At 46.4% G+C, this 71,076-nt stretch overlaps 1 protein-coding gene across 5 annotated transcripts; it reads left to right on the top strand.

Annotated features, from left to right (window-relative positions):
• The first annotated feature begins 7,142 nt into the window (after positions 1–7,142).
• On the top strand, positions 7,143–59,873 carry Arhgef37 (Rho guanine nucleotide exchange factor 37). 5 transcript variants are annotated; one of them, XM_070036378.1, is made up of 14 exons: positions 15,039–15,284; positions 23,920–24,111; positions 25,860–25,983; positions 29,978–30,125; positions 41,138–41,337; positions 42,574–42,704; positions 44,535–44,639; positions 47,053–47,163; positions 48,388–48,717; positions 51,896–52,024; positions 52,965–53,160; positions 55,102–55,259; positions 57,228–57,269; positions 58,059–59,873. In XM_070036378.1, exons 2-14 carry the CDS (start codon positions 23,929–23,931, stop codon positions 58,080–58,082), a joined length of 1,881 nt encoding a protein of 626 aa, XP_069892479.1. In that variant the 5' UTR covers positions 15,039–15,284; positions 23,920–23,928; the 3' UTR covers positions 58,083–59,873. The 5 variants fall into 5 exon arrangements, with proteins under 5 accessions (XP_069892476.1, XP_069892479.1, XP_069892475.1 ...); XM_070036375.1 differs by lacking the exon at positions 15,039–15,284 and adding an exon at positions 7,143–7,211 and having other exon boundaries at positions 57,228–59,873; XM_070036374.1 differs by having other exon boundaries at positions 57,228–59,873.
• Positions 59,874–71,076: the final 11,203 nt, after the last annotated feature.

Consider the following 71,076-nt stretch of genomic DNA (forward strand, 5'->3'; position numbering starts at 1 on the left):
GAATTTTAGTTGTGAATTCCCTGCCAGGCACTGGTGGCTTATGCCCGTAATCCTAGCTATTCAGAAGGCTGAGATCTGAGGACCTGGGTTCATAGCCGCATAGGAAAAGTCTGTGAGACTCTTAAGTCCAACTAAGCAGGAAAAAAAGCTTAACTGATAGAGCACCAGTCTTGAAAGAAAAGGCCAAGTGAAAGTACACGGCTCTGAGTTTAAGCTCCAGTACAAAGATACACAGACACACAGACACCCAGATACACACACACACACACACACACACACACACACACAACACACACACACACACACACACACACACACACACACACACACACACACACACACACACACACACACACACACACACACACACACCCCCTAGATTTCAGGAAATCAGATTGTAAGGTTCTATCTAACTTGAAAAAATATTGTTATTTACTAAAGATGACTGTTGTAAAAGGAAGAAACCAATGTAAATGTGCTCTTTTCATTTGACAGATTCTTAAAATGAAGACAAAACACTTTCTATTGGCAAATCCTCAGCTGTGCTCCTCAGACTAAACTGTCAGGAAAATAAGATCCTCTGACAATGAACATAGCCAAAGATAATTAGGAAGCAATTAGGAGAGACTCCTAAATTAGCAGAGATTGGGAAGTACATTCTTTTTTAAAAACACTACAGAAAGGCAGTAATTATGCCTTCGCTTCCAGTATAGCTTTCTCTGGAGGTGAGAGAAGGGCATGACTTAAATGACCTCTGTGGTTCCTTTTTGTTTAAAAAAAAAAAAAACTTGCATAGATTTTCATAGTAGGAAAGGAGGAAATGACTTTTACACTAAAAGAATGAGAGTCAACAGTGAAAATCCAGCCAAGTTTGTTTCCCAGCCTTTCTTCCTTCCCAGAATTAGTCTGAAATAATGCCAGAGGCTATAACTGATTTGTCTGAGCCAAACATTCTGTGGTGTGATATATAAAATGCTGGAGATCTGTCCTGACAGGAAGGAAATGCATTAGTGCTGGATATACTCACTGCAGACCTGACTATGGCTGGTACATAAGTGAGATGCACAATCAAAGGTGAAATGTTCTCTATAACTTGAGGATAGGTATGGGAGAGGGAAATGGAAGAAAACAATGGAAGGGGTGACATTGAGCAAGAAGCACTGTATGTACAACTTGGCTCATAGAATTGTAACTCCTATGCACAACAATTTAACTTAAAAGTGTTATTATTATAAAGGTGATGTACATAGAGGTTATATTTATACAAGTCAATTAAAGAGTACATTTCTTTTTGGACAGTGTTACCCCTTCCTTTGCTCTCTCCCAGTGTCTCCCTCACATCCTCACCCTCAAGTTGTATAGTTCATTTTCAACATAGTATCCAGTGAGTACCACTGCTGTATCTGTTCACCCTTTGTCTCTCCATCACTAGGTAACTTTTTTTTTAACAAAAAGAATAAACTAGGAAAAAAATGATTAAGTTTTGAAATTAATGTGTGTCCCTACCTCACTCCCATTATTCTGGTCAGGCTAACTTGATAATACTTAGATAAATTATACTTTACCATTCTATTTTAATCCTATGAATTATGAATTCCTGGAAATGCCATTGTGGAATATTTGTGGCAGTTATTTTTATTTGGAAGATTTTTATTAGTGATTTGGAGTTTCTGCGATTTCTATGTCCCTTTCTTAGTCCCTGTTCTCTTCCTCTGCTTTGTTCATCAGCTAGGCATGGAACTGCTCCCTCTGAGTGACTCATCACTGTTCACTGTAGTAATCTACTCTTCTTTGTCAAGCTAAATTTGGAAGATGCTGGAATTGCCATTCCAGAGGAGAGGGAGTCCTACAAACACATCCTGTTAACTCTTAACTCCCTGTGCTAATAACAGGGAAACACGGACACTACAGAACAAGGACTCCTCTCCATTTGATCTCAGCTAAGCCCACTACCACAGAAGAACAAAGCCAGGGACATGATTGGACAAAACAAAAAACCATTTGGGTGATATAGCCCTAATCCACCAAGCATATGAAGTCAAAGTATGTGGAAATGAGCCTTTCCAGTTTGATTATTTCGTGGTTCACTAATTCACGACTTTCCTAACCAGTATATAGAGAAGGCAGCTTTTGTGTGAAGAGCTGAAGCTCTTGAGATGTGTGGTGAGTTATCTAAGAACAGCTGTTGAGAATTCCCTGCGTTCCACACCACAGTTTTACAACATGTGCCTGTTGATCATCACATGGAGCATGGATGGCCAGTCCCTGCTGTCTATTCTGGACCTGGAGAATTGGCAGTTCCTACTGCATGGGGCCTACACTGGACTGAAAGCATTTCCCTCTCCTTATTGTTTCCATAGCCAGTTGGGAAATCAATCGACTATCAGTATCTCAATTCTGCAGCGTGATGTGTTTTATTAGGGTCTAGGTTCTCAACTTCCTTCCTTCCTTCCTTCGTTCCTTCGTTCCTTCGTTCCTTCGTTCCTCCTTTCCTCCCTCCCTCTCTCCCTCCTTCCCCTTCTCTATTTCTCTCTCCTGCTTGTTTACTTCTTGTTAGTGTGTGTGTGCTGTGTGTGTGTGTGTGTGTGTGTGTGCGCACACACACACACAACAGTACTTGGGTTTGATCTCAGAGCCTTATGTTATTGCTTAGCTTTTTTTTTTTTTTTGCCAGTCCTGGAGTTTGACCTCAGGGCCTGGGCTCTGTCCCTCAGCTTCTTTTGCTCAAGGCTAGCACTTTTCCACTTGAGCTACAGTGCCACTTCTGTTTTTTCTGTTTATGTGGTACTGATGAATCAAACCCAGGGCTTCATGCATGCTAGGCAAGCACTCTACTACCAAGCCCTTGATTTGATTAGCATTCTTAAAAAAAAAAAAAGGCAAAACAAACCTCAAGGCTGGTCCATACCACTTGGGTCATACCTCATTAACCAGCTTTTTGCTGGTCAATTGAAGATGAGTGTGTTGGATTTGTCTGCCCTTGATCCTTACATCTCAGCCTCCTAAATAGCTAAGATTACAGGCATGAGCCATCCAAGTCAGTTGTATATTTCTTAAGGTTGATGCCCTGCTCCTCCATGTCTAAGTCTCAAACCCAGCATGCTCCATCATTCACCTCCATCTGTCTGTCCCCCACCAGCCAACCTTCCTAAACAAGGAGGCTTAATCCTACTTTGTGAGGATTGATCTCTCCTGCTTCTCCTCTTGTCAATTCAGTTATATAAACATTCCTTTCTACCAGACTTTCCACACTTTCTTTCTTTCCTGTCAGATTCACAACTTGATATGAAATCCTAAAAATGCTTCTTATCTATATTCCCAGGCAGGTAAATGCTAGACTTAAGACCCTTTTCTACTTCGCTTTTAGCCCCTTTAGCCTATGTGGGACTTCTGTCTTAATATTTTCTTAAGTTGCTGAGAATTGTAAGGTTTGTCATTGTCGTCATCATCATCATCATCATCATCATCATCATCATCATCATCATGATCGTTTTTTGCCAGTCCTGGGACTTGAACCTGGGGCTTGGGCACTGTTCCTGAGCCTCTTTGTGCACAAGGCTCTACCACTTGACCACAGAGCCACTTCTGGCTTGTTATGTGTAGTTTATTGGAGATAAGAGTTTCACAGCCTTTCCTGCCCAGACTGGCTTCAAACTGCAATCCTCAGGTCTCAGCCCCTTGAGTAGCTAGGATTACAGGAGTGAGCTACTGGTGCCCAGCTCTGTCACCCTTCTTAGCCTATATTTTATTGTCCCCCATTAGATCATTGATTGCATAGCTTCCATCCTGGCTAAACAGGAAATGTGAGAAAACTCTATGTAAGCCAGAAACCTTGCTGCTGTTATTATGAGGCAAAGCAAGCCAAAGGTGACTTTCTCTAACTTTCCTCAAAAAAGGAGGCAGGATGTCAGTTAAAACAGAAAAAAATAGAAACTTCGTAAGTATTGTCCAGACCCCAAAGCAAGGAAATGTTACAGGTGTGACACTACCATGCTGATTTTTGTTATAGCTGTTGTTGGTTGAGAGGTTTGAACTCAGTGCCTGGGCACTGTTCTTAGTTCTTTTGCTCAAGTCTAGCTCTACCACTTTGAGCCACAGCTACACTTCTGTTTTTATTTATTTATTTATTTATTTGTTTGTTTATTTATGTTTTGGGTCCGGTCGTGGGGCCTGAACTCTGGGCCTGGGCGCTGTCCCTCAGCTCTTCAGCTCAAGGCTAGCGCTCTACCACTTGAGCCACAGCGCCACTTCTGGCTTTTTTTCATTTTGCTTATGTGGTGCTGGAGAATCGAACCCAGGGCCTCAGGCATGCAAGGCAAGCACTCTACCACTGAGCCACCTTCCCAGCCCACACTTCTGGTTTTTGAGTAGTTAATTGGAGATAAGAGTCTCACTGGGACTTTTCTGCACAGATTTGCTTTGAACCATGATCTTCAGATTTCAACCTCTTGAGTAGCTAGGATTACAGACATGAGCCAACAGAGCCCGGCTCCATACTGGTTTTTGTTTTGTTTTGTTTTGTTTTTTTTTTAATGTATACAGCTCCTTTTGATAAGGTCAACAGAGGCTTTTAAATGTATCACAAGAATCAAAAAAATAAAACTTTTAAGGCTATTTTAAGGCTTCAGAACCTTGCTTCTTACCACATGAAGACATTGAGTTTTCATATGCTGGATTGCTTTGTCTCATGCTAAGGCTTTAATTATTTCCAATATTTACTGAATACGGCACTAATATTATTACTTTAGTATGTCATAAAAGAACATCATAGAGAAAGTAATTTTGTTACTTTGAATTAGAAAATAAAGTTTGGGAGGGTGTGAACTCAAAACTTCATATGCTTGATAGGCAGGCACTCTAGCACTTGAACTACACTCTGGCTTTTAATGTTTAGATAAAAGAGCTGAGGCCCACACATTCTATTAGGGATACATTTTGTACTTGAACCCACATTTTTTTCACTCTAGAGTCTGCTTTCTTATTTCTCCAGCCCCTGCATCTCAGAATTACAGAATACTCTGGGAAGAAAACTTCTTCTTTATTTTATGATTGAGGGAGATACAAAAATAGACATTTACCTAATAGATTTTAGAATATGCCATAAAAGGGTTCCTTAAGAACCCTTAGCACATGATGGTTTTCAATGCTTATACAATGCTGCCATCTTGTGGAAATTTTTTCTAGACAGCCTTCCATGGCATCACGCATGGTCAGAATTAGTTTTGTCCAAATAGTCAAATATTAAATGGCATCAGATAGCACCATCACAGAGTGCTATAATGACTACAAACTGCTTTCTCTCTCCAAGTAGATCATATGACATGAGATCAGAGATCAAGTCCTATTTATAGTCATACTGCATTCCATCCCAAGCATTAGCACATTGGGTGATAATTATCCAGCAAACATTTTGTGACTTAATGGATGATGAGCACAGATTACAGAAGACAAAGTCAAAATTATAGCAGATCCTTTTTCCAGATTCCCAAATCAGTGCTTTACTATATGATATGTAAGTATATATTGTGTCTGCTTATGCATATTGATACTTGTCCTTTTAGGTGGCCACAAAGAAGGGTAGCTGTCAGGCATGTCTCTGAGATAAGAGCACTGAGCTTATTTACTTACATATTTGTTTATGTCAGCACTAGGCTTGAACTCAAGAGCATTGTGCGTTCCTTCCCCCCCCCCCCCCCCCGCCTCTTGCTTGTTTTTTTTGGTCTCAGCAAGGCAAAAGTTACCTCTTCAGAAGGGTGTGCCACCAGCCAAAAATCTGACTAGCAAGCACACAGAACAAACAGGGTGCCCTCCTCTTTATCCTAACACAGCAGTCCCTGCCCCTTTGCTCAGATTGGTTGAGCTCAGGTTCACAGTCTACTTGTGACTGGCTAGTTTGAATACGGTAAAATTTATTTACGTAAGGTGAATCTTGAAATATACCTGTATTCTCTGCTATTTCTTTTTCTTTTTTCTTTTTTTTGGTGGGGGGGGGTCTGGTTGTGGGGCCTGACCTCTGAGCCTGGGCACTGTCCCTCAGCTCTTCAGCTCAAAGCTAGCGCCTACCACTTGAGCCACAGCGCCACTTCCAGCTTTTTCTTTTTGCTTATGTGGTGCTGAGGAATTGAACCCAGGGCCTCAGGCATGCAAGGCAAGCGCTCTACCACTGAGCCACCTTCCCAGCCCATCTCTGCTATTTCTTGAACAAGAGATGGTGTCTTCCATCTCCTTTTTTTTTTTTTTTTTGGTCAGTCATGGGACTTAAATTCAGGGCCTGAGTGTTGTTCCTGAGCTCTTTTACTCAAGGCTAGTGCTCTACCACTTTGAGCCATAGCTGCACTTCCAATTTCCATTAGCACTGAGTCTTGTGGACTTTCCTGTCCTGGCTGGCTTTGAACAGTGATCCTCAGATCTCAGCCTCTTGAGTAGCTAAGATTACAGGCATGAGCTACCAGCACCTGGCCTTAAATTCCATCCTGCTTACTTTTTCAATCAAGGCTGCTGCTCTACTACTGGAGCCACACCTCCACTCCTGGCTTTTTGCTGGTTAATTAGAGATAAGCGATTTCTTCTCAGGCTGGATTCAAACCTGGCTACTCAGATCTCAGCCTTCTGAGTAGCTAGAATAGTAGGAATGAGCCACTGGTGCCTGGAATGGTTTATTTATTGACTGCCACACTGGATAACCACTGTTCTAAATACTAAGTTCACGAGCCCTGCATTGGGGGTCTACAGTCTAAATCTAGACTATTGCTTGTCAAATAAGGTACATCATAGTGGTCACTACTTGTTGAAGACATCTTATTCAGGATCTGTATTACAATGTAAGAAACTATTTTGTTTATGCTTTCAGAATCACTATAAACTCAGTCTTCACAAAATATCATTAATTTGAGTATTGCTCTTATTATCTCATTTTGTAGCATTCTAAAGTTTACATTTTTTCTCATAGGTTATTTCACTGTTTTTGGTCAATCAACCCTGTTGATTATTTTTTGGCAATACTAAGATTTGAACTCAGAACCACGTGAGACAACCCACTGCCTAAGATTTTTATACTCAGTTTATACAAAAAACGAAGTCTCAGATAGGCTTGTTACCTTGCCATATTTAGACAGTAAGTAGTGGGGCTGGTTTTATGAAAAGGCCAAGTTTATTCACTAGTAGATTCTTTTAGGTTTGTTAATCCAACAGGACCTGCAGCTCACTGAAAGGTATGTCTCATTGCACTTCTAACTTTACATTTATGCTTATAGATACATATCTTCTAATTAAAATGATGTATACCTATCTCTTCTATCCTCTATCTAAGGATATATCCTTAAATATATCAGATTTAAAAAACTTAAAATACACAGATTATAAATATAAAACTTTAAAATACACAGATTATATTCACATTTCTTCAGTTGTCTCAGTATTTTCCTTAGTTCTGATCTAATTTAGCATCAAACATTTATTTTCCTTCCTTCCCTCCCTCCCTCTTTGCCTCTCTCCCTTTCACTTTCTCCTCCTTCACTCCTTGGTGAGGAAGATGCTTTACCACTTGAATCATACTCCCAGCCCTTTTGACTTTTGTTATTTTTCTGATAGGATCTTGCCTTTTACCCAGGCCAGCCTGAACTATAATTTTACTATTTATGTTTTTCATGTAGATTATGGATGGACTGGGAATATGGCTTAGTGGTAGAGTGCTTGCTTAGCATGCATGAAGCCCTGGGTTTGATTCCTCAGTACTACAGAAACAGAAAAAGCTGGAAGTGGTGTGGTAGCTCAAGTGGTAGAGTGCTAGCCTTGAGCAAAAGAAGCTTAGGGACAGTGCCCAGGCCCTGAGTTCAAGCCCTGGCCTGGCAAATAAAAACAAAAAACAAAAGCAAAAACAAGTAACTCCATGTAGATGGGATGATAAGTACTTGTCATCTCACCCAACTTCTTATTAGTTAATATGGGGTCTTGATAGTGTTTGGCCATCTGGCCTTGAATCATACTTCTCCCCATTTTAGCCTCCCAAGTAGCTAGGATTACAGGCATAAGCCATGGTCCACAGTTTAAGCATTGTTTTGTTTCTTGTCATCTAAGTGTTGTTCAGTCTGAATCTTCAGCCTTTCTTTTTATTTCTTCCCCTAGACAATTTTGAAGATTACAGACTAGTTATTGTATAAAATGTTCTTTAATTTACATTTGCTTTATGTTTCCAAATGATTTGATTCAGGATAGGCCTTTTTTTTTTTTTTTTGGCAGAAACTGCTTTGAAGTAACATTGTGTCCTTTCTTTTCCATTGTATTGAGAACAAATGCTGCCAGGGTATTACACTATTAGTGCAATTAGCTAGAACTTTTGGTTAAGGTACCATCCATAAAGTTACTTTATTGCAAAGTTACTGTTTTGCTTTTATAATTAATAAATAAGATATGGGGGTATTTTGAGTGTAAATAAAGATCCTATTTCACATCAAAACTTGCACTGTAATATCAAGTTTTTTTGTTTTTTGTTTTGGTTGTTCATGGGGCTTGAACTCTGGGCCTGGGCACTGTCCCTCAGCTCTTTAGCTCAAAGCTAGTGTTCTACCACTTGAGCCACAGCGCCACTTCCAGTTTTTGTTTTTTTTTGGGTTGTGGCCCTGAACTCTGGGCCTGGGCGCTGTCCCTCAGCTCTTCAGTTCAAGGCTAGCACTCTACCACTTGAGCCACAGTGCCACTCTGGCTTTTTTTTTTTTCTGCTTATGTGGTGCTGAGGAATCGAACCCAGGGCCTCATGCATGCAAGGCAAGTGCTCTACCACTGAGCCACCTTCCCAGCCCCCATCTTTTTTTGGGGGGGGTCTGGTAGTGGGGCCTGAACACAGGGCCTGGGTGCTGTCCCTCAGCTCTTCAGTTCAAGGCTAGCACTCTACCACTTGAGCCACAGTGCCACTCTGGCTTTTTTTTTTTTCTGCTTATGTGGTGCTGAGGAATCGAACCCAGGGCCTCATGCATGCAAGGCAAGTGCTCTACCACTGAGCCACCTTCCCAGCCCCCATCTTTTTTTGGGGGGGGTCTGGTAGTGGGGCCTGAACACAGGGCCTGGGCGCTGTCCCTCAGCTCTTCAGCTCAAGGCTAGTGCTCTACCACTTGAGCCACAGCGCCATTTCTGGATTTTTTCTTTTTGCTTAAACTTTTTAATTTTATTTTTTATTTTTTTGGTCCGGTCATGGGGCCTGAACTCTGGGCCTGGGTGCTGTCCCTCAGCTCTTCAGCTCAAGGCTAGTGCTCTACCACTTGAGCCACAGTGCCACTTCAGGCTTTTTTCTTTTTGCTTATGTGGTGCTGAGGAATCGAACCCAGGGCCTCAGGCAAGTGCTCTACCACTGAGCCTTATTGGAGATAAGAGTCTCCCAGACTTTTCTGCCTGGGCTGGCTTTGAACCTCAATCCTCAAATCTCAGCCTCCTGAGTAGCTAGGATTATAGGTATGAGCCTGGCATCAAGATTTTTTCTAAACAGACCATTACTTTGATGTTTATTAGTTATCTTTAATTTTTGTGTGTGTGTGCCAGTCTTGAATTTAGGGTCTAGATGCTGTCCTTGAGCTCTTTTGCTCAAGGCTAGCGCTCTACCACTTGAGCTACAGGTCCATTTCTAGCTTTTTGGTAGTTAACTAGAAATAAGAATCTTACAGATTTTCCTGCCCAGCCTGGCTCACAGTCCTCAGACCTCAGCCTCTTGAGTAACTAGGACTACAAGTGTGAGCCACCAGCACCAAGTTACTAGTTACCTTCTTACTGTAAGTAACAATTTTCCATTTTTTTCCCTCCCCTCCTGTCCTCCCTCCCTCCCTCCTTCCTTCCTTTCTTGGTGGTACTAGTATTTGAACTCAATGCTTGCTAGACAATCTGGTACTACTTGAGCCACTCCTTCAGCAGTTCTCCCTCCCTCCCTCCCTCCCTCCCTCTCTCCCTCCCTCCTTCTCTCCCTCCTTCCCTCCCTCCCTCCCTCCTCCCCCCACCCCCCTCCCCGCCTCTTCCTGATTCTGGGTCTTGAACTCAAGGCTTCAAGCTCTTATTCAGCTTTCTTGCTCAAGTCTGGCACTCTACCACTAGTGCCTGGCTAATGTTATATTGATTTGGCCAGAAAGTCTCTTTGTTATTGTGGTTCTTACATTGTTTTAACATGTTTTCCTTGATTTCTTGACACTTTCTTTCTACCTGGCCCAATACATTGTTTCAGACTCATCATCAGCTGCTGCTGCTCCTCTGCCTCCTTCTTCCTCCTCCTCCTCCTCTTCTTCCTCCTCCTTCTTCTTCTTTTTACTCTATTGTTATTATATAGTTGATATACAGAGGGGTTTCATTTACATGCATCTGGTAATGAGTACATTTCCTTTTGTACATTGTCATCTGCATCAGCTACTTCTTTAAGGAGCAATTGATCCTTTTAGTGGAGAATAATGTCAAAAAAAAAAAAAATCTCGCTGAGAGCAAGGCTGAAGTCTGCCTAGCCTGTACAAAACTCTTAGTTCAAACCTCAGTGCTGATCAGGCCTACCAGCCTGGCCACTTTTCATTCTTTCTGTTTCTGCTCATTTATGAAGAGTTCCCAGATGTTTACCATTTCAAGGGATGAGGTGGATTTAGGTTGTCCCTCCTATGTCTCCTAATCTTGTAGTTAAAAGGGGGGGAGGGATGAGAGAGAGAGAGAGAGAGAGAGAGAGAGAGAGAGAGAGAGAGAGAGACAGAGAGAGAGAGAGACAGAGAGAGAGAGAGAGAGAGAGAGAGAGAGAGAGAGAGAGAGAGAGAGAGAGAGAGAGAGGGAGAGGAGTAGTTGCCTCTTGACTCTTAGTTCTGCTGTTCTTTCTTAACTACTTCTTTCTCTGCCTTCCAAAACTTTTTGTGTGTGTGCGCGCGAGTGTACGTGCACACATGGGCGCGCATGTGTGTGTGCTGATACTGGGGCTTGAACTCAGAGTGCATGACTTTAGTGCTCAAGACTGAGGCACACATCCACTTGCATTTTTGTGGGCTTTTTTAAATTTTTTTTTTTTTTTTTTTTTTTTTTTTTTTTTTTTTTGCTGGTTAGTTGGAGATATAGAGTCTAATTTGTCTGCCTGGTCTGGCTTCAAACCTTAATCCTCAGATCTCAGCCTCTCCCGTAGATAGGATGAGCCACCAGCATCTGGCATGTCACATTTTCTTTTCTTTCTTTCTTTCTTTCTTTCTTTCTTTCTTTCTTTCTTTCTTTCCTTTCTTTCTTTCTTCCTTCTTTCTTGTCAGTCATGGGGCTTGAACTCTGGGCCTGGGTGCTATCCCTGAGCTCTTCAGCTCAGTGTTCTACCACTTGAGCCACAGCGCCATTTCTGGTTTTCTGGTGGTTTATTGGAGATAAGAGTCTCACAGACTTTTCTGCCCGGGTTGACTTTGAACTGTGATCCTTGGATCTCAGCCCCTGAGTAGCTAGGATTACAGGCATGAGCCACTGGCACCCAGCCACATTTTCTTAATTTACACTTCCATCCATTCACTCAGCAACTACTCAACACCTACTGTGTAAAAGATGCTGGACAATGAAAGGAATCCACAGATTGAATAGACAACTCTGAAATCATGCTTTTGAATTTTGAGCCAGGAACATGTGTTTTCTTTAAAAAAAAAAGAGAGATAAAAATTTTAAATTCAGGGGCTGGGAAGGTGGCTCAGTGGTAGAGCGCTTGCCTTGCATGCCTGAGGCCCTGGGTTGGATTCCTCAGCACCACATAAGCAAAAAGAAAAAAGCTGGAAGTGGTGCTGTGGCTCAAGTGGTAGAGCGCTAGCCTTGAGCTGAAGAGCTGAGGGACAGCGCCCAGGCCCAGAGTTTATGCCCCACAACTGAACCCCCCCCCAAAAAAATTAAATTCATTACTGCCTAAGGACAAAGTAAAAAAGAAAAAAATTAAATCTTTGGCTTAGTGTCACTAGGGACAAGGCGATATTGTTACTTGTAAATGTTCTAAAAATTAATTCCAAATGGCAATCCTTTTAAGAGATTTCCAGTCAAAAAAAGTAAACTGGATAGGGTCGTGTTTACCAGTAGTATCAGCACCCAGGAGGCTAAAGCAGAAAGATTGTGAGTTGGAAGCCAGCCTGAAGCTACATAGTGAAACCCTTTCTCAAAACAACAGTAGCAACAAAACCAAGTAGCTCTCCAAGAGGGTACAAATGGCTCTTCTGAAGATGACATGTGGACTGCTGCTTATCAAAATATTTGTGACTAATTTGAGAGATGGGGAAATTAGTGCCAGAGCATTGGAAATTTCCCTCAAAACAACCCAGAGTCCTAAAATAGAAGGGGAAAAAACCATCAGTATCAAGTGAACATTTATGCAGCTTATTTTCTTCTTAAATTACCAAATACACACTTGGGAAAGCAATTTCCCAGAGGGTGTTGACACGTCTGAAAACACAGAATAACACAAGCAAGGAAGAGGGGACCCTGTAATAGTGTGCAGTAACACGTGTAAAGGAGGTGGTTTCACACACAGGAAAGACAGAACTGACACGTACTTTAGCAAAGCATGAACAGGGATATTGGGCTCTGAAGACTCTCACCCCCAGGTAACTAGGAGGCTGGATGTAAGAATCACACTAGGTTTGGGAGTCAGTTCTTGATTTTCCAGAGGCATTCTGGATAAACCACATAACCATGCTAAGATTCCATTTCTCTACCAGTAGTTTAGAATAGATAAAACACCAGAATGAAGGAACTTCAGAGATCATCTGAAGCAGGCTTTCCTCTGTGTGTGTGTGTGTGTGTGTGTGTGTCCTGGGACATGATCTCAAGGCCTAGGAGCTGTCTGAGCTTTTGTGCTCACTACTTTTGTGCTTTACCACTTGAACCACAGCTCTTCTTCTGTTGTGTTTTTTGCTGGTTAATTGGAGATAGAATATCACAGACTTTGAATATCAAGGCTTTGAACCTTGATCTTTAGATCTCAGCCCCCTGAATTGCAAGGATTACAGGTCTGATCCATCTGTGCGCCCAGCCCACCTTTCACTTTTATGAGGTATTGGGTTTGAACTTAGGGTCTCCTACCTGCTTGGCAGGTGCTCTACCACTGAGACATGTTGCCACTGTGTGTGTGTGTGTGTGTGTGTGTGTGTGCGCGCACGCGTGCACCACTACTAGGGCTTGACCCCAGGGCCCAGGAGCTGTCCCTCAGTCATTCAAGGTTGTTGCTGTACCACAGCTCTGTTTTTGGCTTCTTGTTGGTTATTTGGAGAGAGGAATCTCACAGACTTTCCTGCTTGGGCTAGCTTCAAACCACAAACCTCAGGGGTTTAAACCAAGGACCTGGGCACTGTCTCAGAGTTTTGTTTTTGATTTTTGCTCTGTTGTGCCTGTCTGGAGCTTAAACTCAGGGACTGGGCTCTGTCTATGAGCTTTGTTTTCCTCAAGGCTAGCCCTCTACCACTTGAGCCACAGCTCCACTTTCAGCCATTTTGGTGGTTAATTAGAGATAAGAGTTTCATGGACTTTCTTTCCTGGACTGGCTTTGAATGTGATCCTTAGATCTCAGTCTCCAGAGTAGCTAGGATTATAGGGCTCATTGGTGCTCAACTCCGACCTTTACTTGGAAGCATTCCCAATATGCCTCTGTGCTAAAGTGCTTCATCTTAGTGACAGAATACACTCTCTCTCCAGGAAATTGGTATCATTTTAAACATTATTAGAAAAGCTCTTAACCTACTGAATTATAGTGTTCCCTCTATAGCTTTTCCCATTGTGGTAACTACTCAGGCTATACAGACCATGATCCACAACATCCCTTCACTTTCTATATGTCTTTTTTCTGCTGAGTAAACCATCCTTCCTTCTCAGTTGCCCTTGCCTATTACATTCAAGATCTGACACATTCTGGTCTTGACATTCTGCTCTTCATATTTATGGGTGTGATGGCTAAGCACTATCCTGTCATATGGTAGTTAGGGGACTGTAAGCAAACCACTGTACTTGGTCTGCCTCCCTTTCTTTCTGTAAGTGAGAATGATAGGCACACTATCCTCCCAGAGAAATTGTGCATGAGATGAATGAGACAGCACAAAGAAAATGTTTAGTGGGCTGGGAAGGTGGCTCAGTGGTAGAGCGCTTGCCTTGCATGCTTGAGGCCCTGGGTTCGATTCCTCAGCACCACATAAGCAAAAAAGAAAAGAGCCGGAAGTGGCGCTGTGACTCAAGTGGTAGAGCGCTAGCCTTGAGCTGAAGAGCTGAGGGACAGCGACCAGGCCCAGAGTTCAGGCCCACGACTGGACCCCCCCCCCAAAAAAAGAAAATGTTTAGTATCTTACCTGTACTTAGCAATGCTACTCAGCCAGGAATTGGAATACATAAAAACTGCTAATGAGAATAAGAACGGGCAGCACTAGAAAAGTTAGACTAGTCTATTCCTGGCTCCACAAAGTTAGGTTGCCCTCCTATTAAACTTTCTATATGTTTCACAGCAATGATCATGTTCAATGGTATGTGCAAGCCAGCTGCTAGGGGCTCAAGTCTATAATCATAGCTACTCAGGAGGGTGAGATCTGAGGATCAAGGTTGGAGTCAAGCCTGGATAGAAAAAGTCCATGAGACGCTGTCTCCAGTTTACCAGTCAAAAGCCGCAAACGGAGGTGTTGCTCAAGTGGTAGAGTTCAAGTCCTAGTACTGTCACCCACAAACAACCCCAGTCATGCGCTCAACGTCTAGGACCGCAAGCCACAGAGATGAGGACTTTTCTGTCTGGTTAACCACAGGGTCTTTCGTGCCCAGAGCAGAATTTGACTCAGAGGAGAGTCACAGATGAGGCTGGAGGCAGATTTACCTAAGGTTGTGCAAAGAGCCTGGGGCCAAGCACCAGGTGTGTGGGCAGCCAACACTCCGAACTGAAGTCTGGTGATGTGGGCAGGCCCACAGAAACCCAGGGAGGCCGGCCTGGGCATTCCTTCCAGTGCCGACCCTCTGTCCTGGCGAGGGGAGGCGCGGTGATGAGAGCCCGGGCGGGCAGAGAGTCCACCGGCGGGCGCGGCGCCAAACCCCGCCCAGCGCCGCGGCCACCACGGGCCACGGCCAGGGCCACCCGGCCGCCCGAGCAGAAAACAACCTGGCTCCAGAAAGAACAATTAACAAAGGCGGAGGCGGCGCACGCACGACGCAGCGGTGTGGGCCGAGCCAAGGCCTCCCGCACCCTGCGCCCTCCGTGCGCCCCGCAGCTCGGAGCCCGGCGCGCCCCTCCCGCGCGGTCACCGCACCCGCCGGGCTCCAGGAGCGCGCGAGCACCCGCGGGCAAGGGGCGCTTGCGCGAGGTGAGTCCTCCTCTCCCTCTCCCTCCTCCTCCCATTTCCTCCTCCCCCTCCCCACTTCCTGCTGCCCCGAAGGGCTGGACCCGGCCTGGGAGGGGTGCGGGAAAGCAGCTGCTGGGAAGATTAGGAGGGGGAGGTGGGGGATGGAAAGGAGGGTGCGCCCGACTCCCAGGCCCCAGGTCGCTTTGTGGTTGGAGTCTTAGAGGAATATAAACCCCTTGATTCAGAGTCCCTTTTGCAGGTGGGAAACTGAGGCCCAGGGATATAAATTGGGCTAGGTTAAAATGGTTATTATTCATTGTTAATCTCGGTCTGTTGCCAGGTAAAATGAGAGGCGTCTCTTAATAAGAATGCATACATTAAAACAATGGAAAAATACAAACAATGACAGAATCCTTGCTAAGAAACTATACTTACGAATAGACAGTGAAGGCCAGGGGAAACAGAGGACAGAAATTGGAGACCACTTAGATAGATTAGGTAAATTGGTCAAGGGCCCCCCAAACCAGGTCTAGCAGGTGGAATTGCAGCTCCTGAGTGCTGCACAGGGTGAACTGGACGGCAAGTCCGGGCACTGGCTCTCTGCCTTCTGGAGGTCTCTGATCCCTAAGGAGCAGGTGTCCAACTCCCCATCAGGGGTTCATGCATAACCTCACACACCTTTCAGGTTTGACTGGAATGTCTGCTGTGAGGAATGACTGTGGGCTGACATTCAGAGCACTGTATTAGTTCCTTTGAAGTTAGATAACTAATGCTGTGTCCTTGGTTAGTTCTGTGATTTGGGGACTTGTTATTTAACTTCTTCAAACCCTTTTTAAATTTAAGAATAAGAGATAAGATTTGTCTGATTCATCCTCCAGGCATTTACTTGGTGTTCAGTAGAAAAAGCAGAGACACATAATGTGGTTTTTGACCAGCTGTGCCAGGTTGGGAAAGGGCAGTGACTTGGAAGAAATTGGGCTGGGTATGATATGCAGTAAAATTGTAAACATGAAGCCTGGCACTGGTGGCTTATGCTTGTAATCCTAGCTACTCAGGCGACTGAGATCTGATGATTTTGTTTTTAAGCCAGCAGGGATAGGAACGTCTGTGATTCTGTGATACTCATTTTCAATTAGCCACCAAAAAGCCAGAAGTGGAACTGTGGCTTAGTGCTACCATCTAAGCAAAACAGCTAAAGGACAGTGCCCCTGTCCTGAGTTCAAGCCCCAGTACTGGTACACACAAAAATTATAAACATGAAAGTGTGAAGTCAATCTTCTCATGGCTTTCAAGCCACACAGCATGTACCCTGGTGATGGTGTGCTAAATGAGGGTAGCCTTTGGCCCAAGGTCAAATGCTACAAGTGGAAACAACCAGATATTATAACAAGCAATGTTTACCAGGCCTTACCTGCTTCTTTAAAATGGAGCCAGCATCTATAGTTTATTTCTTTTTTTTTTTTTATGGACACAAGAGGTCTGTCTTTATTGTTATTGTTTTAAATGTACATGTGATTTTATTTTTGTTGTTGTTGTTTCCTCCATATGTTGTTTCCCCTATGGCATATCCCCATTGTCACTGTACTCAATTTTGATACCCTGCATCTTGTATATACATATATATAATACATACATATATATGTACATATATATATATATATATATATATATATATATATATATAAAATCTGGAGAGGGGAAGAGGAATAACAAAACACTGAAACAAGGATGCAGGATGACCCATTGCAACAAAGAAATCCACAGGACAGTATATTGGAAATGAACTTCACAACTTCGGGCAGCCAGAAGGGGATAGGAGTATGGGATGAGGGGGAGGGAAGGGATAGTTGGACAATAACAAGGAAGGAAAGGGGTAACCATGATCCACAAGTAATGTACTCATTGCCTTACTCATGTATATAGTTTATTTCTAAATGAGAGGAACGATGATATTAACTGGGACCTGGGGAGCACCTAATCTTGTCCAGCAATGGGAATTGTGGAGTTTCTGCCAGGTCATAGGAGTCGCCCACATCTGGCTCACATCCCCCTTGGATCATCAGATTACTGTGACCTACAGTGCCTTGGTTGATTCTGCTCAGAACAAATCAATGGCTTTTTTATTTAGCTAATGAGGAGGGGTAGTGTCTTTGGGTGCTGTCACAGAGCCGGCATGGCGTTTTTCAGGTTTGATTGCCCAAAGCCTAGTGCTGTTTATTGACAGGCATAAGAACTTGACATCTGTGAATACAGAATTGTGAATACAGGGCCTGGTAAGGCTCATTTATCTATAAAAAGAATGACTCCTAAAAAATACTGTGTTGTCTACCTTCTCTTCCTTTTATAGCCTTCCAAATAGAGCCAGGGAGGTATGGCTAAGGGTAAATAGCTGCTTTTTAATTTGGATTAAATGAAGAACCTTTTTGGAAAAGACTGCACCCCTCTGTGAGTCCTTGCCTCCAGATCCACTCACACATTCCTTGTAGGACACATTAAACAGAACTTCTTAGCAAATAATGTATAGACTTCTTGTGTCAGAATCAACTAAGGGTTTGTTAAAGTGTCCCACCCCACCGAATCAGAATCTTCAAGGGGGGTGGTGGTAAAAATTTGTGGACTATGTGGGCCTGATGATTCTTACACACCTGTGGTTACCTCTGTGTATGTGGGAGGAGGGGAGGAGTTAGTTTAGAGGTCTATGAATTGCCTTTTATACCTTTCTGTATTGTTTGTCTAGCTATGTAATGAGAACCCCTTTCATAATTTAAAGTGGTTTTTTTTGTGATATTAGAGTAGGTACTCTGCTGCCGAGCCACACCTCCAGCACATTCCTATACTGATTATTATGGTTATTTTTTAAAATTTGGTAATGATTATTATTATAGAGTGTCTTGCTTCCGGCCTGAACCCATACCTGGACTACAACCTTTCTATTTTATACTTTCCACAGAGCTGGTATGACAGGCATGTGCCACCATGCCCAGCTTCTTCCATTGAGATAGAGTCTCAATGACTTTTTTTTTTTTTTTGCCTGAGCTGGTCTGGAACCTCCAGCCTCTCAACCTCAGTTGAGATTACAGGCATTCGCCACTTGCTCAGACGTTCATTGAGAAGGGGACCTCATGAACTTTTTACCTGGACTGGTGTTGAACCCTTATCTTCCTTGTTTTAGCCTCCCAAGTATTTAGGTTTACCAGCATGAGCCATGAGAGTTGGCTTAAATGGATAATCACAACTTCCTGGGTCAGGTTTGCTATAGCACAATCTCCCTTTGAATTACTGTACATATATGGTTGGCTTTCAGTAGGGGAAAGAGAATAGTCTAGAATGACTTTGTGTGTGTGTGTGTGTGTGTGTGTGTGTGTGTGTGTGTGTGTTCAAAGCTAGCACTCTACTCCTTGAGCCACGGCTCCACTTCCAGATTTTTGGTGGTTAATTAGTAATTAGAGATAGGAGTCTTCCTGCCTTGCTTAGCTTCAAACCGCCATCCTCAGATCTCAGTTTCCTTAGTAGCTAGGGTTTCAGGCATGAGTAGTGCACTGACGTTTGCCTGATTTTTTTTTTTTACTTAAAAAAAAAATATATATATTTTAAATTTTATTTTATTTTATTTGTGAACATACTGTACAGAGGAGTTACAATTACATGGGCAGGATAATGCGTACATTTCTTACCAAGCATTACAGCCTCCTCCTTTGTTTACCCTTCACATCCCTTCCCAGCCTCCCCCCTCCCCCCCAATCCCAATCCTTCTCCTCCCCCCCCCCCCCACCAACGTTGTAAAGCTCGTTTTGGACATGACAACTTGTACTTCTCATTGGTTTCAGGCATGAGTAGTGCACTGACGTTTGCCTGATTTTTTTTTAAACTGGTCAGACTCCAAGTGATCTGTTTCTCTTTCCAAAACCTAGCAACCCTGTGCCTCACCTCCTTTAAAAAAAAAATCAAGTGGCAGAGAATCAACTCAGAACGGCTTAGGCCAGAGTTGGGGTGGAAAAGAAAATGTATTAGCTCATGTAAAACCAAAAATAAAGTGAATCAGTCTCCAACATGGCTGGACTGAGTAATGTGCTTACTCCTCTCCCAATCTCTCAGTTCTATTTTGGGGTGTTGGCTACATTCTTAAGTTCTGGTATTTAGTTTTTATTATCTGTGATTACTATCATGACTGTCTGTTCTTGCTTGAATTTGATTGGTCACATCTAGATCAGCCATGGTATCCTTAGACAAATTTTTTTCCTTCATTCTGTTGATCAATGTCAGACTAGCATTTCTAATTTAAAAATATAGTAACAAATAAACTAGGTACTGGTGGCTCATGCGTGTAATCCTGCTGCTTAGGAGTCTGAGATCTGAGGATTTAGATTGGAAGCCAGTCCAGGAAGAAAAATCTGTGTGATTCTTATCTCTAAAAACCACCAAGAAAGCCAGATGAGGAGGTATAGCTTATGTGGTAGAGTGCCAGCCTTAAGCAAAAAAAAAAAAAAAGCTAAAGCAAGAGTTGTAGGCCCTGAGCTCAAGGCTCAATACTATCACCAAAAAAGGAAAAGAAAAAACCAATAGCTCCTGTTTTGAAGAACTTACCATGTACCAGATACTTGTTAGACCTTGTACATGGATTATTTTGTGAAATTTTACAATAGCCCTATAAAGGAGGTAATACAAGATTATTTTAGGAAATCCAACCTACTGATTGCAGAATTAGACTTTGAAATGAGATTTTTTTTTTTGGCTGCCCAGGCTGCTCACTTTCCCAGTGCCTCTCACAGTTATTCTTTAGGGCCAAGAAGAGGAAAGCAATAGCTCATCTTTCTCTAACTTTCCTGAGCATGAGTCTGAAAATACACTTGGTAGTTATAATAGGGATAAGTCCTGGGAAGTGATCTTTATATTTTGTCATTTCTGGGTACTGAATTTTAGAGTCCTGGATACTCTCTGTATATAAGCTTCTCTTCTGGCTACTGTAGGGATCCCTTAACCATGCTCTTTAGCTGGAGTTCCCATGTGGCCAGTCTCATTGCTCCAGGTGTTTATTTCCTGAAGGAAGTAAGGTCTTTAAGCCTCATGGTACTGAACTTTACCATGGACAGTCTTCCACGAGTTACCCCTAGAGTTTCAGACCCCAAGTGTTGCTTCTTCTTCTACTTCTTTTTATTTATTATTATTTTTTAAAACCTAGCTAGGGTGGATAGCTAATGGATACTCAATTTTCCTGCTAGGGAATTTTGTTACCTGTTTTGTTTTGTTTTAGACAGAGTCTCACTATGTAACCCAGGGTCCTCTGGAATTCTTGATCTTTCTACTTCTCATATCTCTGCCTCTAATTACTAGAATTGAAAGTGTGAATAATCATAATTGGCCAAATCACTTGTTGAATGAAAGTGTGAATGTTCAACTCTGTGACTGAGAAAAGAGGAGAAAAAAAAAAGAATTAACTCATTCCAGAAGCTAGAAGAACTAGTTTGCTGTACAATAATTAACTGCAGTATATTCAATTAAAAATATATTGTCAGGTGCTGGTGGCTCATTCCTGTAATTATCACTACTCAGGAGGCTGAGATCTGAGGTTTGCAGTTCAAAGCCAGCCAGGGCAGGAATTCAGTGACACTCTATCTCCGGTTAACCACCGAAAAGGCAAAATGGAGATGTAGCTTATGTGGTAGAGTGCTAGCTTTGATCAGAAAAGCACAGGAACAGGGCTCAGGCACCGAGCTCGGGACCAGCACATTTACAAAAATTATTTATTGTGTTTTACCATCAAGCATATGCCAGGTTGATTTTAGTTCTTTTTTGAATGGGAAAGTTGGAGATTGAGCCCAAGATGTGGCAACTGTAAGACATGCTCTACCACTAACCTAACCCTGCCCCCATGTTAGTTCTTAGTTGCACATCAAAAGACCTGGTGGTGATCTCAGGGCTAGGGTTGAACTGTGCAAGGATTTTTACCAGTACTAACCAGCCACACAATTTACTTTAAGGATCGAAGTGTTTCTAGGGTGTGTTCTCTGAGACTAGCCTTCTTATCAGCCTGGGTCAAGCTGGAAATGAAACAAGAGCTCTCAGCCTGCTCTCCCAGGCTGTTGAACTGTGTTTGTTCTGAGTGTTGCAAAGATAATGGATCACTTAAAAGATATATCTATATATATAAAATAAATGGAATAAATATATATGAAATCATATATATGTAAATTTTTTATTTCTTATTTTTTATATCTGCCTTGGAGCCTAGGTGCTATCTTTGAGCATTTGTGCTCAAGGTTAGCACTCTACCACTTGAACTACAACTCCAGTTCCACCAGGTTAAGTGGAGATAGGTATCTCACAGAGATTTCTGCTTGGGCTGGCTTCAGACCTTGATTCTCAGATCTCAGCCTCCTGAGTAGCTAAGATTATAGGTGTGAGCCACTGGTGACCCACTGGCCAAGAGTTTTAGTTTATTTAAAAATTTTAATTTTGTTTGAGGGGCATGGCTAAAGTGGTAAAGTTCTTACCTATCCAGTACAAGACCTGAGTTCAGTCCTCACTATTGAAAATACATAATACACACATACACAAAAACAACAAAAAAAAACTCATCTCAGAAAGATGAGATCTGAGAATCATGGTTTGAAGCCAGCCTGGATAGAAAAGGCTATGACATCCTTTTTTTTTTTTTTTTTTCGGTTATGAGGCTTGAACTCTGGGCCTGGGCGCTGTCCCTCAGCTCTTCAGCTCAAGGCCAGTGCTCTACCACTTGAGCAAACAGCCCCACTTCCGGTTTACTGGTGGTTTATTGGAGATAAGAGTTTCACGGACTTTCCTGGCTTTGAACCGTGATCCTCAGATCTCAGCCTCCTGAGTAGCTAGGATTACAAGCATGAGCCACCAGGGCCCGGCTTTCTGAAGAATTGTTTTTGGCCTATCACCACTTAAAGCCTTAGTCTACGAATAAACACACACACACACACACACACACACACACACACACACACACACACACACACACACACACACACACACACACACACACACACACACACACACACACACACACACACAGGCTGATACTTGAACTCTTGGCCTAGAGCTTTTGCTTGGTGGTTTCTGCTATCACTGGCACCCTACCACCTGAGCCAAGCTCCTGGTCCCAGCTTTTTGCTGATTAATTGGACATCAGAGTCTCTCAGAATTGTCTGCTCAGGCTGGCTCAGAACCAAAAGCCTTAGATCTCAGCTTCCTGAGAAGCCACTAGTCCCCTGCTGAGTCTCATTTTTTATGAGACTTCCAGTAAAGTCCCTCCTTTGCTGAGATGGGCTATGCTCTCTTTCCTGCACACCCACTGCACTTTGGGCCCACTGCTTCTGCTCAGTCACTCAGCTCTGGTTCAGCCTTTTCCAGTTTGGACCCTGGCAATTTCTATTATCTCTTGTAAGCTCCACCTTGGGGAGCTTCTGACATCTCCAAGTGTTTGTTAGTAGGAAGATTCTTCAGGCTATTTTTATTCATACTATTGCCTTTATAATTTGTGTGTGTGTGTGTGTGTGTGTGTGTGTGTGTGTGTGTGTGTGTGTGTGTGTGTGTGTGCGTGCGTGTGTGTGCATGCAGCCAGTCAGTATTTGAGTTCAGGCCTTTGCCACTTTCCCTTAGATTGTTTTTGCTCAAGGCTGTCACTCTATCACTTGAATCATAGCTCCCTTCAGGCTTTTTGGTGGCCAATTAGAGATAAAATCTGATGGGGTTTCCTGCTTGAGCTGGCTTTGAACCTCTGGTTTTAGCTTCCCAAGTAGTTACGATTATAGGTGTGAGCCTTTATATTGTATTAACCTGAGAGAAAAGGGCTAGTGGGAGTTCCAGAGAACCAAGTACAGTACAAGAGGAGGTAGGGATTTGGAGTGGCTTCAGAAAGTGAAAACAGTGTTGGAGGATAAGAGACTAGAGGGGCACAGCAGGTGCAAAATACAGAGGCAGAAAATGAGGTTGGAGGTGGAGACAAATCCTGTACGCTCCCTAGCTGGGGGGGGGGGGGCGGAACACGAGGTAGAACAGAAGGAACACAAAGCAGCAGGGAGTGATTAAAGCCTGTACAGTGGAAAATGCCCTGCTGGCACGCTGTGGATCAGGGAGCTTGAACTGAAAGCCTGTGTAGGATGGATGCCCCTGGGTAATATCAGGACTGGGCGATAAGGATTTGGAAGGATGATTCTGGAGTCTGTGTGTGTCCTAATGGGAACGTGACCACATGGAGCCACTGAGAGGGGAGAGGGACTATACGGAGGCAGATTTTTTAAAAATCTGAGTCAAGAGCTAGGGGAAAATTAGAAGAAAAGTCAGAAAAGCACACTGCTTACGTCGTAGGAAAGAAATTTAAGATGCCGGCAATGATCTGAGAGATTTTTTGCCTTTTCAAATTTCCCACTCAAGGCCTGGGTACTGTTCCTTGGCTCTATCCCTCAAGGCTGGCATTCTACCACTTGAGCCACAACTCTAATTCAAGCTTTTTGGTGGTTAATTGGAGATAAGAGTTTCTTGCTCAGGCTAGCTCTGAACCATGATCCTCAGATCTCAGCCTCCTGAGTATCTAGGATTACAAGTATGAGCCATTGGCACGCATCTAGCATTTCTTAATAGAGTTTTCCAGGAGTGAATCAGGTTTTGCTTTTTGTTTTTCTTTCCACAGCCTGTGAACATGGCCAATCCTGAGGCAGATGAGCTCTCCTCCAGGTCAGGGAGTCCCAGCCTGGAAGGTCAGGCTGAGGACAGATCTCTGCTTCACCAGAGGCTGGCCATCAGGGAGCTCATGGACACAGAGGTCTCCTATCTACACATGCTCCACCTCTGCGCCTCTGACATCAGGAGCCGCCTCCAGCAGGTACTTGAATGGGGTCACACACAGACTGTCTGGCAAATCTGGGTTACCTGTGACCTCAAATTCACCCTGGGAAGGCTTGATGGAAAGAAAGAGGGTAGGGTGTGAAGTTTGATATCTTGATCTCAGCCCTAGGACTCTATTTATTGCCCATGCAACATTCCCCAAGGTCTTGAATGGCTCAGAATCCTGGTGTATCCGTCTACTAAGTGGAGAGACGAATAATTATCTCGGGAATTCAGTGAGCTAAGGAACAGTCCCTTTCCAGTTTAATATAGATGGCTTAAACTGACCTATATTTGAATTGTTGCTCTGCAGGGCGATGGTATGGGGAAAGTGCCACTGTTCTGGGTTTATAGATAGTGCTTAAGTTTTGCATCACTTTCCTCCCAGTTTCTAAAAAAATACAACTCTCTCTATGAAGTTTCAAGAGTGTGAGCTCTGCAGACTCTTTTTAGTTCTACATATCTCACTCTTGACACATAATAGAATTTCAATTAGTGATTGCTGAATGAGTAAAATACCAAAGCAGATAATGTAGAAGGTAAAACATGTATCTTATTTAAACCCTTTAGATAAATAAGGACTTTTCTCTGTAGGCACTAAACAACCTAATATATATCCTTACTTATTTTTAGCAAAAAATCAAGGCCTGCAAGCTGGTGTGTTGGCACATAACCTGTAACCCCAGGCAAGAGGACTGGGAGTTTAAGGCCAGCAGGGCTACATAAAGACTTTCTCACCAAAAGAGACAGAGACAGAGACAGAGAGAGAGAGAGAGAGAGACAGAGACAGAGACAGAGACAGAGACAGACAGACAGACAGACAGACAGACAGAGACAGAGACAGAGAGACAGACAGAGAGACAGAGACAGACAGAGACACACAGAGAGACACACAGAGAGAGGGAGAGAGCACTACTATACTTCCACAGCCACACATATATGTAGATGTCCCATGTTCGTTTGTTTTTTTAAACGTGGTATAGCCCGGCTTTAGGGGCTAGAGTTTGGAATACATCTTCACAAAATGGTGGCAGGTGCCAAGTATGACAGAGTTGGAAGGAGATCTCACTTCCCACTGGCAGATGACAGATGGGGAAACTGGGAGAAGAAAGCTAACAGTTGGCAGCAGACCTAGGATAAAACTCCAGTTCAACTTTACCTTCCTTGCTGGGTATTCTCCTTATTTTTCTTTTTTCTATAGAATAATGAAAATGCCTGATTATTATTATTATTATTATTATTATTATTATTATTATTATTATTATTATTGTGTGTGTGTGTCTCTCTCTGTCTGTCTGCGTATGTGGGTGTGTCAGTCCTGGGGCTTAAACTCAGGATCTAGGCACTGTCCCTGAGTTTTCTGCTCAAGGTTAGCCCTCTACCACTTGAGTCACAGCCCCACTTCCAGCTTTTTTGGTAGTTAATTGGAGATAAGAATCTCATGGGCTTTTCTTCCAGGGCTGAGTTTGAACTACAATCCTCAGAGCTCAGCCTCCTGAGTAGCTAGGATTACAGGCATGAGCCACTGGTACCTGGATGGCCAATGCCTGATTTTTAAGATTACAATTCCCCCTCCCCCTGCCCCAAGCTTTAGGATTACAACTGCATTTTTCTGGAGCAGTCAGTCTTCCCAAGAGAGACGGGGCCCTGATAGTGGTGTTCAGGTCTGTTTTCCAAGCCCTGCTAAACAAAGGCCCTTTTGCAGACTCCCCACACCCAGCTCCCATGGCTCTGTGTTCCTTCCAGCTGCTGCCAGGGGATCTGAATGTCCTGTTCTCAAACATGGATGAGATTGTCCAGGTGAACAGCCGATTTCTTCATGGGCTTCAGGAGGCAGCATCCAAGGAAGAGGAACAAGTGCACCTCATCGGTAGGCAAAGGAGCCTTGGCAACTTTTCCTCATTGGAGAACTGTCTCCAGAGTTCTTGGGAAGAGCAGCTCAGTGGAACCAACCTGGAATACAACCTTTCAGAGGCAGCAGGGCACTTAGGTAGTATCTAGTCTCTGTGCCCTACTCACCTCTTAAAGTTCACTCTCCTTACGATACATTGGAGATCAATAACACACAAACTTCTAGGGGCATACAGAGCCTCCTCTTCCTTTGTCCCTTAGGGTTGGCCAAAAAGAGGACAAAGAACTCATCTGGCTTTTCTTTTCTTCCATGGGTTTATGTGCCAGGTCAGGCTATGCTGGATCCTGCCAGCTGTCTCCGTTTTTCAACCAGCCCCCAAGTTTTGCCACAAAAAGTCTTGCCCTTTTTCTATGACATGATCATAGAAATGTAAGAGATGTTTGAGCCTTAGGAAAAATTCTTTTTTGTTTGTTTGTTTTTTTTGGGTCCGGTTGTGGGCCTGAACTCTGGGGCTGGGCGCTGTCCCTCAGCTCTTCAGCTTAGCGCTCTACCACTTGAGCCACAATGCCACTTCCGGCTTTTTTTTTTCTGTTTATGTGGTGTTGAGGAATCGAACCCAGGGCCTCATGCCTGCAAGGCAAGTGCTCTACCACTGAGCCACCTTCCCAGCCCCAAGCCTTAGGAAAAATTCTTAAACAGTCTCTTGACAGACTTACTCCTATCAAATGAGGCAGGACCAGAATGGGAAGAGGCTAGGTGCTGGTGGCTCACTCCTATAAACCTAGCTCAAGAGGTTGAGAACTGAGGATCAAAGTTCAAAGCCAGCACAGGTAAATAAGTCCAATTAATCAGCAAAAGGCCAGAAGTAGAGGTGTGGCTCATAATGGTAGAGCATCAGACTTGAGTGAAGAAGCTATGAAAAAGCTAAAGGACAATGTCCAGGTCCTGAATTCAAGCCCTAGTTTAATCACACACACACACACACACACACACACACACACATACACACACACACACACACACACACACACACACACACACACACTCCTTGTTTTAGAGTCCTGCCCTTCCTGCCTCTCTGCTCTCTGAGAGCACATCTTCCTCTTTCCTTTGCTTGCGGGATCACCATGCCCCTGGTCACACTGGTTGTGACACAGCTCCTTTGTCATGTTTGTCATGTTCCTGGGGACCGCTCCATGCTACGGAGATGTTGAGAATGGCTCTAGATGTCATGGCTATGCCAGGCTGGATCCCTCTGGGTCATCTCTGCAGGTGCCAGGCCTTGTCTAGATTTCTCCCTAGCTGCAACTTTGGGGCCATCTTTCCTTATCAAATTCTTCCCAGTTTCCTGAGGGATGTCTCCTGTCAGCTCATCCTGAGGATTGGCTAGACCTGAGCCAAAGTAGGGTTTGGGTCCTTGGGTAGTAAATTTTTTTTTTTGCCAGTACTGGGACTTGAACTCATACTTATACTTGGACTCTGACACTTGAACCACTCATTTAGTCCTTTTTCTTTTCTTTTTTTTTTTCTTTTTTTTTTATTCCGGTCGTGGGGCCTGAACTCTGGGCCTGGGCGCTGTCCCTCAGCTCTTCAGCTCAAGGCTAGCGCTCTACCACTTGAGCCACAGCTCCACTTCCGGCTTTTTTCTTTTTGCTTATGTGGTGCTGAGGAATCGAACCCAGGGCCTCAGGCATGCAAGGCAAGCGCTCTACCACCGAGCCACCTTTCCAGCCCTAGTCCTTTTTCTTTAGGTTGTTTTTCAGATAGAATCTTCTGATCTTTGCCTGGAGCTGGCCTTGGACTTCAGTTGTCCTACCTACAACTTTTTATCTAGCTGAGATTAGCCACCATACTTGGCCTTTTGATTCTTATATTTGATCCCTGGCTGTCTGAATCTGAACATACAGAATCTCTGAATGATTTATTGTTTATCTTTCACAACAGATTATAACTCTATGACATAGGGGCTTTGTTTTATTCATAGTGCCTGATAAAGTAGCTGGCACGTAGTCAGTAAATAAGCAAGTGGCAAATATTTACTGAATGAAATATATGCCAGAGAATTTACATATATTATTTTATTTAATCCTTACTGGAAAAGCAGTCAGACTTGAGTCTAATTTTGTGCCCATTGTACAGATGGGAAAAGGGAAGGTCAAAGAGGTCAAATCTTCCCCAGGTTTTTGACTGGAGAGGGCTGCCTAAAGGTCTGGCCCTAGTTCTAACACAAGTCCTTTTCTCACCTGTACTGTACTACATGTAGGTAAACTGGGGTTTACCTCAGATATAGTTAAGTTTTGAGGGGGGCGGGTCCTAGAACTTGAACTCAGGGCTTGAACTCTTGGCTTTTTAGTTCAAAGCTGCTGTTCTATACTTGAGTCACATTTTCCCTTTCATTTTTTTCTGATTAATTGGAGATAAGAGTCTCATGGGCTTTACTGCCCAGGCTTTTTTGTTTGTTTGTTTGTTTTGTTGGTTATGGTGCTTGAACTCTGGGCCTGGGTGCTGTCCCTGAGCTCTTCAGGTCAAGGTGAGTGTTCTACGACTTGAGCCACAGCACTACTTCTGATTTTCTGATGGTTTTATTGGAGATAAAAGTTTCACGGACTTTCCTGCCTGGGCTGGCTTTGAACCTTGATCCTCAGATCTCAGCTTTCTGAGTAGTGAAGATTATAGGTGTAAGCCACCTGCACCCAGTCCCAGGCTGGTTTTGAACATTGATCCTCATGTTTAGCTAAGTAGCTAACCTTCTGAGTAACTAAGATTACAGGCATGAGCCACTAGCACCTGGCACACCTGTAGTTAATTGTAAATATAAAATAAGCTAATAATAGTAGAGCGTAGTGCTATACTCCTGTAATTCAAGCACTCAGAAGGCTGAGGCATGAGGATCAAGACTTCAAGGTTGTATAGTTTCACAAAATAAAAAATAAGCTAGTGGTCATAGGGTATTTTGTAAAGCACAGTGTAAAGCAGTGTTCAATATGAATATAATTGCTGTTGTTGATATGATTATAGATACCATGTATTATAATCCCTAATCTTTTTTTTCTTCTTGTTGTTATTGGTTGTAGGGCTTGAACTCAGGACCTGGATGCTGTCCCTGAGCTCTTTTGCTCAAGGCTAGCGCTTTCCACTTCCAATTTTTGGTAGTTAAATGGAGAATAAGATTCTCTCAGACTTTCCTGACCAGACTGGCTTTGAACTGTGATTCTCAGATCTTAGCCTCCTGAGTAGTTAGGATTGCAGACAGGTGTGACCCACCAGTGCCTGGCTTCAGTCTTAATCTTTAAGTCCAAAATCTGAAATGCTCCAAAATTCAATTTTTGAGAACTGATAGGATGCCACAAATGGAAAATTCCTTACCTAACCTCTCCTAATAGGTCACAGTCAAAACATGAGTACTCCTGGGCAGGTCATGATGACCACATGCCTGTAACCCCTGTTGCTCAGAAGTAGTCTAACCAGGACACAAGTGTAAGATTGAAGTAAAAAAACAAACTAAGAAACAAAATGACTAAGGGGAATGGTTCAAGTATTGGAGCTCTTACCTAGCAAGTGGGAGGCCCCAAATTCAATCTCTAGTACCATTGAAAAACAAAACCAAACCAACAAAACCCCTAGATGCACTATAACCATGCTATCAAATCACCTTCAAGCTATGTATATAAATGACACATAAATGAAATTTATGTTTAGTTTTGGGTCCTATCCTCAAGATATCTCATTATGAATGTAAATATTCCAAAATCTGGGGAAAAAAATCCAGTCTAAATCAGTGCTAGTGCTAAATATTTTCTCTAGATGTACTCAGCCTGTGTTCAGCCTGCACTCAACCTACACCATTCTTTCACACAAGCCTTAGGAAACAGGTGGAAAGCAAACTTGGGCAGATGTGGTAACTGGTCCACAGTGACATGCTGGAGGAGTCTGGCAGTGTCACCCCTACCTCCTTGTTCCATGCAAGGGGACATGCAGAAACATGCTAACCCCTTCGCTTGCTCCCCCTCAGGTAATTTATTCCTGGAATTCCAAGAGGAGTTTGAGCGTGTTTATAAGGTCTACTGTGCCAGCTATGACCAGGCCCTGCTGCTGCTCAAGACGTACCGGGAGGAGCCAGAGCTGCATCAGGAGATCCAGAGCATCATTGAGACAGTGGTGTGAGTGGCATGGACCCTGAACCCCTGTTCCTGCCCCACTGACCCTGGACCCAAGGGCAGTTCCAGTCTCAATCCTACATACAGTTGCTTATGTTACTTCAGGAATGTGGCGGTATCTATACCTGTATTAGTCAGGATAGGCCAAGCCATGCTGCTGAGAAAAGCAACTCCCAAATCTCAGGGGTTTCTATCTCCCTCACTTGGGAGCCATTTACAGGGCCTGCCAACCTACCATGTATCCAGAGGCAGCAAAGCAGAAATACTAAGCAAACAGCACCGAGGCTACTTTTGGGAAGGGCAGTGACATGGTGTGAACCAGGATTTGTCAGCAGCTGTAGTGGAAGGCAGGTGTACGCTATTTCTGGTTTACAGAGGGCTGAAGTCCTACCACATGGACAGGGATCAGAGCTGCACACATGTAGAGGTCACATTTTTCACTTGGGTTTGAACTCAGGCCTTTGTACTCACTCAGCTTGCTTGCTCAGTTGGTGCCCTATCACTTGACCCATGTCTTTAGCCTAGCTTTTTGCTAGTGATTTTGGAGATGGAGTCCCTTAGACTTTTCTGCCTGGGCTAGCTTCAAATCGCTATCCTCCAGATCTCAGCTTTCTGAATAGCTAGGGGCATAGCTACCTGTACCTGAAGGGAACACATTTTTTTATTTAAAATTTTGAATAAAACTGTAAAACATAAACAGTTACACAGTAAGATTAGCTCCCATCTGTAATGCTAACTACGCAGGAGGCTGAGATCTGAGGATCACTGTTTCAAGCAAGTGAGACTTTTTTTTTTTAAACCAGTCCTGGAGCTTGAACTCAGGTTCTGGTCCCTGTCTCTGAACTTTTTTTACTTAAGGCTAGCACTCTACCATGTGAGCCACAGCACCACTTCCAGCTTTTTCTTTTGATGTGGTTCTGAGGACTCGAACCCAGGGCTTTCCACATGCTAGGCAAGCACTCTACCACTAAACTACATTGCTAGCCTGTGACTCTTATTTTCAACTAACTACCAAAAAAGCTAAAATGGAACTGTGGCTCTAGTGGTAGAGTGCTAGCCTTGAGCACAAAAGCTCTAAGACAGTGCTCAGGCCTTAAATTCAAGCCCCAGGACTGGCATAAAAAAATATTTTCAGGGGCTGGGAAGGTGGCTCAGTGGTAGAGTGCTTGCCTCACATGCATGAGGCCCTGGGTTCAATTCTTCAGTACCACATAAGCTGAAAAAAATGGAAGTGGCACGGTGGCTCAAGTGGTAGAGTGCTAGCCTTGAGCTGAAGAGCTGAGAGACAGCGCCCAGGCCCAGAGTTCAGGCCCCATCACCACCACCACCACTACCACCAACAAGAAATTCAGTCTTGTTTCTTTAGCCATCCAGTAACCACTGCCAGGTTAAGGTAATTATCTCTTACATGTCTTTGTGTAGTTCCTTTTCGCATGCCCAGTCAATTATAAATACATCTTCTTTTTTATCCAGACTTAAATGAAAGCTTGTTTTGCTTTTATTGGTCTTGGAGTTTGAACTCAGGGCCTGGGTGCTGTCCCTGAGCTTTTTCACTCAAGGCCAGCCCTTTACCGCTTTGAGCCATAGCTCAACTTCTGATTTTTGGGTGGTTAATCTCAGCCTTTCCTGCCTGGGATGACTTAGAACCGGAATCTTTAGATCTCAGCCTCCTGAGTAGTTACAATTATAGCTACTAGCACTTGGCTGTATTTTTTTGGGGGGTCTGGTCATGGGCCTGAACTCTGGGCCTGGGCACTGTCCCTCTGCTCTTCAGCTCAAGGCTAGTGCTCTACCACTTGAGCCACAGCGCCATTTCTGGCTTTTTTTTTTCTTCTGCTTATGTGGTGCTAAGGAATCGAACCCAGGGCACCATGCATGCAAGGCAAGTGCTCTCCCACTGAGCCACCTTCCCAGCCCCTGATTGGTTGATTTATATATGTTTTTTGTGCCGGTCCTGGGACTTGAACTCAGGGTCAGGGTGCTGTCCCTGAGCTTCTTTGGCTCAAGGCTAGTGCTCTATTACCTGAACCACAGAGCTACTTCTGGCCTTTTCTGAGTAGTTTATTGGAGAAAAGAGTCTCATGGACTTCCCTGCCTGGGCTGGCTTCAAACTATGATCCTCAGATCTCAGCCTCTTGAGGAGCTAGGATTATAGATGTGAGCCACCAGCACCTGGTTTGTGCTTTGATTTATTTAACTGCTGTCTGTAAAGGGACATTTGGTTTGTTTCCCTTTTCTTACTATTACAGTCAGTGTTACAATGACTATTTATAAACATCATGAATATAATGAACATCATGACTCTGATGCAAGTCTGTCTGCAAAGTATGCTTCCAGAGGTAAAATTGCTAGGCCACAGGAAACAGGGGCTGACAATTTTGATAATCTGCAGTGGCCTAGTTTACCTTCCCAGCACTGCAGAGACCTGCGCCTGTTTGCCAAGCCTCTTCAGCACAGTGTGTTGTAAAACTGTTTTTTTCCTTCCATCCTTCCTTCCTTCCTTCCTTCCTTCCTTCCTCCCTCCCTCCCTCCCTTCCTCCCTCCCTCCCTCCCTTCTTTCTTTCTTTCTTTCTTTCTTTCTCTTTCTTTCTTGTTTTCTTTACTTTTCTTTCTTCTATCTTTCAGTCCTGGGGGTTGAACTCAAGGCCTGGGCACTGTGCCTGAGCTGCTTTTGCTCAAGGCTAACACTCTACCACTTGAGCCACAGTGCCACTTCCAGCTTTTTCTGTTTATGTGGTGTTGAGGAATTGAACTTAGGACTTTATGTATGCTAGGCAAGCACTCTCCTACTAAGCCACATTCCCAGCCTTTTTTTTTTCTTTCTAATGGGATTGAATTCAGAGCATCATGGTCTCACTTGGCTTTTTGCCTACAGATGTCACTACACTTGAGCCACACCTCTACATCTTGCTTTTTCTAAAAGTTTTTGTTATTAATTGGAGATAAGAATCTCTCAGATTTGTCTAACTGACTTCTAACCTCAGTTCTCAGATCTCAGCCTCCTGAGAAATTAGGCCACCAGAGCTTAGCCTTTGGTATAGTTTTATTTTGTATTTATCTTATGACTTCAGTTGATTTTTTATATATATATATATATATGTGTGTGTATATATATATGTGTGTATATATATATGTGTGTGTATATATATGTGTATATATATATATAAATTTTTTTTCCAGTCATGGGGCTTCAACTCTGAACCTGGGCACTGTCCCTGAGCTCTTCAGCTCAAGGTGAGTGCTTTACCTCTTGAGCCACAATGGCACTTCTGGTTTTCTGGTGGTTAATTGGAAATAAGAATCTCATAGAGGGGCTGGGCGTTTAGCCCAGCGGAAGGGCGCCCGCCTGGCGTGCGCAAGGCCCTGGGTTCGGTTCTCAGCCCCGAAAAAAAAAAGAATCTCATAGACTTTCCTTCTCAGGCTGGCTTTGAACAGAGATACTCATATCTTAGCCTCCTGAGTAGCTAGGATAGGCAGGAGCCACCAGTGCCCAGCTCATCTTTTGTATATTTAATAGTAATTTCTCAGCCCTTTCCTGAAAGTTGTTCTGCCTCTTATTTATACCCAGAAGAGTTGTATCTTCTCTGGGACAACGTCAACAAGTTGGTGAAGGAAGCTGAGATGTGAGGATCATAGGTTGAAGCCAGCTCTGGGTAGGAAAGTCAGTGAAACTTTTATCTCCAATTATCCATCTGTGGCTCAAGTGGAAGAGTGGTAAGCCTTGAGCCAAAAAAGCCAAGTAAGAATATAGGGTCTTACTGGGCGCTGGTGGCTGAGGCCTGTAATCCTAGCTACTTAGGAGGCTGAGATCTGAGGATCGTGGTTTGAAGCCAGCCAAGGCAAGAAAATAATCTGTGAAACTTATCTCCAATAAACTACTCAGAAAAAGCCAGAAGTGGCGCTCAACTGGCTCAAGTGGTAGAGCATTAGCCTTGAGCACAAACAGGCTCAGGGACAGTGCCCAAGTCCTGAGTTCAAGCATCAAAACCAGCAAAAAAAAAAAGGAAGGAAGGAAGGAAGGAAGGAAGGAAGGAAAGAAAGGGAAAAAGAAGAAAATAGGGTCTTGAGTTCAAGCCTCAGTACTCATTTCCCTCTCAGACTACAGAAACCAGGAAAGTGCAGTGTCAGATGCAGGACAAAGGGAATATGGGAAAGTGAGGTAAACTGCAGACAACAGATCCCATGTAGAATGAAGCGGTAGCCCAGCCTTTGGGAATTGTTGCTACGGAGCAACTTGTGCTAGATGATGTCTCCTCAAAATACAGTGGCTTAAGACAACATTGATGTCATCACATTTCTGCCTGATTCAGTTGGGCTCAGCAAGTGGTTCTTCTGAGGACCCATGGCTGAGCACCCATCCTATGTACAGTCACCTGCAGCTGATTATGGGTCTGCAGCTTTGGCTGCATCGTTTTTCTTCTTCCTGAAGGTTGGATGGGACACCTGGTGGCTACAGGGGTCTCAGGCAAGGGAGAAGGCAAGGACTTTGAAGCTGACAGTCCAGTCAAGTCCTATGGTCAGCCCAGACCTGAGCTAGCAAACAGACTCCACATCTAGGTGGGACAGGCTTGCAAACACTATTGGCTTAAATGGCCATATAGAACAAAGTCCCTATGGCCACAGCCTCAGATTTTTCTAGAAGCCTGAGATATAACACTATGCAGATGTTCAGTGTTGCCATGAGCTGAGACATATTAGAATTACTGTGTGTAGAGGGGAGAGAGAGGGAATTCAAGTCAACCTCCAGGCTGCGTTTTGTTACACCTCTGCAGTCTGAGCTTTTCTCAGAGGGCCAGTAACCAGGCTGCTGGTGGAGAATCTGCCCCTCACTGTGGGAGCCATTTGACATCTTGAAACCTAGTTTCTTCATGGCTCAGATGGGAGTCAAAACAGCACTTGTGGAGTGTCAGAATACGGCACCCAAGTGACAGTGAATTCCCACTCTTATCCTCATGGCCAGGTGTGGATTTTATTTCCTCTGAGCTATACTGTAGTTCCCTACTCATTGGTCCCAATGTGTCCTTTTAATCACAAGTATTACTTATTTATCATCCTGCAGTAGATCCTGAAAAATAAGTCTACCTAGAAGTGTGACTGAAAAACCAATATAATAGCAATCTATAAGGGAGAAATAAAATGCAAACAATTTCTAATAAAAATGAGTCCTAGACAACCACCAATGGCTTGTGCCTGTAATCCTATCTACACAGGAGGCTGAGATTTGAGGATCAAGGCCAGCCTGGGCAGACAAATGTAAGAAACTCTTATCTCTGGTTAAGCAGCAAAAACGTGGAGATGGTTGAGCATCCGTGGCTCACACCTATACTCCTACCTACTCAGGAGACTGAGGATGGTAGTTCAAAGTACCCTGGTCAGGAAAGTCTGAGATTCTTATCTCCAAATTAACTACCCAAAAAATCCATAAGTAGAGGAGTGGCTCAAGTGGTAGAGTGCTAGTCTTTGCCAAAAAAGCTCAGGGACACTGCCCAGGCTCTCAGTTTAGGCCCCAGGACCAGCACACACACACACACACACACACACACACACACACACACACACACACACACACACACACACACACACACACACACACACACACACACACACACACACACACACACACACACACACACACACACAAAGCTGGAAGTGGAGGTATGGCTCAAGTGATAGACTGCCAGCTTTGAGTGCAAAAAACCAAGCAAAAGTGTTAGACCCCTGAGTTCAAATTGTAGTACTGTCTCACACACACACACACACACACACACACACACACACACACACACACAGAGTAGGTCTTTCAGTGTGTGAGCACTGGAGGACTGTGATAGATGTGATGAATCATTTGATGCTGGCATCTACTTTTAATAAATAAGTATGGATTTAAGGAAAGAAAAGTCCTAAGCCATGTGTTCATGAAGTACAAGAAAATGAAGGCATGGAGGTATATCACAGAGTAGTAACTGCAGTGAAAACAATTCTTATTTCCTTGTGTATGTGATATGAGAAAGAGGAGAACAGGTGATTGAAGCAGGGCTGGCACTGCCCACTGGGAGGCAAGGAAAATGTGGAGAGGTGACTTCCTTTCTTCCTTTCTTTCTTTTCTTTTTAGGTCATGGGACTTACACTCAGGGCCTGGGTGATACTATCCCTGAGCTCCTCATCTCAAAGCTAGTGCTCTACCAGTTTGAATCAAAGCTCTACTTTTGGTTTTCTGGTGGTTAATTGGAGATAAGAGGCTCATGGACTTTCCTGTCCAGACTGGCTTTGAACTTTCATCCTCACCTCCTGATTAGCTAGGATTACAGCTGTGCACCACCAGTGCCCAGCTTGAGGTGACATTCTGGCAAATGATTTGAGTCTTATGTATAAAAAGGAGCATCTCAGTTATTTCCAGTGTGGTGCCATGGAGCTGCACAGAGTCTAAAGGTCACAAACATATTTGGGTTCTTGAAGTTGCAGTATATTTTGAGACCCTTGTTCGTGCTCTGAGTGTTCAGAGGGACATGTGACACAAGGCATCCAGGCACCATTCCCTGCCCACCAAGCACCTGCTGATTTAAAAATGCTCTCCATGAGGCTATGTAGTCTAGTGCTGTGCCAGGAATGACATTCTTCCTGTCAGCATGACTGTTGAGTTCCTTCCTTCTGGAACAGTGAGTAATCTTGGCTTCCTTGAGCCTGGCCAGCTAGGAACATGACAAATAGTTCTTTCTCAGCTCTCTCAATATCCATGGTACCGCTACTTTAATTCTTTGCAATTCCAAAACCCATGTTGGCCTGCCTTTAACTTGGGTAGGTGGGTGACCTAGGCAGAATGTTCAGTTATCCTGTGTTTTTTATTTTATTTTTTTGGTACTGGTCGAGGACTCAGGACCTGGGCACTACCACTGAGCTTTTTTTACTCAATCTGGCTTCTCCCACTTGAGCTACAGCTCCATTTCCAGCTTTTTGGTAGTTAATTGGAGATGAGTCATACAGACTTTCCTGCCCGGACTGGCTTTGAGCTGTGATCCTTCTATCTCAACCTCCTGAGTAGCCGGGATTGTAGGCATGAGCCACCAGCTCCTGGCCTTATTTTTTCTCTTAAAGAAACTTGTCCCTCTTAGAACCATAAGGAGCAAAGACTTTCCCTAGCAGGAGGCAGAAAGCCTTGTCTTAGGCAGGATCTCTCACATGGAGGGTAGAAGAGGTCTGGTAGAGGTGGGTCAGCCCTGGAACCTGTGCTTATGGAATGGTGACTGGGGCAGCAGGTTTAGAGAAGGCTAATTGTGTTTGTTTTACATATAAAAGTAGGGCTGGGGGCAAGGCTCACATGGTAGAGTACCTGCCTAGTAAGTAAAAGACCCTGAGTTCATACCCCAGCAACATACACACATGCATACATGTATGTATGTGTGTGACATATGTGTATTTGTATGTACACATCGATTTAATTACTATATGCTTATTTTTAAAAAAGGAAATTCAAATACTAAGTATATAAGGTAAAAATTAAAAGTCCATTGAAGAAGGGAGCTTAGTCTCATTTCTGTTTGGTTTTATTTATTTATTTATTTATTTATTTATTTATCTGTGCCAGGGTTTGGACTCAGAGCCTTGTGTTTGCCAGATCAAGCACTCTACCGTGGGAGCCCCATCCCCAGCTCTTTTTGGCTTTTTATTATTATTATTATTATTACTACTACTACTACTACTACTACTACTACTATTTACCAGTTCTTGGGCTTGAACTCAGGTCCTGGGCACTACCCCTGAGCTTCTTTTGCTCAAGGCTAGCATTCTACCACTTGAGCCTCAGCGCCACTTCTAGCCTTTTCTGTTTCTGTGGTACTGAGGGATCGAACCCAGGGCTTCATGCATGCTAGGCAAGCACTTTACCACTAAGCCACCTTCCCAGCCCCAGCTTTAGGTATTTTTTTGGGTAGGGTCTACCATTTTTCGGTCAGGCCGTCTTGGATCACTGTCCTCTCACTGGCCCCCAGGGTAGCTGGGCCCACAGGGACACAATACCACACAAAATGTATCAGTTGAGATGGCAGGGGATGGGAGTGTCTTTTTTCCTTAGTCTGACCTGGAACTAAAGGCCCCCCTATCTCTATCTCTCAAGTAACTGGAATTATAGGCATGTGCCACCATACCAGTGGTATCCCATGTCTCTCTTTCTCCTCTAGTAGTTAATGTTTCAATTTAATGTTTTCAGTATCTTTATAGGTAGATATATAGACAGGCAGTAGGCAGGTGGGTAAATTTTTTTAAAGGCGTTCCTACTTCCCATGCTGATGTAACATTTTAGTTAATCAGTCATGATATCTTTCACAATGCTATAAATAGTTCTTTTGTGGTATTTGTCATGGCTGCTCAGGGTTCCTTCCAGGACAGCTCTGGTTTTCTTGACCATTGTCTTACTGATGGATTTTGACATTGTTTCCAATTGCATTGTTTTGCAATCATCAAGAGAGTTGCAGAGAAACTTCTACCCTTTATCCTCATTCACTGGAGCCAGTGCTTCCAGGGGAGCAGAGATGGGGGTTGGGGTTAATGGAAGGAAGGATTTGTGCATTCATAAGTTGCTCAATGATCCTCCAAGTGATCCGCCCACCAAGATGTCCTCTTACTTTCTGTACACCCAGCTCTGCGCGTTGTTGTGTTTTTCTGCCTGTGAGAGGCTGTGTAGCGTTTCCTCCAAGTTACCTCAGGAAGTCTGTGTGTGTAGGTGGTTGTGCAGGTGGTCATCATTCGATGGTGACTCCTGGCTGATTGTGAAGAAGGGGTTTGATTGTCTCTTTAAGGACTCTGTGTCCTCCAGTTTGTAAGGTGACAATTGTCCTTAGGAGGCAGCTGGCTCTTTTCTGTGGAAAATCAGCCCAGATGATGGGTTTTTCCAAGTGTCTGCCAACAGTCCCCACCTCTGCTGCCCACAGCTGGCTGAACTCCAGAACAGCCCTGGTGAGAGCAGATGGACATATGGTCATGTCCTGATCGGAATCCCCACCCCCACCCTGCGGCCTCCCAGGGGGCTCCCACCTGCTCCTCCTATTCTTAGCCTCACAGATGATCTTCCCTGGACATTTGGTCTGGGGATATGTCATTAGGCAGAACAAGAGGTCAGTGCTGTGTTCTGGAGAGGCTGGTGGCCAGTTGGAAAGCCTTTGAGAGTTTTCTTGCTGGATGCACACTTAGATAGTTGAGGGCTTATGTTCTGAGAGTTTCCCAGAAGCCTGCTGGGGCACCTTCCAGTGCCCTTGGTCTCAGGGACTCTAGGTAAAATTCCTGTCATTGTCAGGAAGGGTGCAGGCCTTGGTGGTGCATCTGCAGTGCCATTAGTCCCAAGGCATCCTTTTCTTGTTTTGCTTTTTCTAATAAAAGCATGAAGCCTGTAGAAAAATAGAATAATGTAATGGACATTCACATATTCACCTCTTAAAATGAGCAAGAGTCAACATTTTGGAGTTTGCTACAGGTGTGAGTGTGTGTGGCTACTGGAACTTGAACTCAAGGCCTTATACTCTCACTTGACTTTTTCTGCTTAAGGCTGGTACTCTACTACTTGAGCCACACCATTACTTCTGCTTTTTGCTGGTTAATTTGAGTTTCAAATTGGAGTCTCAATCTGTCCTAGTTGACTTCAAATCTTGATCCTCAGATCTTAACCTCCTGAGTGGCTAGGATTACAGGAGTACTACATCTGTTTTGTTATGACTTTGTCTCTACAAAAATACAACTCTAAAATTTATGTCCTTGTGATTTTGTTTTGTTTTGTTTGTGTGGGTCCTGGAGCTTGAACACAGGGCCTGGGCACAGTCCCTGAGCTTTTTTATTTTTTTCTCAAGGCTATTGCTCTACCACTTGTGCCACAGCTCTACTTCCAGCTTTTTGCTAGTTAGTTGGAGATGAGTGTCTCATGGACTTCATTTCCTAGGCTGATTTCAAACTGTGATCCTAAGATTTCAGTCTCCTGAATAGCTAGGATAACAGGCATGCACCACTGCTGCCTCGCTGTCCCTGTGATTTTAAAATCTGTTTTTTTTGGCCAGTCCTGGGGCTTGAACTCTGGGCCTGGGCACTGCCTTGAGCTCTGAGCATTTTTACTCAAGTCACTTGAGCCACAGCACCACTTACGGTTTTTTTTTGTGTGTGTGTGTGTGATCAATTGGAGATAGTCTCATGTACTTTTCAAACCATGATCCTCAGATATCAGCTTCTTGAGTAGCAGCTAGGATTACAGGCATGAGCCACCAGTGCCCAGTCTTTTTTTTTCTTTTCTTGTCCTCCTCATCCTCGTCCTCCTCTTCCTCTTCTTCCTTCTCTCCCTCTCTTTCCTCCCCTTCCTCCCCTTCCTCTCTTTCCTCTCCTCTTCCTCCTCCTCCTTCCTCTCTTCTTCCTCCTCTTCTTCCTTCTCCTCCTTCTCCTCCTCCTCCTCCTCCTCCTTCTTCTCCTCCTCCTCCTTCTTCTCCTTCTTCTCCTTCTTTCTTCTTTTCTTCTTCTAAGCAGCAGGGTTCTTTATTAAGTGCAATATGAGGATGCCCAACAAAGTGTGGAAGTGTCAAATGAGCCTTGTGAATGAGGCGCTAGAGAGATGTGGATTGGGCTGGATTTAGGCCTGGGAGTCAGTGGGAGAAGGGGAGGCCCTGGGACATGCCAGCATCGGAGAGAGACTTGCAGAGGAAGCAAAGGATGACCTGTGAAGAGACACTAGACAGAGAGGGTGTCTGGGGCTGAAGGAAGGATATGTTTGAAGAAGAGGGTACCATCAGCCATGTCCTATGCTGAGAGCTCAATATACGTAGGGTAGAGAATGGAGCAGCACAGACAGGGAAGCAAGACCCAGGACTGGCCCTGCCTACCTAACATTCAGACCTCACATGCAGAGGGGGGCCCTGAGGACCACAGGGGTGAGTGGCATGTCTCAGATCACACAGCAAGGTTAAAGGCAGAGCTTGGTCTACATTTCTGGCCCCCATGGTGCTCTCAGGGTCTACCTCTACCTGCCTAATATCAGCCTTCTCCCTCAGGCCCCAAGCGGGAGCTTCAGGCCTCAGTTTCTTCCTGGTAACCCCTCTGCAGAGGATCACTAAGTACCCACTGCTGCTGCAGAAGATCCTGGAGAATACTCACCCTGATGCCAGTGCCTACCCTGCCCTCCAGAGGGCTGCGTCTGCTCTCCAGGATGTGAACGCCAACATCAATGAGTATAAGATGCGCAAGGAAGTGGGTAAGGCCGTGGGCATGTGGGGGATATGTCAGCGAACAGGTGTCCAGTTATACACACTCATCTCAGACCTGCTTCACTGGGAAGCAGAATGTAGAATCATGTGTAGCTAGAAATCAGTGGTAATGTGGGGTTCAGTTAAGGGTTGGTCAAGGTGCTAGCTCCATTTCCCTGTGATTTTCTTGTAGCTACTGTTCATTGTGTATCAGCTTTATCTTCAGGTTGGTTTCTCTCAGAGAAGCGAGTAATTTTGCTTGCTTCTTGGCTATTTCTGTTTGAAGACTTCCCAGCCTGAAGATGAAACATACATATAGCAAATAGTAGCTACCAGGGCTGGGAAGGTGGCTCAGTGGTAGAGTGCTTGCCTCGCAGGGAGGAGGCCCTGGGTTCGATTCCTCAGCACCACATAAACAGAAAAAGCTGGAAGTGGCACTGTGGCTCAAGTGGTAGAGCCCTAGCCTTGAGCTGAAGAGCTCAGGGACAGTATCCAGGCCCAGAGTTTAAGACCCACAACTGTATAATTATTTTAATTATACAAGGATGTGTGGGTACAGTGTGATGATGCAATAGACGCATACAGTGTGAAGTGACCAGTTAATTTAGGTTGGATTTCGACTGAGGGAAGTGTGGTTCCCAGCCGGCCTGACTCAGACTGGCTGGGGAGCTGCCAATCTGCTACTGGTGGCTCATGCCTGTAATCTCAATACTTACATGGCTGAGATCTAGGACCACGGCGTAAGGCCAGCTTGAGCAGGAAAGTCTGTGGAACTCTTTTCTACAGTTAACAAAAAAATCCCCAAACAAACCCCAGAACTTGAGGTGTGGCTCAAGTGGCAGAGTGCTAGACTTGAAAGAAGGCCCTGTGTTCAAGCCCAGTACAGACACAGACACAGACACAGATACGCAGACACAGACACACACACCAGGATTGGCTGGGAGGCCCTACATAGACAGCCTCTTGCTGGGTCCTTCCTTAGTCCCATCACACCTATGTCTCAGGTGATCCTCATAGCAGTCCATCTTACAGATGAGGAAACTGAGGCCCTGCTCAAGCAAACAGGAAGTTCTCCAGCCAGTACTCAACCAGAACCGAGGACCTTGTGCACCAGGCTCGCCCCACATCACATGCTGTCCCGATGGCTGCGCTCCTGATGGGGTGGGCCCCCTCAGCTGTGCAGGGATGCTGGCTCTCCTGGCGTGGCTCCTGGGTCACCTGCATCCTCGTTTTTGTCACTGCAGCCTCTAGGTACACCAAGGCAGAGCAGCTGAGCCTCCGAGAGCGGCTGGCCCGAATCAACACGCACACCCTGTCCAAGAAGACCACCCGGCTGAGCCAGCTGCTAAAGCAGGAGGCAGGGCTGGTGCCCAAGGTGAGGGTGGCTGGGAGTGGGTGAGGGGCACTGGTTGCCCCAGCCCCTCCTAAGGGCCACAGCTAGTGGTGATGGTGGGGCGAAGGGGGAGTCTGTTAAGACATCAGCGGTGGCTGAGTGAGAGACCAGGAAAAGGCCCTAATTTGAAGATTCTTCCTCTTCCTCTTCCTCTTCCTCCTCTTCCTCTTCCTCTTCCTCTTCCTCTTCTTCTTCTTCTTCTTCTTCTTCTTCTTCTTCTTCTTCTTCTTCTTCTTCTTCTTCTTCTTCTTCTTCTTCTTCTTCTTCTTCTTCTTTCTTCTTTCTTCTTTCTTCTTTCTGCTTCTTCTTTCTTTTTTGCCAGTCCAGGGCTTGAACTCAGGACCTGGGCACTGTCCCTGAGCCTCTCTGTGCTCAAGGCTAGTGCTCTTCCACTTGAGCCACAGCACTACTTCTGGCCTTTTCTAACCCAGGGCTTCATGCATGTTAGGGGAGCACTCTATCTCTAAGCCATGTTCCTAGCCCTGATTCTCATTCTGAAGAGGACAGCCAGTCTTTAGATTAGAGCAAAGAACCAGCCTCACATAGCTACTAAGAGAGTTCAGGGTGACGGAGTGCTTCCTCAGCGCCAGCATTATTTGAGTCATATAATAGAGTGTGTGTTTAATTGTTTGGCTAAAAAGAAAAAGAAAAAACTATGTACAGCTGGGGGCTGGTGGCTCACACCTGTAATCCTAGCTACTCAGGAGGCTGAGATATGAGGATCAAGGTTCAAAGCCAGCCTAGGCAGGAAAGTCCATGAGACTCTGATCTCTAATAAACTACTCAGAAAACCGGAAGTAGTGCTGTGGCTCAAGTGGTAGAGTGCTAGCCTTGAGGTGAAGAGCTGAGGGACAGGGCCCAGGCTCAGAGTTCAAGCCCCACAACTGACAAAAAACAACAACAAAAAACCTAAACCAACAAACAAAAACTATGTACACACATTTTTTTCTTTTTCTTTTTTTTAATTGTGAAAATACAGTACAGAGGGGTTACAATTACATGGGCAAGATAATGAGTACATTTCTTATCAAGCATTGTAGCCTCCTCCTTTGTTTCCCCTTCCCATCTTCCCCCCTCCCCCCCTCACAAAAGTTGTAAAGTTCGTTTTTCAACATAACGACTTGTACATCTCATTGTTGCAATGGGTCCAGCTGTATTCCTGTTTTAACGATTTGTTTTTTCCCTTCCCCTCTACAAATTATAATAACATCAAATACAGTGAAAGCAGGGGTTATAACCGTGGGGGAGGGACATACAAAGCAACAAAGAAATAATCTTATAAATATGTTAGGAACAATCCCATGAAAGAAAAAAAAACATTTGAATACATATCTTAGGGTCTTTTTCTTTTTCTGTAATGAGGATTGAACCCAGGACATTGTACTTGCTGGAAGAGCACTTTGTCACTGAGCTATCTCCCAGCCCAAAGTAGGTATTTTCATTGTATCTGATTTGTAAATGAGAAAACAGAAGTTCCTAGAGGGGAAATGCTAGAAGAAAATGAATGAACCAGGATTCCCGTGCTCATGTGTCTGATAGCAGGGTCTGGATGTAAACCCATGGTGCTGCTTTGCCATTGTTGGTCTTTAAGTTGCAACCCCAGCCTTGCCAGCAAGTGCTGTGATTCAAGATGTGTCCCACCATGCCTGGCTCACAATGCCCTTGAACTGCCCCACTCACCTCTGGGGCTGGAGAGCCAATGGGTGCATCAGTAAAAAAGTTGTCCCCTGTGAAGAGTTGGGATGTAGGAACTGGCTGCACACTGCTTATGCGTGGATCTCCTTAGCCCTCACCCCCTGGCTTCCCTTTCAGACAGAAGACAAGGAATTTGATGAGTTGGAGGAGAGGTTCCAGTGGGTGTCCCTCTGTGTGACTGAGCTGAAGAGCAACATGGCTGCTTATATGGATAATCTAGAGGTGAGTGTGGGTCCAGACTGGTTCTGAGCCATAAGCTGTAAGTCGCCAACCCCCACCCCGGAGACCTGGTAGGAAGGCAGTTCTGAGTGGGCAGGGTCAGAGGCCCCGTAGAATCAGTGGATCAAAGAAGGCAAACAGGCCACAAGGGGCCTGGCAAGTGAAAGTATATAGAAGGAAGTGTGCAGGATCAAGTAATATAACCACAAGAGGAGCCTGGTATCTAGCAAGCTATTTATGATGTAAAAGAACAGCCAATCCTTGGGAGGTGGTGGCCCAGTGGGCTCAATATGGCCAGTTTTATTTGTGTGTGTGTGTGTGTGTGTGTGTGTGTGTGTTCCACTCTCAAGGCTTGAACTCAGGGCTCTGTGCTCTTGCTTTGCTTGCTTGCTCATGGTGCTCTACCACTTGAGTCATGCCTCTAGCCTGGCTTTTTGTTAGTTGAGTTTAGATGGAATCTCATGGGTTCTTCTTCCAAGGCTAGCTTCCAACCATGATCCTCTGGAGCTCAAATTCTTGGGTGGCTAGAATTACATATCTGAGCCTCCGGTGCCTGGCTTATGCAGTTAACGTTTTAAGGGGAAAAAAAGTTCCTGCAAATTCAGACTTTTAGGTAAAATCATGGATGTGTCAATTTGAGCAATTAGTTCATAAGAATTTAAGTATGATCCAGGCCCAAGAACATGTCTGTCTTCAAACTGAGGTCAGGCCACAGGTCACACAGATCCACATGCCCACCCAGGATTGACTGATTTTAGCCAGATATCTCCCTTTTCTCCTGCTTGGTGCAGATGCATTGTGTCCATTCTGCCCCCTGGTGGTCATTTTCAGTCCCTTCCATCTGCACAGACCAACTTGGGTTGACAAGGGGCTTGGTAGGTGATGGTATTGGGGAACATGATGTGTGGGAGGTTTGCAAAAGGAAGGTCAGGTTCTATGCTCCTCTCCATGTGGGGGGCAGGTGCCTTATCAGTACTGGGGATTGAACTCAACATCTGGGAGCGGTTTCTGATCTACTGTGCTCAAGACTAGCACTCTACCATTTGAGCCACAACTCCAATTCTGGCTTTTGGGTAGTTAATTGGAGACAGTGGTCTCATGAGCTTTCCTTCCTGAGCTGGCATTGAACTGCAGGTCTCAACTTGCTGAGTATTTAGGGTGATAGGTATAAGCAACCACTACCTGGCTAGCACTGATTTGTTTTGTTGACACTGGAGTTTGTATTTAGGCCTTCATGTTTGCTCAGCTTCTTGCTTTGCTAGTACTTTTCCATTTGAGCCATTCCTCCATTTCTGGTTTTTTGCTGGTTAATGGAAACAAGAGTTTCTCAGATTTTTCTGTGTGGGCTGGCTTTAAACCTCAATCAAACAGACCTCAATTTAAACAAACCTCCAGAGTAGTTAGAGTTACAGTGTCATCTACTGGCACCCGGCTCAGAGTTGGTTATTTTGAACACAGAGTAGTCTCATGAACTTTTCTGTTGGGCTGGTTTTGTTCCATGATCCTCCAGGTCTCAGCCTCTTGAGTAGGCAAGCTTGTAGATATGAACCACTGGTGCCCGGTTTTTGTATATATAGCATCTATTTTTAAATGTCTATCTATAATATTTATTACAGTCTTCCTCTTTATTGGCAGCATCATGAGAGTTTTTTTCTTTTTAATGCACTGATTTGAATAAGAACGTTAGTTGATTTTTTAACAAAGTTATTGAGCCAGGTGCTGATGGCTTACACCTGTAACCCTAGCTACTGAGAAGACTGAGATCCAGAGGATCATGGTTCAAAGCCAGTGAGGGCAGAAAAGTTCATGAGACTTTTATCTCCAATTAACCAAAAAAAAAAAAAAAAAAAAAAAAAGCCAGAAGTAGAACTGTGCTTCAAGTGGTAGAGAAAACACTAGTCTCAGTACTAAAGCTCAGGGACAGCACCCAAGCCCTGAGTTATACACACACACACACACACACACACACACACACACACACACACACACACACACACGTCTTGATAGGATATGTAAAATGTGAATGCCGGCACACACACACACACACAGACACACACAGACACAGACACACAGACACACAGACACACAGACACACACACACACACACACACACACACACACACACACACACACACACGTCTTGATAGGATATGTAAAATGTGAATGCCCGCAAAAGAATCATAAAGTTGACACCAGCTGTTTGCAAGGCAAGCAGAAGCTGGAGAGGAAGACTCAGAATCAGACTCAGGATGGGTTTTCTGTTCACCAAAGGTGTGCAAGGGACACATAGCCTAGCTGGTTCCAGGCAGTGAGGGTGGGTGACCAACCTCTCTGGGAGGCCTGCTGGGGGCAGGGGCAGGACTAAGAGGGCCATGGTAGACCATCACTGCCTGTCTCCTTGTGTCTCTGGTTCAAGGCTTTTCTCCGATTCCGGCCACACGAATGCAATCTGGACATCCCCGGGGGCTCTTTTGAGCAGTACTGCAGCCTGGCGAGAGACCTTCAGTGCCAGGCCTTCCTGGAGTTTGTGAGTGGGATTTTTTTTCCTTTCTCCTTTCTGTGTCAGGCAGGTAGCAGAGCCTAGCAGAGGAATACTTAGAAGTTGGGCACTTTGTACCATTGTCATATCCATTACCATCCTGGGTGGCCAGTGGGTAGAGATTATTGTTCATGCATTTCCTGATAAAAATAGCCTTAGCTAATGTAGGAAGGGGCACCCTATTACAGAAACTGGGCTAAGTCGTTTCCATTCTTTACCTCACTTGCTCCCTGCTACATGCTTTGGGGAAGCTACTATTAATACTCCATTCTGCAGATGGGAGGCAGAGGCTCTGAGCATGTGACCTCCTACATTATTTATATAGGTAGGTAGTCAGTGGTTGCTAGGAGCCTGTAGTTCACATCTGTAATCCCAGTTACTCAGGACCTGAGTTCTGAAGATCACAGTTTAAAGCCAGCTTGGGCAGGAAAGTCTGTGAGACTCTTATCTCCAGTTAACCAACAAAAAGCCAGAAGTGGAGCTGTGGCTCACATGGTAGAGTGCCAACCTTGAGTGGACAAAGCTAAGAGTAAGTACCCAGGCCTTCAAGCCCCAGTACTGGCACAAAATAAAAACAAACAAAACAGAAACAGATAGTCAGTGGCATGTCCCAAAGACTATATCCACCACCACCACCACCACTTGTGCTAGTGTGTGTGCGCGTGTGTGTATGTGTGTGTGTATGTATGTGTGCACACGTGCGTGCACACACATGTGTGTATATACTAACAGGGCTTGAACTCAGTGCCTCAAGGCTTGCTAGGTTGGCCGGTGCTCTACCACTTGAGCCTCCAACCCTGCTTTTTTCTGGTTAATTAAAGATAGGAGTCTCATGGATTTTTCTGCCCAGGCTGGCTTTGAATATGATCCTCTGGGTCTCAGTTTCCTGAGTAGCTAGGGTGGCAGGCATGAGCCCCCAGCACCCAGCACTCAACCACCACTGTGTACTAAATCTTTCTCAAGCCCTTTGCCCAGTAACAATACAAAGACTCCACAGGAACCATGTGTGTACCCTGTGCTAGGCTCTCCTGGAAACCAGCCATCCCTTTGTTCAGAGCAGCAGAGGTTAGATAAAATGCAGTAGGTTGCAGATGGCTTCGGAGGCCCGGTGGAGGGGGACTGGAACCCAAGCTGCCTGCCTCTAAAGCCCCTTCTCCTGGCCCCTGTCCTGCTATCCCCTATCCCAGCTCCCACGCCCCCTTTTCCCCACAGAAGCAGCGGCTGCAGGCCCTGGTGTGGCAGCCTCTGTGCAGCCTGGCCAGAGCCCTGGCCGGTCCTCAGAACCTGATCAAGAAGCGCCTGGACAAACTTTTGGACTTTGAGCGGGTGGAAGAGAAGCTGCTGGAGGTGGGCAGCGTGACGTACGAGGAGGAGGCCACGCGGCACACCTACCAGGCACTCAATGCCCTTCTGGTGGCCGAGCTCCCACAGTTTAACCAGCTGGTCATGCAGTGGCTGGGCCAGATCCTGTGCACGTTCGTGGCCCTCCAACAGGACCTGGCTGAGCAGGTGCTGCAGAGGGCAGGCAGAAGCATGGCCCAGGTAAGGCTGCCAGGACTGGGATGCCTCTTACTACTTGAGCCCCTCCACCAGCTGTCTGCAGGGTTTAGATAAAGCTATGTCAGACCTTCCAGATGGGCCAGAGGTGCCAAGGAGGGGGCTGTGGGGACCTTCGAGATCTTTCTCATGCCTGTTCTCCTTTCTTGGGTGACTCAGGCCATGAAGGCAAGGATTTGGCTGGGACTCTGGCCAGGGTCTGAGGTTCAGAGCAGAGGAGGCTTTGCTGGGAAAAATAGCAAGAGTTGGCCCCGCTCCTGGAGAATATCACTGGCCGATGACGTAAGAAGGAAAAAGTGACTCCAGTTAGGTGTGGGGGTACAGGGAGTTCTCACAGCAGTCTTTAAGGGATCATTCTGTTGTGGTTCTTACTACTACTATCAAGGAAGATGGCAAGTAGGCCCTCTGTTTCAGTAAGAAAAGAGTCCAATGGAGGATACACACACGAGTCTCCAACAGGGCAGCAGACAGCTTGAAGCACTAGCGAGATTTGATTTGAAAAAAATCCCTGTTGGGGTTGTTGCTGGAGACCATTGGCCACTGAACCCAGAAGCAGCCTCAACTGTAGTCAACAGTGGTAGAACCACTGTTTGGTAAAACGTACCTAGATACAGTGCTGCACCTGTTCCTTGGCTTCTTCCTGTGGTCATTTCCTTTCTACCTGCCTACCCCACGTCACTCTTTCTAGTAGACACTGCCCGGTGAGCATTTGTCATACACCTGGTAGGAGCATTTCCCATGCATTATCTTACTGAATCCCCAACTACCCTAAGTAGGTATTATTATAATCCTCATCTCAAAACTGAAAAAAAAACACAAACACAGGCTCAGAGGGGTTAAGTAGCTCTTGAAAGGCTATCTCACTAATGGTTGGCTTTGAACCATAGCCTGAGACCTGCACAGGATGCTTAAAAGCCTGTAAAAGGAGCCATCCACGAAAGCCTACGTAGATTGCAGAGGGTTGGACAAACCTCCAAATGCAAATGTGCACGTCAGGATTTTGTGGGCTGCGTTGGTACAGGAAGGAATGCCCAGCATCTCCGCCTCCTGCTCTGTAAATGTCATCCTCAGAACTGCACAGCTCATGAGTGGGACTTGGGGAGCCATCTTCATGCTTCTTATCCCAGCACAGCCTCCTGTGTTCCACATCCCCCTGTTCAGCCTTCCCTACCCAATTCTCTGCGTGAAAACCCCTCTAGGATTCCCCCAGCCCCAGACCAGTTCCTGAATGCTTCTACACCACCCCCTGGACCCCAATGCCTCCTCAGCTTGGGGTGTGACACTCTCAGAGGATAGCCAGGCTTATACAGGGGCTGACGTATGGTGCCAGATGAAGTGCTTTCAGTTCTTGTCCCCTAGCATGAGAATCCCCCAGCCCAGCCACCCTCTCTGCTCCAGTGGTGCTTAGCATGGACCTCTGCAGAGTGCTAAGCAGAGCCTGCATTCTGCAAGGGGATGGAAGGCTGGCACCCTGGGCATTTCTCTTCTTTACTCTCCTGGTATTTTAATGGATCTCTGAGACACTGTTGTTGTTGCTGTCGTCATCATCATTGTTGTTACTGAGGATTGAATTCAAAGCCTTAGGGACAACTAGGCAAGTGCTTTACCACTTGACCCACACACCCCACTTCTTTTTTGCACTTAGTTACTTTTCAAGCAGGGACTTGCTTTTACTCAGAGCCTACCTTGGACTAAGATCTTCCTACTTTTGCCTCTTGAGTTGCTGGGATGACTGGCGTGCCCAATGGAGATACTCTTTTTGAGTTGAAGTGGGTCTGAATCATCTATAGAAAGAGCCCCTTGCCTCTCCCACAGGCACAAGTGGTCTCTTCAGTGGTCCCTGGCTTTCTGGGCCCTGAGGAGGGATGTGCAGGGTAGAAGACACCAGATGGAAGCAAGTGGGCCTCTCCTGACTGGTTTGGGCCTGTTGGAAGTAGCTGCCAGCCTCCCCTCTCTGTGTCCGGAAGTCCACCCACCTGCCCCTGCCCCCGGTACTTGCTGAAAGCCTGCACGGCAGCACTCTCTGTTGGCTGGGCAGTCTTTCTCACTCTCAGGCTGTCTGGTAAGAAGTCAGGAGATCCTGAGCAGAGTCAAGGGCTCAGGAGAGACTCAGAACTCTTTGGCTGCAAGTAACATAAACCCAAAGCAATGCAGCTGGAATTCTAAAAAAAAGAATTTATCTGGAGGCACGAGGAGCTCAGGGCTTGAGCCTAGCCTTGTGCAGGACAAATGAAGTTTGCAGGGCTCTGAATTCCTCTCTTCTTCCCTCTGTCTACCTCTCTGGCTATCTTTATTTCCTGGCAGGCTTTCTCTATACAATGGGAGAGTTGGCTAGGGAGGAGTTGTAAGTTGGTAGCTTCACCTCTCATAATACAAATGAAGAAAGACTTTCAGCCTTCATGCACTAACTGATGAGAGGCTTTTTATTGGCTGTGCCAGAGTCCACTGTCATCCCATGGACCAATCTCCACAGCCAGGAGGAGGGGAATCGGGACCACCCAGCCCTCTGACTACACAGCATCATGATGGGTCCTGACCCACTGAGGGATTCTTTCTCTTTTTTGACAGTCCTGGGTCTTGAACTCAGGGCTTAGGTGCTGTCCCTGCACTCTTTTGCTCAATGCTAGCACTATACCACTTGAGCCACAGTAGCACTCCCAGCTTTTTTTGTTTTTGGTCGGTCGTGGGACCTGAACTCTGGGCCTGGGTGCTGTCTTTCAGCTCTTCAGCTCAAGGCTAGCATTCTATCACTTGAGTCACAGCGCCACTTCCTGCTTTTTCTGCTTATGTGGTGCTGAGGAATCGAACCCAGGGCCTCATGCATGCAAGGCAAGCACTCTACCACTGAGCCACCGTCTCAGTGCCCCACCCCCCTTTTTTTTTCTTGAGTAGTTTATTGGAGATACCAAAAGTCTCATGGACTTTCCTGCCTAGGCTGGCTTCTAACCAGGATCCTCAGATCTCAGCCTCTTGACTAGCTAGCATTATAGGGATGAACCACCAGCGCCTGGTAAAGGATTATTTCTTAAGGGAAAGAAAAAAGCAACGGTAGACTCCGACAGGCAGGCCCCCATGACGCAGCTGGAGCGAGAATGTGCATGGCCAGCCACCCCCTGGCCCTGCCTCCCACAGAGGCTCTGTTGACATTGTCTGTTTCACCCAGCTACCCCACCACGGCCTCTCAGAGCCGGCCTTCAGAAAGCTGGTGGAAGACATGCTAGGCCAGAGCAGTACCCAGCTTCGAGCCTTTCAGGAGGACTTTGAGAAAGTGCTGCCACCTCCCATGGCTCAGGTAAAAGTGCCTTCCCCCCACCCTCCAGTCCCCCAACATTGTCCTGTTCTCAGACAGTGAGTGGATGGGGGAGGCTCACCCCCTCCCCCATGCTCTTTCTTCTTCTCAGTGTGTCTGTTACAGAAATTCTTTGTTTTCCCCACGGCCACACTTAAATCTATTGTTCATGGCCAGTGGGTGTCTTATTCTTGGATCAAGAGTGAGAAAATCCAAACTTTTTTTTTCCTCACCACTTTGTTTTTTTCCTGGTACCAGAGTTTGAACTCAGGGTCTTATGCTTGCTTGGCTTTTTGTTCCCCTGGCAACCTATCACTTGAGCCATGCCTCCAGATGACTGGCTAATTAGAGATGGAGTCTTGTAGACGTTTTTGCCTGGGCTGCCTTTGAACCTTGATCCTCCAGATCTCAGCCTTCTGAGTAGCTGGGATTGCAGGCCTGTGCCACAGTGCCTGGCTTTAATTTGAACGTCTTACCCAGTAATAGTTATACCTGTGGAGGTCTCACAGGGGTGGTCAGGGACCTGGCAACTAGGGAACAAGAGAAGAGGGCAGAAGATGAAGCAAAACAGTTGCTCAAGGACATCTGGGCACCCCCCCTCTACTTCCAGCAAGTTAACATGTTTCTTTTTAGAACAGCAGTCTTGCTGTAGGAGACACAGAATAAAAAGAAGCATAAATGAATAGAAGCTTTCATGGCTACAGTGTGAACTGTACTTATGAGGAGGAGACAACCCCTTCCTATCCTCCCATCCTGCCCCTGTCCCAGAATTCTCAAATCCTCCCTGATCTGGGTAAAACAGAGAACCCAGAGGAAGTGAGGCATCCCCAGGCCAGGATGGTCCTGGTGTGTCTTCACACACCAAGCCTTAGGCTGGGCACACATTGAGCACACACCAGCCTTGACACTTCAGTTTCTGCATGAATCTGCTTTCCCCCCACAGCCACTGGTTCCTGGCTCTGAGCGCCAGGTGCAGGCCCTGATGAACAGGTATGGCCTTGGGAAGTTGTACCAGGTGACAAGCAATGTCAGTGGAGCTGGAACCTTGGACCTGACACTACCACGGGGCCAAATCGTGGCCCTTCTTCAAAACAAGGACACCAAAGGCAACAGCAGTCGCTGGCTGGTAGACACCGGGGGTATGTGGGTATTTGGGAGCTCTTCCTGTCCTTCGAGAAAAAAAACAACAGCAGCAGCAGCAACAACAACACACACACATATACACATACATACACACACGCACCCCAACACCACCCATCAGAACAGTGGGGAGACATGGCACCCTTCTGAGTCAAAGTCTGGCTGTGTGAATCCAGGACGGGGATCGAGCGGGTGACAGCTGCAAAGCTTCATGACTTAGTAGTGTGTACATGCAAAAAAGAGGGTTCAGCTTTCCTGTCCAAAATCTGTTGTTCATTATTCAATAATGAACCAGAACCTATGTTCTGGGTGCTATGCAAAAAGACAAGAACTGAGCTGGGTGCTCATGGCTTGCGCCTGTATTCAATAGCTACTCGGGAGGCTGAGATCTGAGGATTGTAGTTTGAAGCCAGCCTGGGCAGGAAAATCCATGACACTCTTATCTCCAGTTAACCACAAGAAAAACCTAGAAGTGGAGGTTCAAACCCCAGGACCAGTTACAAGAATACAAGTACTGTGCCTGGGGGACCTCATGGACTGTGTGGGTTCCCATTGAGGTAAGAGAACTTCTCAGTTTCCTGAAAGATGGAGATGTGCTCATTGAAGGGATCCGTGTATCCCAACCACACTGATAGCAGAGGCCAGTGGCCATCCTGCCCAGTCTACTGGCCATGGCCCTGGGGCATGTGGCTCTGGTTAGCAGGCCTACGTAGAATGGGTGGAGGTGAGTGGTACAATGAATCTAGAACAATAAAATGGCCCAATGGCATGGTCCAAAGATGACAAGGTAACCCACAGATGAGGAGTGCCCGGGCGTAATGTGTCCCTCCTTCAGTCAGGGCTTCACATTTGTTACATAAGTACTCTAGTGTGTGTTACAGAAAATACAACAAATCCATACTTCTGTGATAGTATTCTCACAGTACCAGCGTAGGTTTTAAATGTGAGTCAAGGAAGTGGAGCTGTGGTAGAGCTCAAAAGAGCACAAAAGCTCAGTGCCCAGGCCCTGAGTTCAAGATCCAAGATGGATGTGTGTGTGTATGCACATGTGCATGCCCACCTCCACCCACGTGTGAGTCATTTTGCTGGGCGCTGGTGGCTCACACCTGTAATCCTAGCTACCTATGAGCCTCAGATCTGAGGACTGCAGTTTGGAGTCCCTAAAAAAGCCTAAATGGAGCTGTGGCTCAAGTAGTAGAGTGCTAGCCTTGATCAAAAAGGCTCAAGGACAGTGCCCAGGCCCTGAGTTCAAGTACAAAAAAAAAAAAAGAGAGAGAGAAAGAAAGAAAGGGGCAGGGGAAGAAAGGAAGAAAAGAAAAGAAAGGTTGTGCAAGAAGACAAAAATCTAAACATCCCCAAAGAGCACTCTGACCGCTGAAGTGAGTGGTGGAGCAAGGCTGTGGGGTTGGGCACTGGGCTGGATCCCAGCTCCACCCTTTCCTAAAGGTATGGAGACTCGTGGGCCTTCTCTGGGCTTGGATGGAGACGAGCTGCCTTAAGAATTGATGTGAAGTCTGGTGGCCACAGGCTGGCCTGGTGCTTCGCAGGTCCTTTGGGAAATGATGGCCGTTTCTAGGAACAGCAACCAGGCAGGGCCTGAGCAGCCTGGAGAGGAGCAAGGCCAACAGGCCCGGGAAGGGATGCTGCCATCCTCTGGGTGGCCACTAGAGGGCCCCAGGGCAGTGGCGCCGGCACCAGATGCTTTTTCCACACAGTCTAAGGGGAACTCCATCTCTGTCCAAGCTGTTTACAATGGCTGTCCTGCTAGGGAAGGCCCCGCCCCTGGGTGAGCACACAGCAGCCAGCAGCAGCCAGTGCAGCGTGGAACAGGGTTTGCATGGTGCCTTGGTGACCTGCCAGGTCCCCTGGAGTGCTGGGAAGCTGCACTGGGGCCTTGGAGTGGCCTGCAGCCCATTTATTACCTTCCATGTGTTCTCTAGGACACCGGGGATATGTGCCGGCTGGGACACTGCAGCCGTATCATGCTGTTCCCAGTAAGACGGAGCTCAGAAGTCAGGTGGGGCAACATGAGGACTCCAAACACCCAGCACCAGAGCCCACCTCAGCCCCGGTCCCCTGTGCCCCAGCCGTGGCCCAGGTGAGTCTGGGAGGGGCCTGGGAGCTTGCTTCCCACAGCCACCTGAACTGATGCTTCAAAGTTTACACTCCTGTCTGAAGGCCACATCCCCTGAGGCCAGGCCTAGATCACCAACACCTCAAAGTCCCTGCCAGAGGTGGGACCTGGGGAAGGGGATTCTCACACCAACCATGGTCACCACCCAGAGCTAACCCCGGGCTTCCGTCAGCATAGCTGTTGAGGTTCATCCATGCTTTCAGTATTTGGCAGGCCTGGCCCTAGATGAGAGATAATAAGGGGCCAAAGTAAGTTCTGGCCCTCACCCTCATCAGCTATGATCTGGGGGCAAAGTAGTGATGAGTGGACCAATCACACCGTAACTGAAGTTTTAAGCTTCTCAAGGGGTAAGTGCCAGGGCCTGAAGTGTGGAGAGAGCGATCTTTTCTCTCAGAGAGGAAAGCTAAGCAGGAATTTACTAGATAAAGGGGTTATACTGGGGTACAGCTCTCTAGAAACCATGCACAGCATTGCAGGGGCCCTGTGAGAGGAGAGAATGGGAATGTGGGAGGAACTGAATGAAGGTAATGGGTGGGGGAAGAGGGAGGGGCAGGATATTGCTGGTGAGGCCAGCGTGGACAGGTCAGCCCAGCCCTGTGGCCTCAGTGAGGGTATCTACGTTTCTTTCTCTCAAAGACAACAAGAAACATATATATATGTATATATATATGTATATTTATACATATATATATAAAACATACATGTGTATATGTATATGTTCAAGATAACATTATTAATAAGAAATAACCTAGCACTGGTTATGTGGCTCAAGTGGTAGAGCACTTGCCTTGTTAACTCACAGTCCCGAGTTCAAACTCCATTACTACCCAAACAAACAAAAACCACCCAAATGTTCTTCAGTATGATAAACAAAGTGTGATATATCCATGTAGTGGAATATAATTCAGCTCTAAAAAAGGGATGAGCTACGGCTGAATACCTACAACATGGATGAGCCCTAAACATGGAAAGAAGGCAAACACAAAAGACCATGCACCACAGGATTTTATTTATTTGACTGTCCAGAATAGGTAAATCCATGGAGAGAGACAGGGCTTGTGTTCACAGGGGCTGAGGAGAGGGAAGTGTAGTGACTGCTAACCAGTGTGAGGGTTTCTTTGTGGGAATGAGGAAAAGGCTCTGAAATTGGGCAGTGATGACAGATGCACACACCTCAATATGTATATGTGTATGTATATGTATATGTGTATGTGTATGTATATGTATATGTGTATGTATATGTATATGTATATGTATATGTATATGTATATGTATATGTATATGTATATGTATATGTGTATGTATATGTATATGTATATGTATATGTATATGTATATGTATATGTATGTGTATATGTATGCAAACCACTGAGTTTATACTTGAGGAAGTTGGGTAGCTCTTGCCACATCCATTCTTTGGCTCTTGGGCCAAAACCCTTCTGTGCAGCCAGATGTTCAGCTAGGGGGTCTGATCACCCCAGCTCTCTAGAGGAAGGAGGAAGGTCAGTGACCATACCCAGCTTGGACTATGTGGCCCAACTCACCCAAATCCCAGTTCCTTTTTATGGATGAATACTATTCCGCCAACATTCCTCCTTCAAAGCTGGGAAGTTGGCTTGGGCAGATCTGAGATTCCCCCGCCGGCTCTGGGGGAGCAAGAATCTGACTCCCTAGGTGTGTGAGCCCCAATTGCATCATCAGGGCAGGGGAAGGATAAGAAAAGAGCAAATAGAAGGATATAATTGTGAAAAACCAAACCCGAGAAAAGTGCTAGAGCAGCGCCAGTCACACAGCAATGGCTAGCTGTGGTATTAGGGACACAGGGGGTGTTTGGGAGGGGGGGCGGGGAGGGGGGCCAGAGCCAGGTGGGAAGAGGCTAGCGTCCTCAGCCACCCTGACCCTCTTCCTGTCGCCCCCCTCGTGTTCTGTCCAGGTGGTGGCAGTGTACCCTTTTGTGGCCAGAAGCAGCCATGAAGTGAGTTTGCGGGCCGGCCAGCCGGTGACAGTCCTGGAGGCCCAGGACAAGAAGGGGAACCCGGAATGGAGCCTGGTGGAGGTGGACGGGCAGAGGGGATATGTGCCTTCTGGCTTCCTGGCCACAGCCCCCAGCCCAGCTCCATGGGGCTGGAGTCTACCCTGTTAGGGTGCCCAGTCCATGTGGCTGAGGATGGGAGGGGCTGAGAGGCAGGGCCCTGGGGGTGGGCGTGGAGAGGAGGAAGCAAGGAGGGCATGGGGCTGGCAGCAGGTGGCCAGCTAGAAGAGCTGACTGGGCTCTGGAGAATGGCCATTGGACGCCCAGCAGGCTGGCCCCTGGTGTGGGATGGACAGGCCTTGTGCCTTCGCAGGGGGTCCCTGTCACCCAGGCACACCCTGTCTCGTGATCACCGGAAGAGAATGCTGGGCGATTCCAGAACTGTCTGTCCAGACAGTTGGCGGAAGTAGGAGCTGTCATGGCCGCCCCCTCCCCCCCCCCCCCCCCAGCCAGCCAGCTTTTGTCCCTGGATAGCGTCTTCCCCAGGAGATGCAGACAGGCTGGGGTACGCCAGCGCGGACATGAGGTGGCTCAGGGGATCTGAAGGTGTACTCATGGGGTGCAGGAGCCCTTGGTAGCAATCACAGCTGCTGCTGTTTTCTTCTGGACCAAGAGACAAAGGACCACACCAGTCATGACCAAAACTCTGTGAGGGAGGCGCCCCCTGGCCAGGTGCTTGGGGAGGGGAGAGAATGGTTTCTTTTACTTGATTTCCTCTCCTGGGTGGTACAGCCAGGGCTGTTGCTGGTGGCCTGAAGGCAGACAGGATGCAGTGTGTTGGCCGTGGGCGTCTCAGGGGTTGGCCACGGTCCAGAATCCCATCCAGAGCGACCTAACCCATTCCCGGGCCACAGTGAGGACGGCAGGAAGCTACCATGTGAACCCGCTGGTCTCCACAAATGTGGGGCTGCAGAGGATGCAGACATGCGGCTACCACCTGCCCACACCCACGGGAGCAGACCTGGTCCATCTGTACAGCGCCCCTGCCTGTGAACCCAGAGCCTGCCTCAGTTCCTTCCCGTAGGAAATGTTGTCACTGGACACCACGGAGGGGACTTGTGTAAGGCAGCAAGGCCATAGTGACTCGAGATCATAGCTTTCACACAACTTCCAGCTCACATACTGGCCACTGCTGACAGCCACGCAGCACATGACTGTAGTTCAGTCTAGGTTGTCCATTTCATGAACTCAGGGAGTGGGCTGTTCTTCCTGGAACCTGGAAATTGAAGCCTCTCAATGAGTTCCTATTCCGGGAAGAGGGGCCCATGGAGGGGGGGTGGAGGGGGTGATGTCAGGGAGCTGGATCAGTGGTCAGAGAGGAAAGCGCCCCCCCCTCCATGTCCCCACATAGTGACCTTAGGAGGGTAGCAGTTTGGACTGATTTCCAAGAACATCTCTGTTAGAACTGGGGTGCCACGCACTGTCGGCTCAGGCTTCTGAAGGGCTCCTGAGAAATTTGCACTTGCCCATGTTGCAGAGCTCTGGGAAATTAAGCATGAATCAACCCCAAACTTACTTCACAAGATGCTCTTCTTTATGTGTGTGCCGGTCCTAGGGCTTGAACTCTGGTCCTGGGCACTGTCCCTGAGCTTTTCTTTTTTTGCTCAGTGCTAGCACTCTACCACATGAACTACACCTCTACTTCTGGGTTTTGGGTGGTTACTTAGAGATAAGACTCTCGCAGACTTTCTTGTCTGCGCTGCCTTTGAACTGCGATCCTCAGATCTTGACTTTTTTTTTTGCTCAAGGCTAGTAGCACTCTTCCATTTGAATCACACCTTTACTTGTGGCTTTTTGCTGGTTAACTGGAATGAAAAGTCTCATAGACTTTCCTGCCTCAGCTGGCTTTGAACCATGATCCTCAGATCTCAGCCTCCTGAGTAGCTAGAATGGCAGGAATGAGCCACCAGCACCTGGAACAAGATGCTCTTGATCCGATTTCTGTCCAGTCAGATTTCCAATAGGAACAGAAAGCATGGGGCAGCCAATGACAGAGAAGAAACCCGCACGTGGGCTCCCCAGGTGCTGCTGGCATACATGACCACTTGCTGCTTTAAACTGTTACAAGCCAGGAGGAGCTGTGTTTCCAGAGGGGGCTGATGGAATTACTCTGGGCACTAGCCTGCCCTCCAGCGTAGGACCTGTGCCCACCTTGCCCATGGGTGGGCTTCGAGATGGGCTATGGGTCACGAGGCTAAACCTCATCTGAGCTTTGTTCTAGCTATTTCAAATAGGACAGCTTGTTGCGTCAGGGCCTAGAATGTATATTTATTAAGTGCCATTAAAAGGGACCTGAACAACATTGGGTGTTCTTGTAGGCCTCAGGGAAAAAAACAAAAACAAATGTCAACAAAAAGCCAACCTGCTTGGGATGAAAGGGAGATAGGGATGTTCCCAGTGGCTCGTGGTCGTGGCTTCTCCTGGGCCAGGGGTGGAGAGGAAGTCGTTGAGGAGGGAGAAGAAGTGTGGAGAAGCTGGGGAACGGCCTGCATCTCCCCCAGACTTTAGTGTGCCTTTTTGCCCTCTATGCCTACAACCACTTCACTGTGTCTCATTTAGTTCACTGGCGAGGTGTCACATACAAGCTTGCTAGAACATTTGCCTAACTACCAAACAGGACTTCCTAGAGTTGAAGAAGGATTCACAAAGGTGCCCTGGCTCCCCGAAGTGGAGTGAAAGGGGCTGTAACTTGGTGTGGGGCATGAGGAAGTTTCTAACACCCCAGGGAAGAGAAAGGATTTCTTGGTTAAAGTGGTATGTGCTAGCTTGGTGAATCATTTATGTCCAACTCTGGGAATAAAGGACTTACAAGATGACAAGTGTGTGGTTTGTGTGATCTCACCCCTGAGTACCGCGGATGGGCCCGTGGGCCATTTGTTTGAGGGACACCTGCTAGATGCAAAGTGTGTGCATTGCTATGTGTGTTTGCGAGTCTACCCACCTCCAAGAGCTGGACTTGGCTGCTGGAGAGAAGGAAGACACAGGGCCTTGTGTGTCCCAGCGCACACAGACTGCAGGGAGCGTGCACTGTGCACATGTGCAGCTCAGGAGACACAGGCAAGGGCAGAATGGCACATCAGACTGCCGAGCTGCGGAGGGAGTGCACAGGGCAGGCACAGGGGTAATGGGCAGGGGGAGGGAAGCAGGTGAGGACTTTGCTCATATGGGGGAAGTGGGAGAAGAGTGACATGCCCAGGACTGTGCTTCAGCAGATCAGTAGGTCTGGCCAGGCTTGTGCTGTGTCCACAGGTGTCTTCACACTCTAGGAGGACAGGAAGTTCTGCTTTGTGCCACAGTCTCCCCAAGCCTCCATCATGGGCCTCAAGTGTGCTGGCATTGGCTACATATTGCTCAGATAAAGGTCACAGGGAGAATACTGACTGACGGCAGTCTGCTGCCCACTTGCTGGCTGCAAGTGGGCATCTGTTATATCATTTCCTAGCCCACTGGGGGCAAAGACATCAGCAGGAGATGAGGACTGTGGAGAACCAGGTTTATAGACTCAGAGTAGGAAGAGGTTGGGGAAGGCTGGGTGTTCAGGGAAGATATCCTGAAGGAGGAGGGGCAGGTGCAGAGCTTTAGGGAGATGTAGAACTGAAGGAAGAAGAAAAAGGCCATCTTGGGTAGTTACTATGAAATGTGCCCAGTGTTAGCAAACCTGAGTCCAGCTAGGTGCTGGTGGCTCACACCTGTAATCCTAGCTTCCCAGGAGGCTAAGATCTGAGTCTCACGGTTTGAAGCCAGCCTGAGCGTAAAAGTCTGCGAGACCTATCTGCAGTTAAGCAGCAGAAAGTTGAACGTGGAGATGTGGCTTGAGTGGTAAAGTGGTGTCTTTGAGCAACACAGAAAAATGAGAGCACAAGGCTCTGAGTTCAAGCCTCAGTCATTCCCAGCACCACCACCCTCCCAAGTTGAACTCAAACCCACTTTGTCCCCTCCCAAAGTGCTCACCACAGAGCTTTTATCTCATGGGATTCTAGGCTTCCTTTATCAGGACATAATTTCTAAGAAGGAAGAGTTGTTTCACACATACTAAATACTCTGCGTAGGGCTAAGGAAAGAGTGGGATTCTAGTCCCAACAACGTCATGGAGCCTGGCGTCCTGAGCAGTCTATTCACCCAGGCTTGCCCATGTGTTTTCTAACTGGTGACTACTGAAGTTATATGGCCTGTTTCCTCATCTGTGAAATGGATACAGCTCATCTCACGGAGGACAATACAGCTGGCAGAAAATGGATGGTACCAGGAGCCCCGCTGGTGTGCATGGATGTGACCTGTGAACTGTGGCCACCAGGGGGCAGCAGAGCTCTTCCAGTCAGGCAGTCAGTCCAGAAGGTGCTTGGATAGACTTTGGGGTCAAACCGAAATGCCACTGTTGTGGGTAGGACAATGAGAGGCCATGAGAGTCTGGCCTTCAGAGAGTGGTGGGGATTATGTGGGCCCATGCATATATTCTAAGTCCAAACGGCTACCTACACCACATCAGTGAGGGTCAGTGGCTTTAGAAATCCTGACTTTCTGGGCTGGGAAGGTGGCTCAGTGGTATAGCGCTTGCCTTGCATGCTCAAGGCCCTGGATTTGATTCCTCAGCACCACATAAACAAAAAGCCGGAAGTGGCACTGTGGCTCAAGTGGTAGAGTGCTAGCCTTGAGCTGAAGAGCTGAGGGACAGCACCCAGGCCCAGAGTTCAGGCCCCACAACCGGACACCCCCCCCCCAAAAAAAAAAAATCCTGACTTTCCAAGAGAAGTCAGAAAGTAAGAGTTTTGTTTGACTTCCTTTTCTTTTTTTTTTAAAAAAAATTAAATTTATTATTATTTTTGTTGTTGCTCATGTGGCACTGAGGCATCGAACCCAGGGCCTCATGTATACTAGGCAAGCACTCAGCCCCTAAACTACATTCCCAGCCCCTTTAATTTTCTATCTGCTCTCTTCTGTGCTGCCCATATGTGGATTGACTGTCCTGGGTAGAGAATGTTCTCTGAAGAACTCTTTCTTTCCTTCCTTCCTTCCTTCCTTCCTTCCTTCCTTCCTTCCCTCCCTCCCTCCCTCCCTCCCTCCCTCCCTCCCTCCCTCCCTCCCTCCCTCCCTCCCTCCCTCCCTCCCTCCCTCCCTCCCTTCTTTCTTTCTTTCTTTCTTTCTTTCTTTCTTTCTTTCTTTCTTTCTTTCTTTCTTTCTTTCTTTCTTTCTTTCTTTCTTGCCTGGGCAGTAACCCTGAGCTCTTCAGCTCAAGGCAAGAGCTCTACCATTTGAGCTACAGCACCACTTTCTGTTTTCTGGTGGTTTATTGGAGATAAGAGTCTCAGGGACTTTCCTGCCTGGGCTGGCTTTGAACCGCAGTCCTCAGATCTCAGCCTCCTGAGTAGTTAGGATTATAGGCGTGAGCCACTGGTGCCCAGCTGAAGAATTCATTTTGTATTTTTATATTTCCAGTAAAATGCCCTTTTGATTTTCACTTAACTCATTATTTAATCAGACATTAATTTCCCCTCCTTAGCTCTCTAGGAGGTATGATTCTTTTATGTTCCTTTTTCTTTCCCCTTTTCTCTTTCTTTTTCTTATATTTTTATTTTTGGTACCAGTACTGAGACTTGAACTCAGAACCCCTTGATCTTGCTAGCTTTTTTGTTCAAGCTGGTAATTCTGTTTGAGCCATGCCTCCAGTCCCAGATTTTTGTTGGCTAAGTGGACATAAGAGTCTCACAGATTTGTCTGCCAGAGCTGGCTTTGAACCATGATTCCCATAGATCAGGCTCCTGAGTATCATCCTGAGTATGTTTACAAGCATAAGCTCCTCCTCTTGCGTTCTTGTTCCTGATTTTGCTATGTGTGTCTGTGAGATGGCAGGTTATCTTTTTGACCTGCCATTAAGAGTCCCACAGGACTTACCCCACAAGGGTCTTTAAAGGAATGGATGACATAATGATAAACCGTAGTCCAGCACCCATCCATTAGTGCTCAGTAAACATATCATTTCAGAAGGGATTCAGGACTTTGGAAAAGGGTCTAAAGGTCATACCTCCATGGGTAAATGGGATGGTAACAAGGCCTGGCCACTCCCCTGGTCTGTCTGCCTGTCACTGGTCCTCAGAAAGATGAACATCCTTGGGTCTGTGAGTAGCAAATAAATTCTACACAGTAGTTGTGGGTTGGGATAGCCTGTCCCCCCCAGGATCTGCAGAGCCCCCTCCCCACTTGCTGGGTAGGGCCTGTCTGCACAGCAGGTTTTATGCTTGGTACTCCATTTGCTCTCTGCTGTTCGATCCTGCAGGAAACCATATCCCCCCTTGCTCCTCTGTCCTCTGGTTGCCTGGTAGGCTGGGCCCATGGGAGGCACTGGCTGTCAGGCGAAGTCTTTCTGCTCTGGCAGCATCTGCTAGAGCAGTGGCTAGTTTCCCTTTGTGACCCCAGCTCGTGATCTCCAGTCCCATCAGACAGGCCTGGCTGTGATCGCCATGTCGATCAGAGGACCTTGGACCCTAGGTATCAGTAACACTGCCTCTTTACCATGTATGCCCTTGTAGCATCAGTGCTTCGGTCTTTTTGCTGCTTCTCAGATCTCCTTTCACTTGGCTAACCAGCTCCCTACATGAAATTCCTTCTGTGTAAGAGGCATAGAGCAGTTCCTGCACGATGACTGGAAGGTGACTGAGCATGGAATGCAAGGGAAGGCTGAATCGTTTCCCAGGTACTTCTGCCCCTCAGGGCATCCTGGCCTTTGCTGGAGATGGAGGCCATGAGCAGGTCAGACTGCACTTTCCCCAGACCTGGAGACGGTCCGCCCTCCCCACATGGATGGAGCTCTAGGAAATGTCTTTAGCCATAGACAGCTGAGTGGGCATGCTCCAGCTGGGCAGCTACAGGGCCTGCTGATCTGGCCTGGTCTTGGCCAGTGCAGGTTATGGCTGCAGGGTCCGGAACAGACAGGCCCAGAGGAGATCCCAGGGCTACTGTCCTGCAGAGCTCTGGGGGGGGGGGAGGGGAGGAGAGAGACATCAGAATCTAGCTCTGTCTCAGGAGGGACAGCCAGCCCCAGTCCAGGGACACAGAACCTGGGGTGGGCTTCTGGCTTGTCCCCAGTCTGGGGTCTCCAGCTGCTGGGCTCATTTGAAAAACATCTGGGTGAGGAGCAATACCTTGGAACTTCTCTTCATGACTCACAGGGCTGTTGGAGAGTGGCAGGAGGGAATCCACTTTACATGATTAATCCAGGGCCTGGTGCCTTCGAAGCTCTCAAGAGCCATAAACCAAAATCAAATACAAGTCTCAGCGGCAGCCGGCCTCCTGGTCCTCACTGCGCTGGCCTCTCGCAAGATGAGTGTGAGGACAGAGCCCTCTGGCCTTCTCTCTTTGGTGCAGGGCCAGGGCTGAGCACACAGACCGGCTGCCAGGGCTAAAAGCAGTGAGGGTGAGGTATTTTATGAACCCAGGGCTCGCTCCCTGGGGATGGGGGATGACAGCAGGTGCACAGCCACTTAGAGACCTACTGGGGCACTAGGGGACAGGCCTCTCCTGAACGTCCAGGCAGGACAGAGGTCAATGTCAGGTTGAAGCATGCGGAGGGAGTTGGATTCCAGGCTTTCAGCTGAGCTCACATCCCAGGCTCTGAGGAAACTTTTGTAAGACAAAGAAGGAAAGGGGCTGGGAAGGTGGCTCAGTGGAAGAGCGCTTGCCTTGCATGCCTGAGGCCCTGGGTTCGATTCCTCAGCAACACACAAGCAAAAAGAAAAAAACTGGAAGTGGTGCTGTGGCTCAAGTGGTAGAGCGCTAGCCTTGAGCTGAAGAGCTGAGGGACAGTGCCCAGGCCCAGAGTTCAGGCCCCACAACCGGACCCCAAAAACAAAACAAACAAGACAAAGAAGGAAGGCTGAGGTGCAAGGTTGGGGTTCTGATGATGGTCCAAGGGACTTCCCACTGGGTCCTCAGGACTCATCAAACTGTCCAGCTCCCTACCCCACCCCCACGGGAGCACAGGAGGGTTCTGAAGGTCCAGAAGGGCCGGACCGAGGAGAAGATCTGGTGATGAAGAGATAAAGTGCTTCCCAAGTGAGAATCCCATTCAGATCCTAACCCTCCACCTAACAAGCTGCGTGACCTCATGAAACACATTATTACTTCATCTCTCTAAAACCTCACTTTCCTCTTTGTGGGAAAATGGGGAAGTAGTCGCACCTCGGAGGGTTCTGGGGTGTTGAAATGGGACGAGGTATGGGGCCAGGAGAGCTGAGTGCAGGATTGACCCTTGTTCACATGAGCCCCCCCCCTCCCGCCCCTGCACTCCACAGAGGATTCACCTGTGCCGGTCTCTCCTGGAGATGAACACTCCAGTCTTTCCTCCAGTCTTTTCCCTAATGCCTGTGTACTTGACCCCTCATCCCTGCTACCCTGAAATGCCCCGCTGCAGTGTGATTGCTTTCAAAACCAAAGGCAAATAGATGTCTCTGGAGGCCAAAGGCCGTTCCCCTGGGAACTCATGGTTGACCTGTCCTCACATACTCTCTGCTGAGCAGAGCTGGTCATTTTGAATTATGATGGCCTGTCAAGGGCTCTCTCGGGGCAGCTCTGCTCACAGCTTTGCTCGGGTGGTGGGTACCTGGGAGCAGACTTCCTTGCTTTCATGAGGAACACCCATAACAGGGTGCCTATAGTTTTCAAATTTTTGAGAGTATTCATTTCAAATTCTTTCCTCCCTTCCTTCCTTCCTTCCTTCCTCCCTCCCTCCCTTCCTTCCTTCCTTCCCTCTTTCCTTCCTTCCTTCCTTCCTTCCTTCCTCCCTCCTTCTTCCCTCCCTTCCTCCCTCCCTCCCTTCCTTACCTATCCCTACCCTTCCCTCATTTTCTTTCTTTCTTTCTTTTTCTTGCTAGTCCTAGAGCTTGAACTCATGGGCTGGGCGCTGTCCCTGAGCTTCTTTAGCTCAAGGCTAGTGCTCTACCACTTGAGCCACAGCTCCACTTCAGATTTTTTTTTTTTTTTTGGTGGTTAATTGAAGATAAGAGTCATGGATTTAACTGCTTGGACTGGCTTGGAACTGCAATCCTCAGATCTCTGCCTCCTGAGAAGGTAGGATTATAGGCATGAGCCACTTGTGCCTGGCTCATTTCAAATTCTTTTTGACCCATCCTTCTCAAAATTCATGAAAGTAAGAATAGTAACCATAAAAATCACACATAAACACATACACACACACACACACACACACACACACACACACACAAACACACGTGTAGAGAGAGAGAGAGAGCACCAATCATTCACTTCATGCATTCTGACACACTCTAATTCACCTCCTGGGACAAAGATTGTATGGTATAGGACAATCCTTATTGCCATCTCAAGAACCACTCAGTGCACTTGCCTAGCAAGTGCAATGTTCTGAGCTCAACCCTCAGTACCAAAAAAGGAAACATATACAAAAGAATCTATTCAAATCTAGTCAAATCAATCATTTTGCCAGGTCCTGGTGGCTCACACCTGTAATCCTAGCTACTCAGAAAGCTGAGATCTGAGAATCACAGTTCAAAGCCTGCCCAGGAGGAAAGTCCATGAGACTCTTACTCTAATTAACCATCAGAAAACTGGAAGTGACGCTGTGGCTCAAGTGGTAGAGCACTTACCTTGAGCTGACAAGGGACAGTGTCCAGGCTCTGAGTTCAAGCCCCATGACCACCACCACCAACAACAAAACAAAAAAGGCTGGGAGGGTGACTCAGTGGTAGAGTGCTTGCCTTGCATGCATGAGGCCCTGGGTTCGATTCCTCAGCACCACATAAACAGAAAAAGCTGGAAGTGGTGTGGTGGCTCAAGTGGTAGAGCTCTAGCCTTGAGCTGAAGAGCTGAGGGACAGTGCCCAGGCCCAGAGTTCAGGCCCCATGACCAACTAAAAAAAAAAAACACCCAAAAAACACAACTAAGTGGTTGTATGGCTCAAGTGGTAGAGCACAAAAGAAAGACAAGAAAGAAAGAAGAACCACGGCCAAAAGCACTTTGACTAGACTCACTTTCAACAGTTTCATTGTAAAAAAGCGTTCTGTTTTTCTTAATGTGTTCCAATATGCCAGAATTCCTTATTTAGATAACATTGAATTTGGATGGCCTCGCTTCCTCTATCAGTCTGTTACACTTTGTTAGCCCTCTGTTAGGAACAACATGAACAAACACCCTCACCCCTCCACCTGGTACCACTGCACCTCCCGGGGATGGCTGGGTTGCAGACACCATGGCTTTTCTCTACTTCCCCACCAACCCCAGTCCTGAGCTGGGGCCTTTGCCCTAGTGTCCCCTTCCCTAGTACCTTCTTCCCCTAGATTTTGCCAGGACTGATACCTGAGTCAGGTCCCTGCAGTCACTCATCCAGATAACCTCCTCCTCCCCACTACTCTTTCACTCCTATTTACTTTGATCACTGACTAGATGGTTTCTTATTTTCCAATCCATTTCTTCATTTCTGGTCTGAATCACCTTTCAGGAAGCAGCGTCTTAAAGGCAGGCTACACAATGCTAAACTGAAAAGAAAAAAATTGGGACGGACTTATACTAACACTTGTTTATCTGAAATTTAAAGTTAACTGAGTGCCTGCTCAGGTTCATAGTTCCATATCCTGGGGACACGAACCCAAGAGAAAGGAGCTGGCAAGTGAATAGAAAGAGAAATTAGGTGGTGGTGGCTCATGCTTGTAATCCTAGCTACTCACGAGGCTGAGATCTGAGGGTTGTGGTTCAAAGCCAGCCTGGGCAGGAAAATCTGTGAGACTTATCTCCTATTAACCAGCAAAAAGCTGGAAGTGGAGCTGTGGCTTAAAGTTGTCAAGTATTAGCCTTGAGCAAAAAAGCTCAGGGACAGCGTCCAGGCTCTGAGTTCAAGTCCAGGACCGGCAAAAAATAAATAAATTAAAATTTTTTTTAAATGGAAGAGGACTGGGAATGTGACTTAGTGTAGAGTGCTTGCCTACCATGCATGAAGCCCTGGGTTCAAGTCCTCAGTACCACAGAAACAGAAAAGGCCAGAAATGGCACTGTGGCTCAAGTGGTACAGTGCTAGCCTTGAGCACAGAGAGGCTCATGGACCTGAGTTCAAGTCTTGGGACTCACACAAAAATAAATTAAAAATTAAAAACTAAATCAGAGAGCTGGGGGCTAGTGGCTCACGTCTATAATCCTCATTACTCAGAAGGCTGAGATCTGAGGATCATGGTTTGAAGCCAGCCCAGGAAGAAAAGTCCCTGTGAGACTCTTATCTCCAATTAACTACTTAAAAACTAGAAGTGGCACTGTGGCTCAAGTGGTAGAACACTAGCCTTGAACACCAAGAGGTTCTGGGACAGTGCCCAGGCCCAAAGTTCAAGCTCACAGCCGACCAAAAAAAAAAAAAAAAAAAAAAAAGGAAGGAAGAGAGAAAAATCACATGGAAGGGAAAGCAGGGCAAGGAACAAGGAACATGACCACAGGTATACTCTGACAGTGTCTGAGTCCCACAGTTCAGTGACCCAATGTCACTCCATTTTGTCTGTGGTTTCTTGCATTGATGCCAATAAATTCTCCTTTTGCTTAAAAACAATAGCCAACATTTCTCAGGCATGTGGGTGAGCCAGGCACTGGGCCAAGGAACTTGGATGCATCATCATACCTACATGGTTACCTCACAATGAAGCTGAAGACGTGACTATAAAGCAGAGGACTTTAAATAGGAAGCCCAAGGTGACAGGGATGCTAACACAGGGCAGTTAGTTACAGAGGACTTGGCCACTGCATGGGGTCATCGTCACTTGTGACCAAGGAAGTTCTGTGTGGCAGTTGGGTAGAGCAGATACAGTGGGAAGATGGGCTGGACACCAGGCTGCCCACCCAGAGCCTCAGATAGCGGGCAGAGTGCCTATGTGGACTTGGGGTTGAATTGCTGCAGGACGCAGCACCAAAGCCATGTTCTCCAAACCCACAGCATGACTTTGAGAAGCTCTTTACCTTCTCTGAGCCCCATTTCCTCTTCTGTGAAACTGTTAATAACAATAGCTACGTCTTGGGGTTGATCTAGGGAATAAATCTGTCTCTCCTCTCTCTCTCTCTTTCTCTCTCTCTCTCTCTCACACACACACACACAATGTTGAATGACTACTAAGTATCAAGTATTACACTAATGACCTTATATACATCTATATTCCCCAATCTCCATGACAGCCTTATCTTGCAGATATTGCTACCTCTACCTTACAGGTAAGAACATTGAGGCCCGGGGCAATCAAGTGACCAGAAAGTTGATGGACAGACGTCTAGAGCCAAGACCTTGACCCTGCTGAACAAGGAAAGAACACTAGCTTTTCTAATGTGTTTACTTAGGGAAGCTAGGAAGCCAATGAGCTCAGATCTCAGCCTCCTGAGTAGCTAGGATGACAGGCATGAGCCACTGGTGCCTAGCAGTTCCCCTGTTCTTTACAAGGCCACCACTGGGCACAGCTCCAGATGCCCAGAGGCCTTCATTCTTGCTCCTTCCAGGACTCTTGATCATGGCCAATGATCTCACGCTGCCTCGGCTAGATCTTCCACATTGCTGTCTCTGCACATGCACTGTCTCTACACATATGCTTTCCCCACAGTTCCCATCATTCCTTTTAAAGTAGACTATACATACATCTCAGTGACTGTTGCTTCCTCTTCCAGGAAGTCTTCCTGGCCTGGTTCAGGTGTCCTTTCTGGATGTCCCTTTACTAGGGTCCTTCCCCCTCTATGGTAACATTTTGTTTGTGGGTCTCTGCTACTGAGTCCTCTCCATGGAGGTGGAATCATGTCTCTTGCTCATACTGTGTCCCCAGAGCCTGTATTTGGAGCATGGTAGCTGCTCAGTAACAAGCTGGTGGATATATGAACAGATGTATCAATGAGGGCTCACGGTGTGTGTGTGTGTGTGTGTGTGTGTGTGTGTGTGTGTGTGTGTGTGTGTGTGTGTGTGTGTGTGTATGCTGGTACCAGGGCTTGAACTTGGGGCCTGGGAGCTGTCTCTGAGCCTCCCCAGATGCAGCATTTTCTTGCAGAATGAAAGGAGTCCTAGTGGCTCATTTAACTGCTGCGGGGGGGGGGGGGGGGAGGGGGGGAGGAGAAGAGTAGCAGAAATGAAAGTCACCTCCTCCACTGAGAAGATTTCCAGGCCGGAGAGGCCTTTGCTGCCCACAAGGGGGGCGGGGGTCTGGCCCCAGCCCTGTTTCAGGATGGCCTCAGTTGTCCCTGATCTGTCTAATAAGGTGTGAAATTGGCTTCCTCCTTGCCGCTGTCCCCCGGCCGGCTGTCCAGTGGCATCTCCCGGCTCCTGCGGGAGGGAACGCTGCGTCATCCCACCCATGGGGCCCGGCTCCCTGGCTCCAGAGTACCAGCTGGTATCAGCAGAACTGCTGAGACCCCCCCACCCCTGGCCACCCGAAGGATCTGAGTCCAAAGGGCCTGGCGGGGGGCTGGGGGAGGGAAGGTGAGGGGAGACCCTGTGTCTATCTACTTGGTTTAGCCACTCCTGTGTAACATTTCCCAGGAAGAAAAGGATTTCATGGCTCCAGTGAGTCCTAAAGCCTCTGGGGATCAAGCAGAAAATGGTGTGATACAAGAAAAACAGATGCAGAGCGTGAGGGAAGGGGTGACACTGAACGAAAGCAAACGTACTCATTACCTGGCCTGTGTAACTGCAATCCCTCTGTTCATCACCTTTATAGTAACAATAAAGCAACATTGTTTTAAAAGGAAGAAATAGAGATTCAGAGTGCTATAGCATTTT

The sequence above is a fragment of the Dipodomys merriami genome, unplaced genomic scaffold (assembly GCF_024711535.1).
Source record: "Dipodomys merriami isolate MVZ:Mamm:240054 unplaced genomic scaffold, mDipMer1.0.p SCAF_27, whole genome shotgun sequence".
In the NCBI taxonomy this organism is placed as follows: Eukaryota; Metazoa; Chordata; class Mammalia; order Rodentia; family Heteromyidae; genus Dipodomys; species Dipodomys merriami.

Bases quoted from the DNA above. Each gene is read 5' to 3' on its own strand.
- Arhgef37 (XM_070036375.1), top strand. From the start codon at position 23,929: ATGGCCAATCCTGAGGCAGATGAGCTCTCCTCCAGGTCAGGGAGTCCC. The intron at 25,984-29,977 runs GTAGGCAAAGGA...GCTCCCCCTCAG, and splicing joins GGAACAAGTGCACCTCATCG to GTAATTTATTCCTGGAATTC. The intron at 55,260-57,227 runs GTGAGTCTGGGA...TGTTCTGTCCAG, and splicing joins GTGCCCCAGCCGTGGCCCAG to GTGGTGGCAGTGTACCCTTT.